This window comes from Eurypyga helias, unplaced genomic scaffold (assembly GCF_000690775.1).
Source record: "Eurypyga helias isolate BGI_N326 unplaced genomic scaffold, ASM69077v1 scaffold11094, whole genome shotgun sequence".
NCBI classification, from domain to species: Eukaryota; Metazoa; Chordata; class Aves; order Eurypygiformes; family Eurypygidae; genus Eurypyga; species Eurypyga helias.
Genome location: NW_010246869.1, coordinates 8240 through 70156, shown reverse-complemented (window position 1 = coordinate 70156; position 61917 = coordinate 8240). Strand labels below are relative to the sequence as shown.

At 43.3% G+C, this 61917-nt stretch overlaps 1 protein-coding gene across 1 annotated transcript; it reads right to left on the bottom strand.

The window, feature by feature from the left end:
- Positions 1-2039: 2039 nt before the first annotated feature.
- On the bottom strand, positions 2040-53883 carry MTCL1 (microtubule crosslinking factor 1). The gene is given in 14 exon segments (XM_010150560.1): positions 2040-3313; positions 9998-11552; positions 12975-13006; positions 15790-16095; positions 20221-20390; positions 20393-20462; positions 26123-26290; positions 32421-32609; positions 34219-34449; positions 37328-37420; positions 45429-45584; positions 46534-47862; positions 51674-51748; positions 53854-53883. Coding segments are annotated over 14 exon segments (4614 nt in total). The 3' UTR covers positions 2040-3103.
- Positions 53884-61917: the final 8034 nt, after the last annotated feature.

Below are 61917 nucleotides of genomic sequence, written 5' to 3'. Positions count from 1 at the left end.
ATATTGGAAGATAAAAGTCCTGGTGTTTCCAAAGACCCAGTAGAAACATGCGATATTGCTCAATGTTACTCCAGTTGCTAATTAGACTAGAGAGGATCTCATGTTTAATTAACATAATTCTTTTTAAGATTGTCCACAGAATTTCTAGTTACGCTTAACCTTATCCTTCTCGCTATCGGTCACTGTCTCACTTGTGTTTCAGTGACTCCTGCTGTTCCATAAGCACTTTACCTGTCAAGACACAGGCCGCTGCTCATCCTCACGGACCTTCTTACTTGAGGGTGGCCAGCCGCTAATTCTGCAGGCTGGTGTATTCTTGATTTGAAAGGCAAATACCACTTCCTGGTATCAAAGCTGCAAATCAGTCACTTGAATTTTCTTCTGCATCATTAAGAAAAAATTTACAGCTGTCACAAGAAACAGGACAGCACTTTTACTTGCTGGTAGTCAACACTGCTTGTTCATTTGCAACGTGAACTTCCGTCATTTTCCAGGGAAGAGCTCTTAAGGAAGAAGCAACCCCTCCCCCTCTCCCTGCAAAGCTGCTCCTTGTGATTAAGATTTTGAAAACAAACAAGGATCTTTCAGTTGTGTCTTAAGTCTTCTTCAATAAGCATTGCGACTCTTTTTTTTGACCTTCTAAACCCTTCTTGCACATGCTCCTCCTTCCACTCCTGAATGGAAATCACTGCAACAATTCAGCAAAGCGTTGCAGTGAGAAGTAGGGTGGCTTAAGCATTCAGACTTGGGGGTGTGGAAGGATGTCAAATTAACACTCACAAAAATTGCTAGCAGTGAGGCTCTGGGACAACTGGGAAGGCAATTAGCACCTAGTATGGTTATTGCTGCTCAGGAGCGGCACTGGATACCACTTGCTTTGGCTGGTATAATAGTACTTTTCAGTCACTCCCTATCTTGGGATTTGGCAATTTTCATCATGATGACCCACAGGTGGACATTTTGACACTGGGTTAATAGCCACGGTCCTAACAGATGCGGAAGAAATCAGACCTCAACTGGCTGGTGTCTGGGAGCTAACCCAACAGCTAGGGAGTCTGTTCTCATCCAACAGCTGAATTAAGCTTCCTAGAAAGCTGGCCGTGACACAGCAGGACAGGATATGAAGGGCTTATCACTCGACAGAGCTAACCAGGAAGGCTTCTAGGGATCCCAGATGGTGCTCTTCAACAAATGAGCCTCAGAAAGCTTTGGCAAAGGAAATCCAACAGGAATGAGCCGCTTCAGGGGTGGGATAACTAGTCAAAGCAGTTCACGCTCCCAGAGAAAGCATGTGGCCAAACAGAAGGTCCCAGGTAAAGTAGCTTGAGAGGTTTCCACCTCTTGGAAGGGTGCAAATTCTCGGCTGCATTTACTTCTCAGTGTTAGACGCTGGTTTTACAAAAGTCCTGGTTTTATTGGTGTCTGTGCACTGCAGACGAGACCTAAGCTTGGATTAACATGGGACGTGTCATGTTTTTTGTATTGTCCTAAGCTGGCTGGTTTTGACTCCCATGTATGTCGGGAAGCAACAAGCCATATGGCCTCAGAGGAGCTGAGAAGATGGGTCCGGCTAACTCTGCAAGCAGCGCTTGCACAGAGTTCAGTGAGGGAATTTCACAGAATCATAAAATCACAGAATGGTTTGGGTTGGAAGGGACCTTAAAGACCATCTAGTTCCAACCCCCCTGCCATGGGCAGGGACACCTTCCACCAGACCAGGTTGCTCAAAGCCTCATCCAGCCTGGCCTTGAACACTTCCAGGGATGGGGCATCCACAGCTTCTCTGGGCAATCTGTTCCAGTGCCTCACCACCCTCTAATTTAGAAATTTAGAAACCTTCCCATGGCCTGATCCAGTGCTCACAGGAATCTGTGGAGCACAGCACAATATTTGGCTTTGCCATGATTTATTTCGTATAAGGAAGCATTATTCTTCCCTTATGAATAAAGGGAGAATTCGGGGGGTTTCTACCCACACCGGTTAAATGAACCCAGGAAGTACCATCAGAAAAATGCAGCATTATGAAGCACTCAGGAAGCTTGTAAATACTGAGGGTTTTATTTCCACTTCACATGGTCTCCAACAGACTCTTAGACAAGACCAGTTACAGTTTAGTATGCCCAGAGAGCTCCACGGTTTTCCCAAAATGAAGGGAGTTCTCAGTAAACGCTGTACATAGCCAGTTGAACTGCTAACAATAATTTAAAAACTCTTTTTGTATAGTCAATGCAAGAATACCAACAAGAAAAGTACAGTACAGGTAAATTCACAACAATGCTACAGTGAAACAGATCGACTCACATTTATGTGATGGCAGAAGTACAGTAGCAGTATGTACATGCACTAAAGTGCGAGGACCCCGAGGCATGCAAGTCAAGTATCGTAGGTGTATTTTACAGCTAACTCCAGAAGGCTTTCTGAGGCATTCTTTTTCTTACACTTTTTCTTGTGTTTACCTGTATTCCCCTCCATCTGAAACCATACAAGTCTAGTGAACTAGCTTAATGGCTTTCTTCACTACTTAAAAGGTATCGCTTCAGACAGTTGAAGCATCTTTAAGAACCTTACTTTTAAAAAACGATAACACTGACATTAAAATAGAATAAAATTAACTTAAGACCCTAGGTTTACACAAAATAAAATAAAAATAGTAAAAAAAAAAAACCCAACAAACCAACAGAAATCCCAAAACCAAAATCGAAAACGTAACAGTGCAAATATAACCAAAAGGCAGTCAGTATTTGGAGAGAGCGCGAGCACATATTCAAATTCCCTTAAAACTTAATTTACATTTTATTTTAAATCTTACTGTATATCATTTTTACCCTTTTTTTGTTTGGTTTTTTTTTTTCTGTTAATATACTGTTTGTAAAAAAGATGGAGACAAAAATAGTTTTCTCAGCTATGAAAAAAATTAAGTTATTACAGGCACATTAACTGTTTCATTCTAGAAACACCTCTGTTTCCCGGGTCGGACATTCAGCAGCTGTGAACATTCCTTGACCTCTCCAAGAGGACCTCTCTCCTTCGCGGCAGAGACGGCTGGCGGGTGACCTGGCGGAGGCGAGTGGCAGCCTCCTCCCCGCCCCGTTCCCGTGTGGCATTAGGCCGGCTCGCCTCCCTGGCCGGGGGTCTCTGCCGGCGGCTCCTTGCTTCCGCTCTCCTCCGAGGAAGTCAGGTCTCCGGTGGACTGCGACTGTGAGGCAGTAGGGGAGTGTGAAGCCCATCGCGACGGTGGGCGCCGGTTTGCTGGTCTCTCTGGCCGGGAGAAGCAGGGTTGGAGGGACGGGGCTAGTGCAGAACAAGGTAGTTCCTTGGCAGCCAAGAAAGCAAAACAGCGGTTAGTGACTTGCATTAGAGGCTGTCTGGATGCCCAAAGAATTAAGAAGCAAAAGGAAAAAAAAAACAATTCCAACCAAAGCTAAGCATCTGTCATGTCGCGGGAGAAAAGCAAGCGCGGCCATCAGACTGTCTGTGGGCTCCGGGTGTCTGCCTGTATGTCAGTGACTCATGGAACAGGTAAGGACAGAATGAAAGAAGGAGTCCTGGGATGAGCTGGAGTAGCTGACAAACTTCCATTTGCTCATTCTCCTTGTGCTAGAAAGGGAAGAGCTGAAAAGTACATTTGCATGATAATTCAGGAAAATCCACTATTCACCACTTGGGCCTACCTGCTGACCTGGTATAAAAGCGCCAGGTTTGGCATTTGCAAGTGGGGCAAAAATCAACCACCGGCTCCTTTTGTCGGCTTCAGAGCTCAGAATAATGACTACAGGACTAGTTATGGTCTCCAGCTGCGTTAAAGATGAGGCTTACCTACAGATTTCATCTTCTGGAACGTCACTCCTTACTGCCAGCAGCTAAAGCTGGAATTACAGGATTCAGTGGTATTGTACATTAAAGATGAAATTCACAGAAATGAAAAAAACCCTCTGACCTTCTCCTTCTCTGTCACCTTGCCAATGCTCAGGCTTGGTAGCCTGCCTTTGCGATTTGAAACAGTGTGCAGTTGTATTTTTCACCCTCACATAAGTGGGTAATTGCTTCTAATACTTATGGCCCATGCTCATAGCACAACTAGGCTTCCTGGCTCGCTCTGAACGCTCCTTACATCAAGATGGGTGATTGTGGGAGCAAGTCTCGTAGTGCCAAAGCCAAACTTCTGAATTTCATCGCATGCTTTTTAACTTACAAAAGCAAATCAGAGGAGTTTGTCAACCTACAGAAATGTGTACACTGAGGAGCAGTCACTGGAGAGGACAGGAGAGGTCAGTAAGACCCGGTCTCAAAATCAGAACGCAAACTGGTGATAAATGAAGAGAGAGAGAGAGCAGAAACGATACAAGGCAAGGGAAAAGCTCTTGCACGGTAAGGGAAGGGGAAACCAAGGCAGCAGTAGAACAATGCAGTAGGAAGCAAAGGAGGAGGAGAAACGTGACCAAGGATGGAGAATATTGGAGTAGGTAACATGATGTGATTGGCAGTGAACAAACAAGGTGATATGCCATTGAACCTCTCCGTTGCAGTGGGAGGACCAAACATGAATGTTACATGCCAGAAAGACCAATTTCGAAGACACGGAGCTGAGGTATGGGAAATGGAGCTTGTGTAGGTGCATGTTTTGGGAAGAGTGCGTTGTCAGACTTGGGGAGGGTGAACCTCAGTGCCTGTGGGCAGTACGCAGACAACAGGGTGATCCACAGTCACACATCACCCCAGGCAGAGCTGTGCTCATCTGCCCTCAGCGTTTGCAGAGAGCGAGACCAGCGAGCCATTGCAGAAGTGGTCTGGGGGCTGTGGAGCCCAGGCCTGCACCGCTGCCTCTCTGTGCCCTCGCCCCGTCTCGTAGGCTTCACAACAACCCTTGCTAAAACAACAGTAAGGCTAAAACATGGATCGGTGCTGTCAAGAAGACTGACTCTGTGTCCTTACTTCACCTTATCCCGTTGTGCCTGGGGCAACATATGGTCTGTGAAAGCTGCCACTAGACCCGGATTTGTTAAGAGCAATCCGTATGCACAGCAGCACTCGCAGGCAGCGCAGCACAGGGAATTGAGGCTGTGAGATTTGCTGGCTTTGTCTTAGCCTCTTTCTACACAGCAGCTTAGAATGGTATCTCTAGAGCGCTGCTTGCTTCTGGCTGTTTTATCCTAGTTTATAGCAGTAAATGGGAGTCAGCATGGCGAGAATAACGTTTATTTCCACTGCTGCCTCCCAGTCCAAAAGCCTCTCTCCAGTCTGCCCACAGATGTGGGTCAGCTTTTACTCAAGGGCAGAGCTAAGCTCATCTGATCTGTGATGTACACATGCCCAGCACCACACAAAGCTGTGCCAGGGATTGGTGTTGCTCTGGGGCCAACAAATGACCGGCAACGTAATCACACAACCTGCTGGCTGCTGAGTCAGTCAGCCCCACCCTCAGTGTGGCTTCCTCGGCTAAGGAAATCCAGCCGTGACAAACTGTCCGGAATAGTTTGTGAAACCCCCTCCTCGCTTACCACGCGTAGCTGTCATAGCTAGAAAGGTTTTAATAAAATTATTACCACGTGGGTAATTTAGTCTGAGGGTTGCCTGGGGACATGGGTGGAGAGGCAGCACTTCTTAGCCCCAACGTTGAAAACGAGAAAGATAATTTCAGCTTTAGTTTCTAGCTATGTCCTAAGCCAGGATGTCAGCCACTGTGTCCAGGCCTATATTAATACATAAATAAACCCGTTTTCTGGTTCTGAGGGGGAGTAGACGGTCACAGCTCATGTCTGCACGGATTTTTCTCCCCCTCCGCTGCAGCAACCCCAGCCACTGGCCAAAACTGAGCCAGGAACAGCTGAATGAGCAGAGGTGACCATCAGCCATGGGCTGGTGCTGAAGCCCCCTCCCCAGCCCATCTTATAAAGCTGAATCCCTCCCCAACATTTTTGCATACCTTTATGTTGGCCTTAAATTTTGCCAAGTTTTAAAAGTTTAACAAAAAACCCCAACAGCACAGATTTTGACTTAAGGGTGACCTCTCCATAGCCCGTGCTGCCACAGGAGATGGCAGACGGGCTCCTATCCTGGGTGCTCCCTGACAGTCGCATCCGAAGGACCCCACAGGGGTGTTGGGTGCGCGCCGATACTTCTGGAGCTGTGGCCATTTATTTCCTTTCGTTAACTCACGCATTCAAAAATGACCGCTTTCGGAAAGGTCTGGAAACAAGGTAGAAAGGACTTACAGCAGTGAGGCAGGCAGGGTTAGAGTCCCCAGGGGGCAGTTAATAAGACAGTTTGGTTCTGGACAGAACAGACAGAAAAGAAAAAGAAAGCAAGTAGGTTGGAAAGAACTGTTTTAATCAATTATTTTTTTTTAAAGTGAAGGTTTCATGTCAGCAAGGAAGACGTCTCCAGGTATTACTACCCACTCAGATCATGTTACCGCTGTTATCACAGGGGAACTAATAATCAAAAATAAGAGATAAGCCACTAGCAGAAAAAGATTTAGAAAGGAAGGAAGTAAACAAACCAACCTTTACAATCCTAGCACAATCTCAGAAGTGGACATAGCATTAAACAAACCAAACATTTCCACTCAGCAAAGACATCTCATCCTTTGCCAACCTTGATTAGGGCTACAGAAAAACCATATTGCTATGAAAGATGAGTAAAGCTGTACTTTTTTTTTTCCTTTGTTTGATTTCAAGAGAGAATTTCTGCTTAGGAAATCTTTAATAAGTGAAAAAGAGACAGGTGTTTTCTGTTGCTCGTGTTTCTCATGTTGCTCATGCTTATGTTGTTCAGGTTTCATGAAAGCCCTTTGCCGCATCCTTCTCCCCTGTTCCTATTCAACAGCGACGCTGGATGGGAGGCTCAAGCTAAAGCAAAGCACCTTTCCTTTTCACACCATCCCCTCTTTTTACCATCCCCCTTCCATGCTAAACAGTTCAGCGGCAAGTGTGCGGCAATTGCTCCGCCTTCGCGAGCAGCAGCTGCCCTCTCCTTGATGCCTCTCTGGGGATGGTCCTTTCCCCGTGCTGTCTCCAGAAATGAGCCTGACCCACCATCCAGGACTGTTGTGTAACCTCCATGATTTACACCCTTGCTAGTCATAAAATGTTCATCCAGCTCTTACATTGTTAGGTAATGCCACTCTGCATTTTTAATAGTAATATTTATAAATCCCATGATATGCAAGTAAGAGTGGTTTAGTGAATTAGCAAGATAAGACACGAGTAGGCTGCTCTGTGTGGGTATGAATTTGCTTATAAGCACCTCTGGGAAGGTTAGAAAATACAAAGTTATTAGCACTCTGTATGCTTATAGGCTCACATGCACACATACGTATGTACGTAAATAATATATATGAATAGCAGGAATTTAAAAGGAAGCTACGTAACTGAACCACTCGGAAGCTCGAATGAAAGAAAAGCCACCAACAGGTGTTCCATGCAAGGCTAAAAGTCATTCCTATACCATGCCATGACTGCAGAAACAAGAAGGCTTTCGGTGGTAAGAAGGTCACTTGTCTTGGCCAGAAACCAGCAGGTGAGGGAGAAGCAGAGCAGGAATTTAGGAATTTAAAAGGAAGCTACGTAACTGAACCACTCGGAAGCTCGAATGAAAGAAAAGCCACCAACAGGTGTTCCATGCAAGGCTAAAAGTCATTCCTATACCATGCCATGACTGCAGAAACAAGAAGGCTTTCGGTGGTAAGAAGGTCACTTGTCTTGGCCAGAAACCAGCAGGTGAGGGAGAAGCAGAGCAGGAATTTAAGGGAGGGTGGCAGGGGCAGCACTGACATGACACTGCCCCAAGCACAGCCTGCCTCCTTCAAGATCATTTGCTGAACTGCTGTGTCTGGCTTTGTACAAAATGTGCTAAGTGGAATTTGTACAAAGTGGAATTTGTGCGGTCAGTGTAATCCATAAATAACCCAAGGCATCTGCAGAGTCTAAACTCAATTGCGGTTTTGTTTTCAGCAGTGAATCCATGCTCCTTTAAGTACATCATGTAGAACACCATCTCACCTAGGAAAAGCTAGTTCATCGTGTGAACACCCACCACCTTCCTTTTCAATGCACATTCCCGAGAAATTACAGGACCATCCAAAAATCATAACCTGTGCATCTGGCCAACAGTCATAACAACCGAGTAAGGAGCTGCAAGGAAAACCAAATCTCAGCTCTGAGGCTTAGAACTCAAAAAATCAGGCAAAAGAAACTGAAATTCACAAAAAGAAGCAATTTTCTGCCAGGTTGATGGCCAATGAGTTTTTGCTATACAGCATTAACCCAAATGTCTCCCTGCATCAAACTTAGGTACTGACACTAGTTGCTTTTTGCCAGCAGCCATTTGTGATGATGTGGAATGACATCTGTTCACTTATACTTGAAAACTGCTGAGACATTTACAAGACGCAGTTTTTTTTGCCTTGAAGGCAAAGCTGGGTTGAACCTTTAAGAGTACAATGCTCTGTATTAGAAAGACCAGTAGTGCATTTCCAGTATTTCAAACTCAGGACAGAATACAGAGCTATCTAGAAAGAGTCAAATAAATGAGTTTGCTTTCCATTTCTATTCACTCTGAGGTTTGTGCACAAAGCCTGCTTTTCATTCACTTTCATTCATTTCTTTCATTATATAGTGCACGTGGTTTCTTTTTTACATGTACAAACTTCCCTATTCCCTATTTAAACTGCATATAGGGAATATATCCTCAGCTTTGGATCCTCTGTTAGGCAAAAAGGATCACATCCTCTGAGCAGTTCCTCCAGCAGAAACCCCAGTTGTCCATTGAGAACCACCCACTACTGCAAGTCAACCTGCAGGCCAAAAGTCTCAGTGCTCAGGTCCCCACAGATCTTCAAGCCACATGTTGAGTTAGGAAATGGGTTTTGAGCCTCCCCTTGAAGCTATCCGAGGCAGGAGTGGTAGAACTCAGCCTGGTGAGACCAAGGTGGCATATCTGGGGTGCGCAGGGGACAAGGAGGAGCTGCTGCCCTGCAGCTGGGGCCCACTGAAACATCAGGATGCTAAAGGGGCAGGGGCACAGGGCAGGGAAGATGATGGGGAGCATCCCCAACCAGCAGAGAACATGCCATCTCAGTGCTGTCCCAGAAAGACAACACGCGCTGGGAAGAGCTGGGCATAACTCACCTTCTCCTGGACCCCTCAGGGCAACACTTTCACGTGCACAAAGGTTCACCAGAAACAGAAGGCTTAGACACTGATACCTGAAAGCTTTTGTCCATCATTACACCCTCTTTTGTGTTGATCGCTCTAGCACATTACTGCACCTGACCCCCAGTACCTGGACATCCTTGCTGAGACAGGTGATGACCGTTGCACTGTTGGCAGCAAATTATCAATAAAGAGTTCTTAAACACTAAGTAGGTATGTGTTTAGACTAGTTGATTAACCATTTTTTCCCTCCTTTTTCTTATTTTTGTGATGCAGCAACAGTGGGTACCAAAAGTCATGCCATTTAATCACATTCACAGACCCGAGCCAAACTTAACCAGATACATCCAGAAAAGGTACGCCGAAGGCCCTGAAGTTTTAGTTCAGGGCTGTTTGGTTTAGAGGCTGTTTTTCACACAAACTTAACACCCATTCTTGTGTAGGAGAAAGTGTCTACCTTTCCATCCAGCATAAAAGAGAAATTTACTCAAACCTAGAGTCCCTAGCGCATCTGTAACACGTGGTGCGTTTTGTGTCAGAAAACCCTTATCCCAGACATTCAGGGGAGAACCGTTTTTATCCTATAAAGGCATCTTTATCCTGTAAAGGATAAAGCTCTTCTGATGCTTTCAAGCCTGATAAGCTGTCAGGATAGAAACTCAATTCTTTAACGAGTTCTTCAGTGACTAATCCAATAGTTTCACGACTGGGACTCGCTGGTGGTACCATGACAGGACAAGGATATTCCTTGTAAATACTCACTAGGCCTGCAAGAGATCTCACAATGCATTTGTTCAAAGAAGAGTACATTTAGCTATAGGGGGAAAAACAAACAAACTCATTACCTCTATGGACCCTGGATCTACTTTGACAATTTCTCCTGTGCTGTTGTCATTGCTAAGATTTGGTGGGCTGTGTGAAGGTAGCCTTCTCTCTTCCTTTAAGGCATGCTCCAAAAGTTTCTTATTCAAGATCCTGGCAGCATTTTCTGTAAGTGTGTAACCTGGAGGGGCAGATAAGTCCTGCCTGATACTTGTCACCTCTGTCCCTTCTTCCTTTTGCGGCTCTGTCCCCAACCGGAGAGGACTGGGTGATCTGCCACGGGCATTTGTACATGGCTCCTGCAATGGGCCCAGTTCTGGTCTGGGTTCTGCTGACCGGGACCGGCTGCTAGATTTGGGGCATTTTTGGAAGGTCTCATGAAAGATGGGGCTGTGGTCAATAATGTTGAACAAACTGGAGAGGCCGTCATTGATGGTGGTGTGGACAGGACTCTCCCTTGTCGTAGTTGATCTAGCCCAAGCAGACTCGCTGAATCCTTTCTGAGGTGTGCCAGGCAAAGTCCGGTTATTTGGCTGGTCTGATTTGGGAAGGATTTTTCTTTGCAACTTTGGAGAGCCGTATTTGGGGGAGCAGCATGTGCGTTCAAACTTAGCCTGGACCTTTTCAATGACGGGGGTCACTTGCCTGCTTCTTAGGCTTCTGGATGGTGAAGAGACAGGCGTGGACCCCCCCTTTGGTGTCAGACACTTGTGTGGACTGCTGGTGATACTGCGCAGGGTCTCCGTCTGCAAGCCAACGCTGATCGTCTGGGTGGTCTGCGTCCCTGTCGTCCTCATACCGTTGGTTTGACACGCGGTGTCCTTAAACTGAGGCTCCGTTGAATTAGAGCGTATTGCGTTTCGGACAGAGAAAGCGACCTCCTTCATGTCGTCACTCATGTTTTTGGACATCTCCAAGCTGTGCAAGGGTGAGGCAAAGCCCACAGTAGTGCAAATAGGACGTTCAATGGGATGAAGACCACTCTCCAGAAAATCCTTATGATGTTTGGCCAGGTCACAAGACCACCTTCCAAACATATCTGAGGAAGCACCTTTTGGCTCAGCGACATTCCCCATAGCTTTGGTCACAGAAAACAGGAAGTCTGGCTCAACCTGGTTTTTCCCTTCGCTGCCAGCTATCACCGAGTTATCAAACCTGCGAACAACCGGTGGGCTGTGAAAGACCCGCACTCCCATTTTTTCGCTTACACCGTGACTCCTCATTGGCTGCTTTTGGCAGTGCTCTGGACTGGTCATGGTGTTAGTCGTCATAGTGACACTGGTGGTGAGGTACCATGATGATGCCTGGAAGGGATCTGAAGCAGGTTCATTCCCAGCTTTCCCAATTTCTGTCCTTTCCGCCCAGCCTTCTGCAGGCTTCTCAGTGGCCCCATCATGGTTCCTAGTGTTACTGTAATCCCAATTTTTGTTGAACTCCTCGATGTATTTCAGATCATCAGGAGACAGGGGAGGGGTTATGTCATCTTTGCTGCTGGATAAAGGCAAGTTTTTTTCTGGTAGAAACGGAGAAATATCCATCAAGCGCTGAAATTCTGACATGGAAGAAACAGACATTGCCCTGGAGAGGAGAACACGAGAGTCAGTCATAGGCTTGGAAACTCTCACAGAATAACTTATATTGAGCAGCAAACTAACTGAGGAAACCAAATTTTCACAATCTGCTTATATATAAAACCACTTTAGCCTTCTCTTCATTAAAGTTCCCTTTTATTACCTTTAAAATAGCTGCAAGTGTCCCTCGTGTCATTAAAAGTATCAAATGGTTTATTAACGGGTCTTAATCTACTGCTTTCTCATGGATTACTGTTTGGCAAATGTCTGAAATATGGAGCAGTAGAATGCATTTCAGAAATACACCATTCACAGAAAATGAGTGTTTGCAACAATATGAGGCACGCTTTTCAAAGCAAGTGTGGAGTATTTCTGACTTGCTGGGGAATCAGCAAGCCCATCCCCGCTCCTGAGATCGCCCAGGCTGTACAGCTGGTGCGTAGCGATGTGGGACATCCAGCCTACATGCTGGATGTTACACTGAACTGGCTTGGCGAGTTGAGCTCAACTGAGTTGAGCTCCGTTCAACCAAAGGGAATTGCTATGTGATAATGCTGAATTTTTGGCTTTCCCACATTTTGCTAGTCTGTACAAATTACAGGCATTCAGCTGAGTTGTCCTACTGCTTTCTTTTAAGAAAAAGTTAAACAAATAAAGAAGTTTTCTGAATGGAACTACTTAAAAATTAAAATGAGTGTAGTTATCAGAGCCGGCTCAATGAGGTAACTCAAGGTGGGTGAGGATTCAGCAAGCAGTGGGTTTTATCTATCAGTGATCTGGAGGATCCAGTAAAACCACACTGTGAGTTTTTAATCAAGAGCACCAGCTGCAGTTAGGGTGCCTGGATGTTAGGGAGTTAGGTGAGATCAGGAGTGTGGTTTTGAAGTGGATCTCCTATTCAGAGGCACTTGTTTGCATCAGGAAGGCACGTGCTGGGTTCCTTTGGGCTGAAAGCGAGCTGGAAGGTGGTCTCCAGAAGCACAGCTAATGCACTCTAGGGTTAGGTGGGTATTCATCCCATGGGATCAGACCATGGGCAGACCATGATCAGACCATGGGATCTAGTCCAGAGCAAAACATCACTGACACACAGGCATGTCAGGTCCTCTGCACTGTTTTCCTCTATATATCAATACCTACAGGTCTGCGCTACTTGCTAAGGAAGGTGCAGCCTTCAGTTTGAGCTGCAGCTTCATGGACTTTCATAGAGTTTGATCTTTGCTCACCACAGCTGAATGTGGCCCTAGTTAATCAAAGCAGAACAGAAGCATATTGAGACAAATTAATCCCTGGGTAAGTCTATTAATCTGGCTCACAGGCTGCTTAGGAGGTGGCTCAGCTATGCCCCTATGTCTGTGGTTTGGGCACTAGTGAGCTATAGCTGTGGCAGCTGAATATTTGCTGGGTTTTCCCTGCAAGTTTTACTCACCTTTGAAGATTTCCTTTGTGTGTTTCTTCCTCCTGAAGAAAAAAAGAAACAAATAGGGTAAGTTATTTTGGAACCTGTTGGCGGCATTAGCTCGTGGGTATTTTGTCATTCAGTTCCCATTAGTTACCCCAGGTATGTTTGTCTCTAAAAAGTGGCTGAATTCCCTCTGAGAAGGCATCTTCAATTGCCAGCGGGAATAATTCTTTCCTTTCTACACAGGCAGCAGAATAGGCGATCCCATTAGGACAACAGGCTGCAGAAGGAAAGCCCATATGGCAAATCTGCAGCATCCTCGAATTTTCATAGTCCCATGCAATCACAAATGGAAGGAAGCTGCAAATATCCTTTTTTTCCCATGTGCACCATATATTGTTTTGGAGCATGTATTTGTAAAGTGAATTTGTTGTGTGGAGGTAATCTTAGGCCAGAGACCTAGCTGTGCTGAAATAAAGATAAACCAGGGTCCTTTGACAGAAGATTTCATTATATGTTCTCTAGGAACCCACAAATGGCACCAGTTGAAACTCATTAAGCTCGCTGTATTAAATGCGTGGGAAGCCTATTACTTGTTTCATGGGGGGAATACCTACAGCTCACTAACGGCATTAACATGTTTTTACGGCAATTATTTCCCTGTGACAATTCTCATAATGAGTTGGTTTTTTTAAATAGATGCTTCTGAAGCAATTGCTCTGCATTTATCATTTTAACGGTTTGCTTATATTTCTAATAAACTATAGGGAACACAAAATATGATCAGGAAAAAAGGAGTATTAGTACCTATTACTTCTATTTGACCTCATGAAATCAAGAACCTTACCAACACAGAAGTGTATTTCAAATTGTGACTATTCAAAAAGAGCACCGCTTAACTCAGCAAATACCTTTCTGGTATTTATCCTGAGTCAGGGGAAAAAGAGGACTAAACTGAGCCTCCTTGCATTCACTCTGGTGAAAGTCTGGAGTAACGTTGGTGGCTTCAGTGGAGTTACTGCAGAATAAATCTGATCTAACTGCATGGAGAATCAGGTTGAAAGCTGGATTGACTTTGACTGCACATAGCACCACAAAGTACAGTGGAAAGGAACAGCTAGCAGGCTGCAGCTGCCTCTGTGCATCCCCAGTTAAGCTATTCATTAAACTCCAATCAGCCTCGCTTCAGCAAAGCCTCTGAGGGGAAATGACTTTGCCCAGGTTTCACTAAAGCATGCTTTGAAGGAAAGGAGCTATGCAGATATCACCAAGGACCAAATTCTGCTGCCAACACTTGTTAACGGTGCTAATGTCTGAAAAACAGAAAAGGGAAGAGACATCTCCCTTCTTAAATATCAGACTGAATTTGAAGGAAAGAAAACAGCAATCAAAATTAAACACAACACATAGATGCCTGACACTGGTACCAACATTATTCACTGAGCACTCGGACATGTATGAAAAAAAAGTGGTAAATATGGGATCCCACACTGCCGGCCATACCTTTATGGCACCGAGGGAGGAAAACGTAACTGGAACACACAGGTACCTACAGCTACTCAAAATGTAAGAAGAGCGGCGCTCTTAATGTTTTTTTTCCTGTTCTTCCTCTCAAAGAACTTGATTTCCCAATCCTTCAGCTGAGTAACAATGTACATCTCAAAGAAATGCTTGGGTCAGGTTTTCGCAGGTGCACATGTTCAAGTCCAGGCACAGCAGTGAACCTGGTCCTGCAGGGAGCTTGAGACCTGACCTGTTGGCAAACTCTTTTCCAGAGCAGTCAAAGTTTCAAGCCAGAGTAGACAGATACACCTCTGGCTGGGAAGCTTCTACTTCTCTCTTCGCTATAAAGTGTACCCTCAACCAGTATTTACGGGCTCAAAGCACAAGCCGACTGTCTATCCCATGTGCACAAATCTGAATTTTCAGACGAGAAGAAAGTGTTCTAAAGTTGCACCATGCAACATGCTGCCTGCTTGATAATTTTAGCTTCCGGCAGTCTCTGAACGATGCTTGTTCTGTAACAGCTGCTTACATTCAAGGAACAATAGAAAATAAAGGAGATATTAGCATTTTGAAGTTCTAATGTGGTTTTAATTTCACAGGAACCGTTAAAGTGTATAGTTGTGGTTAGGTGTGAACATTCTCAGTGCCACTAATACCATACGCCAGTTCACAGGCTATTTTATACCAGCATATGGGGATGGGGATCCTGGGTTTCATTCGGCAACAACATAAACAAAACCATGAAGACCTGGTGAAAGCAAGCCTGCAGTGGTGCAGATTTTAGCAGGACACAGACTACATTCACCATGGCCCAGTGGCATCTCTCAGCACTGCATTTTACATCTTTATAGCTTTACGGTGTGATCTCAGGGTAGGTACTTTGCTGATGAAGAACAACTTTATTTTTTAAACATCTCATCTCACTTAGTCGTGCTAATCTATTTAGATAGCAACCACAATGGAACAACCAGAAGTACCTCTCTACAGCACTTAGCGCTTTACTAATGAAATATAGCCTGTGTTTCTTCATACATATGTATCTACTTACAACTGGAAGAGATTTAAGACCTTCTAAAACAGTATGTTGTGTCAAATATAGTTATCATCTATAACACAAATGGCCACGAGGTGAGGTAATCTTTGGGACCCTTAGGCTGGCTCCCAGTTTCTCAGGTGATTGACACAGGTCTAATCATCTTGTCCATACCAGATTCACACTGGGTAACTGAAAGCTGTGCCTGTGACACCGTATCTCACTCCCTACAGCAGGGACGCTGTACCAATTCTGACACAGGAGACACCACGCCAGCTTGATAAAAGGTAGAAGAGCACATACTTCCGTTAATCCGGTCAGGAATTTCTCCCGCTCATGCTGCTGAGACCGGTGCTCATCAGACTCGTCAGGGGAATCAAGAGACAGTGATTCCAGAAAGAGGTTTTCTGTGGCACTGCATCGGTCGCTCTCCTTCAGCTTGGACAGTGACCGATCGTCAAACTGAATGGCATCTGAATCAGAGTAGGATCTTGACCCCATCGGACGAGACACGTGAAGGTTCCCCTGGGCCGTAAATGAACGAAGGTTACTCTCCTTCTGGTCACACAGAAAACCACCTCCTCTTCGTGGGCTCACTTCTTTCTGAAGCTGGAGACAAGGCAAATTACAAGGAACAGCAATTACTGAGGTAGCGTATGGCATTCTGCAGAACCCATCCTTCCCCAGGAGCGAGGCACCTGTGCCCTGGGGAGGCACCACAAGATCACTGCCTGGCTCCAGGGATGCCTGTTTGCTGTAGTGGTCCTTCCTCAAAGGGAGAGGTCTCTAGGACTTTGATGCTATTACTCATGGGATTTTGAATGATTAAATATGCATATGTACAGTTTTGCTTGTTTACACATATATATGCATACATATAGACACACTGTGTGTATAAATACACAAAATAATCCATCTGTTTGTAATCTGATTTTTAAGGAAACAAATCAACACTGTTATTTAAAAGCAATCTTGATATGAGATCCTAAAGCAATGCAAGTAGAAGCTCAAGGAAGGGTGAGTGACTTGGAGTCTCATAAAAACAAATGCATTTTTGTTCTAGCCTGCAATATAAAGGTTGCACTTTTATGTACATCTCTTTTCCAGAGGTGGAAAATTCCACTTAACAAAAGACAAAGGCTCTATTTTATAGATGGTCTAGCCCTAATGCATGGCTAGGAAGTTGGCTATTTGTACTGAACAGCATTGTAACAGGGATGAATTAGGCATGCAAAGCATGTTTGAAGAAAATGCATATGCATAGAAGGGCCATCAAAGCTATTAACTCTACATTTTGCAAAAAGTGGGCAAAGAGAGGGTGAACCACTAATGAAATTGCCAATCTTAAAATTAGATTATGCAATCAACTTCTCTTTTAATTGTAAACACAACAGGATAGATGAAGTAAGTGATATTTTCAAACATGCAGGAATCTGATAAGTAACTGATGTTTTGCTACAGCACCGTGCTAAGATTAGTGACAATACCCTGCAAATGCAAGTCTCCTATGACCCTGGAGACTGAGTACCTTCAAAACATTATTTTAACCTTGTTGCATGTGCTTGGAAAAATAAACAGACATTGTATTGCCTAATGTGGATTAAAAACTAGGTCCCAAATAATTAAATTTGCACTTGGACTGAAATCAGTGAGATTTTTGCTTGATTCAGGTCTATAAAATGGAGAATTCATCTTCAGTGATTTGCTCATGATATACAAAATCTGAAAGAGATTTATTAAAAAGAGCTAATGTAAAGTATCCTATAAAGGCAGGGGCTGGAAGATACATCCCAAGAGATCCTGGAGTCCATTCCCCAGCATATGGGCAAGACCCAAAGCAAGAAGAAATGGCAATCACATGTTTTCTGTACATGTAGTTTCAATTGCAAGCCCTTCCAGGTTTTCAGAGGTCCTACTAAGGCTAATGATGTGGGAACCTTTATGAGAAAACACTACAGATACTGTCTCACTCTCTGACAGCTGACAGGAGAATTCAAGTGAGGCATGCTGGCCTAACTTTTCAAGAGTGACTAATGATTTTGAATCCCGGTGTGTTTATACCTTTAAACACACAACTTTTCATACAGGTGACTTTGTGGGTTTAAATATTTGCCAGTGAGCTCTGTGCACAATTAGCTTTAGGAGCACAGTGGAGGGAGATTCTCTCAGGGGAAACAAAGTGACAGTGTACTTAAAAAGAAAAAACCCACAACTTTGATCTCTGGAAAAAGTAGGTCATCATGTTTTTTATATGCAAGCAGTATTCCCATAACCATCCAGAGTGAAGTATTTTATATAGTTTACACATTGGTGTGAGCTTCCCCCTAATCATACATGTATTATTCAGGAGCACTGTGAAAGCAGACAGGCATAAAGCATTACTATGAAATTTGGCACACAGGCTTCTGCTATCTCTTAGGCTCTGTTTTTCAAACTTAGGCACTGGTGTAGTCTCCTCATCCTCTACGTATTGCCATACATGGAATACACACAGAAAAACCCTGGGGAGAAGGACTTCAGAGATATACTAATTGTTTCCATATAAAGCAGGGCATAACTACAATCTGAGAGGATATTCCACTAAAAGCCTGCAAATACTTGGAAGCTTCCTGTCACACAGGGAAATATTTGATTATAAGCAAAGATGGAGTCGTGAAGTTTTGCAGGCAGGTAGCCAAGATTTCAAATGCTAGTCCGGGTCATCTAGTCCTCTGAAATGAGCTTGATGTAATATTTTTTTATTTCCTCTGTCTATTGCTAATTCTGTGTACAAATCTCTGGTACAGTAAATATATAGTTGAAGTCTAGAGGTTTCAGAAAAGTAACAAAAGAAATCAGCTACAGGGCTAGTTAAGAGCTGTTTTGTGGGCTGTCCCAAGATGACACTGAGAGGTTATGTCAGGTTTAAAGAGAATTAAAAGGCTAGGTAACATCAACAGGGATTTCTCTGTTGCTTTGTCTAATGTGCCCCATTCCCAGGGAACAGAAAAAGCAGTCTTTAACAAAGTTAAGTCCCTCAAGCTATTGAGGATACACTGAAGAGGTAATGTAAAAAACCTCAGTTCATAGGAACAGCAGCATAAATATCTGAAGATGTACCAATGACTCTCTGGAGAAAGGTTTGTGTCCGTATCCTTAGTACATTGAGGCATTTTCTGAAGGTTATTTAATTCCCACTGTACATGAAGAATTCAGAGAGGCAGTTTGGTCACTGAAACTCAACAGTTAGAAACCAGCCTAGTCAAGCCATGGAGAACTCAGCATCTTCTGCCACTGAACCTTGGAAACCAGGTAATTTGGACGGAAAGCTCTGCTACAAGCATTCCTAGCTCATAGGCATTGGCTGTTTTATTTTAGGAGATGTACTGTTGGGCTACAGTATAAGCTCAACAAGCTGCATGAAGCGTACACAAAAGCTGTCAGATAAACGGGAGATTAAAAAAATCCAGAATACTGTTTATTGATTTTTTTTTAATTTAGAAACTCGAAAATCACCTTTCTTGGTCTGTAAAAGAAAGGGTCTTTCTTCACTTCTCACTCACACCTACACTTTTAGCTGTGATTTTAGAAATATCTAGAGAGTAGAGGATTTTCTTAAGTGCTTCTGCGTGGGTTTAACATAGCTTAAACTGGGGCTTAGTCTTGCACTCATAGTATTTACAGCCAGGTGTCTTTAGCTTCTTGTTGCAGCCCTGGCATGGGAAGATCAGACACAGATGATGAACCCTTTTCAAACACTGGTCATGAAGTTCACAGGCTTAACCTGTGAAGCTACTCTGAGCTTCATTCAAGCGTGGTGCTCCCTAGAGAGTACGCACAAATCGGGTGCCATTCCATTTCTCATGTCCTAAGGACAGAAAGTATTCAGTTAATTGAGGATCCACAATTTTAGTTGTTTTTCTTACTTTTCCTGGAATGCATGACTCAGGGATGAACAATGTTCAGTCAAAAACAGTACATTAACTCTCCCTCATTAAACTTTTTATTTTTGGTATGGCTTCCAGCTGGATAATGAATTCATTAGGTATAAATTGTTTCTAATGCTAAGCAGATGAAAGTACAGATAGGCATGAAAAACTAGGGGACAGGTATGCAGTTATCAGATTTGCCAGTGATAGCAGAGGTGTGTACCAAATCCATGCGACCAAGGTCAGAAGTGTCTTTGGAATATTTAGCATTGATAGCTGTTTATTTATTATCAGTGGGGGCTCTTCATGTTAACCCCCAGGTTCCTTTGCTAGAGAAAAAAAAAATTCAGTTGAGACTGAATAGTTGCAGCAGCTGCATCTTTGGTGGCTAATTCACAGCTGAACAGACTTTTTTTGGCAGGAAGCTGTATGTCAAACCTTGAGTAACCCTGCATGTGGGATTAAGTGGTGGAGCATGAAGAAGAGATGCACTAAAGCTTTCAAACAGAACGAATCGATGTGACCATGGGTAATGGAAATGAGGCAGGAAATGGCCTTTAACCTGGAGTTGATTTCTCATAAGTGGTCTTTTACAGGGATGATGAGCATTCTCCTTTTACTCCCTAGTGTATGTAAATTGTTTTGTAGCATGAGAAACACTGATGTAGCCAAGGAACCAAAATTGTTCCTGTGCTGCTTCTTAATAATAAGGTCTCTTCTCTTAAGAGACCTTCTTCAAGGTCTCTCAACCTTGGCCCGAGTGTAATAATGGTGCAATGCCACATGCTTGCAGCCAGCCATTGCTCCCCCCAAGATAACCCCTTACCTGCTCTATCCGCCTCAGCAGCTCCTTCTTTTGACGTTCCCATTCTCGTCGGTCTCTATCAAGCCTGTCCAGGAGCTCCACCTTTTCCCGGTTCCAGTTCTTCTCACTGTGCTGGATTTGCCAGCGGAGGTCCATCACCACACCATGACTCTCAGCCAGAAGCTTCTTTCCCTTTTAAAAGCTCCCTTTGCATCGGAAGTGAGGCCTGCTTCTCCTGAGGTGTTCTCACTCTTCCCTTCCAGCTGGCATTAAAGCAAAACATTACTAGGACGTTAAACTTTCTGTGATAAAAGCCTGTGTCTGACAATAAATTTGAGTTCTAAAGCCCTAACTCCACAAAGGTAATGGCAAAATTATGGCAATTCCTAGATCTTAGGATATCAATAAATGATCAAATATATTCAATTTGAAAGAAGTTTTAAAATCAAGACAGTGAAAACCATAGTGAATAATTTCGCAAGCTCTAACTGCTCATGCTATTAAGACATCAGTTATGATCTTCCTGATGGAAGTGCGGGTACCAGCAATGAAGGAAACATGGAGATGAACTCCAACCTCATGATCATCTCTGAGACAATTGCCAGGACAACATCCTCAGCCATTGCGCTGCTTTTGGGGTCTCACTCAGTGCACCCGAAACCTAAAGAGAGTACATGCACTGTCTGAAGAGGCTTTTCCCAGAACAACCCTCAGCAATCGTCTTGTTGTACAGCTCCTCACACCTCCCAGCAAAAGCGGGTGTTAGCAGCAGATGGAGATGTACCAAGATCATGCCCTCATCTCTGCAGGTTCTGGTGCCTGAACTGATTTCTAGGGCAGTGAGCTGATGCTACCTTCCTTCCTGCTCCTTCATTTCATGCTCAGGGCTCAGCTTGATCAGGTCAGAAGAACTGGCCCAAGGCAACAGGGTCATAGGAAAACGCAGGCTCGATGGGGTGTCAGGAGGTCTCGAGTCCACCCCCCTCCTTCCAGCAGGGTTGGCTCTGAGGTCAGCTTGTACAGGACTTTGTTCAGTTGGATCCTGATGAACCTCCAAGAGCAGAGGTTGCACAACCTCTCTGGCCAACCTGGGCCACTGCTGGACTGTTGTCAGAGTGAACAAAGTGCTCAGTGGTACTGTGTAAGTTCAAGCGAGTGAAGAATTCATCCTTGAAGCCTGACCTTTTCCTGACAACTCAGTAGACGTGTGAGTGACTCAGAATGGGATGCATCTCCATCCCCTGGCTCTGCAGCTGAACTAGAGTGAAAAGCAAAAACTCATTTCTACCCCTGAAGGATAAAGTTGTCCTCAAAAAGGAGAGGCAGCAGATCTTCTGGGAAACACGCTCCTTTAGCAGGAGAAAAGGACAACACCTTCACCTTGCCTGATGTGGAAAATAAGCCCAAAGTTTCTGAGCAAAGGGAAGTTCAGACTGGATTCAGGAGTGAAGCTTACTAGTCTCTGAAACAGCCTGCCCAAATAAATGCTTGAGAGGTCATTGCGTGAGTCGATTAAAATCATACTGAGCGGCAGGGAACATCTTGTTACAGCCACTTGCATTGACGGAAATCTTAAAACACCTGCACTCTCTACCACTAATTTCTAAAATCCGGTTGTTTTCAAATGACCAAACAATCAACCGACCAAGCTACCAAAAAAATCAATTATAAAAAAGCAGGATGCTGCTTTAACCAATTTGACATGACACTATCTTTCTCACACTTATCCTGTTTGTGCAGCGCACATTTGTGGGACCCGCAGTGATGTGTGAGAGGCTGTCCTGCACACAACTGCATGGCTTGGTGGCGGACCGGAGGTGCCGTGGGGCAGAAATGCAGGACATCCCAGGAGAGACGCCTCTATGCTGCAGATCCATGATGAGAGACACCATCCTGGGCAGCGCGGCTTCTCAAGAAGCCGGGAAGCTTTGTTGCCTTCCTACTCACTACCCCAGCACATTGACTGTCTGCATGCTAGTTCAGCAATATGGAAAAGTATCACTGCTCGTTTCCAAACTCACTGCCAACTTCAGATAATGGCCTCTTGGCCCTTGCTACATCTTTCCTCTGTCCATCCTCAAGTCCCCAGCTCCCTTCCATGGTCCTGTGGGAGTCAGTGTTGGTGCTGCAGCCAGGGTCAGCAACGTTGGCACCCATTTAGGTTTGTTTGCTTTAATTTTACCATTCCGTGTCACCTGACCCAGGTGACTCTTGCAAGTTTCTGCGGGGTTTTCTAAGTAGCTGTGACACTAAATAATCATGAATTTCAGGAGTGTCACTGCAGAGTTGAGATCAGCCAAAACAATAAGGAATTAATGAAGGAAAACCTATACAGTTTCTTTGCACCTAAGCCTGATAGATGGCTATTTAGGACTTGTTCTTTGTGATATATGAAAGTCATCTTTCAAGGAGCTTTGATGCCCCCAGAGACTTCTCATCTTGCAATATGAGCTCTTAGGGGAGGTTGCTAGAGTCTTTGGGATAAACCCAACTAGGCTGGATGCCACATGCAGCAGTAGCTATGGATAGCATTCTAAGTTGTGAAGACATACCAATGGCTGTGATAAATTCTTTAGCTGGTATGAAACATGAAAATGCTAACAGCAACCTATAACGCAAACCAATGCTCCCCTGCAATAAATACAGTGTGCATGATTATCCTATAAAGCAAATTCCTTCTTCCATTTTTTTGAATCTCAAAAAAATAGCAAAATGTTGAACCTCAACAAGACTCATTCTCTCTCTCTCTTTTTACACCACCAAGTTCTTCACCACAACTGGGCAAATTCTCAGCCTTTGAGCTGGCAAACAAGACAGGCAGTGGTGCCTGCAAAGGGCAGGAGAGCTGGGAGAGGCAGTGGGGAGTAAGAACATGCTTCAGAAGAGTGATATCCCAACAATGTATGGCTGCCGTTAGAGTGGTATGCCCCAAACCACCAAAATACAGTAAGTCATCCTGTGCGGGACCATGGGCTCACCCAGAGCAGAGCTCTGGCTTTTGCCCCATTTGCCCTGTATTGAGAAGGATACAGGAAGTCTATAAATACAAAGATGAGTTCAAAACCAAGTATAGACTTGCTGTAAAATAGCAAGTACACAGTGATATGCCTTCAGGATAATTTCCTGTGTTCAGTGATTTGGGACCTAAAACATTCTCCAGTCAGAGGCTGTATCTTTAGTCTCAGAGGACAGTTCTTGATGCCTATAGAAGGCAGAACAATAGTCCTGGCAAAGAGAGATTCTTTCTGCCTCAGTTTTGATGAAACAGCTCCAATCACGGAAGAAAGGTCCATTGGTATCTCCTTAGCATGCAAGTCTAGATGTGACTTTCCTAAACCTGCTAACTACTAAGGGTGGCCAGACACCTCTCCATGTGCACCACAGGTTTTATTCTGCTCAGGTATCCTGAAGCTGGTCAGAGTCCTAGTGAGGGTCCATGTCCTTACATGCAAGTTCTCAAAGCATACGCAGGGTTTGGTCCCTCATACAAACTCCCTCCTTCCAAACTTTTCTCAGTTCCCAGAATACTGAGACTTCTACTTCCCCAGCTGGAGGCTGAGAATTACTAAGAATCCTTATTGGCTCAGCATTATCACAATCCCATACTTGGGAGCAATCTCATTACTTTATATCTTAGAAACAATGCCTAAGGATCCTTGTGCAAATAAGATGCACATGCATTTCTGGCAGACAAGACCTTTATTTTTGATAATATGTTCAGTGCTAAAGCTCCAAAGCATCAGGCAACAGCAGCACATTGTCACCTCTGATATGCAGTGCTTTTGTATCAAAAAAGTTTCCTTTCCTACACAGAGAGTTGAAGCATCAAAATGCAAAACTATTGCCAGTGACTATTAATTAGGAGTTGACTCTTCTGAGGAAAATGGTCTTGCTAATTGACCTACCGCTTCACAAAAAAAGTGGAAAACAGCAGCACTGAAGACAATGGTGGAGACTAGAAAGGTCTTGATTCTCTGTGGGCTTGTCAGGGGGTTGGCAGCTCTATATGAAACATACGGTGGGAGCGCTGCACAGTCCGCTGCTTCATCGCTACCAATCAATATATCAAAACGTCATGAGGGGTCCTCCTACCCACACCAACCTGACTGAGTTGGTTATTTAGGTAAAGTTGTTGTTATGCTACATGTTGGGACACAGAATAGCAAAGGATGTTAACATGACTGTATATAATGTTGACATTTCACACGTCGTTCACTTGCTCCTCCTATTTTGATCCTGAAATTGAACCTATAGTGAAAATGCTCCATAGTTTGAATCTTTAACATTAGTTTGAGATAAATTTATGTTTATATTATTCCTATTGCAGGCTTATTAACAATTATTTTTATATATGTGAGCATGTACACCAGACCTCAGTGGGATGCTTACATTATTTGTCCTATCCTAATTGACATTCTAATGACTGATGTGCTATTTTGCTACTGCATTAGGGACCTGGTTTTAATGTGAAATAGAAATGTTGTGGGGAATTGGCTAAGGAAGCCAGTTTTATGTCTTGAATATTGACCAGTTTCGTTCTTTTCATCTGTTTCAAAAAAATGTAAAAAGTAACACCCATGGCTCGGTAATTACCATGTTATGTATTATTACCAGTGGAGCAGTGGTGGTAGAAAAAAGCCTGAGAAAGCTGTCAGAAGGAAGGGTGTAAATCCTTTTTCTCCCTGGGCTGGAGTGGCAGCACTCTCCTGGTGCCAAACAACAGCCAAAGTGTCAGCCTGGGAGTTTATCTCCCCTGCAAAGGCAAAGCATGCAAGCCCTAAATTGGCAGTTCTTTGACAGACTAAATTTCTTGAAGTTTTGTTCTTTGTTGCCATCTCAAGTTTAAGGTAAATCTGTCACTGAAGTTTTATATCAGGAGGACCGAAAATGGGAATTGGTTTTGTTTCCTTTTTCAAGTGATCCATTGTCTGGGAATGTGTGTGCACTAAGAAGCAGCTGAACTGAGAATCTGAATCCGTTGAGAGAAAACCCTGCTAAAATGAAAGCTGCTTCCTTCATTCCGGGAAAGCAGCCTAGAGAACCTGGGCAGGAAAAGCAGCGCTCGCATCTCAGCTCTGTGTCAGTGAGTCTCCAACGTTCCGTAAACCCTCCTAAATGTACCACTCTCCCAGAAGGGAATGTTTTTATTATAATTGTCTTCTGCAGAGAAGCTCTGCAATTACAAATCTTTTTCTCAAGACCTGAACATACTAATTCTTCCACCCTTCTCTTCTTCAGTGCGGAAAACTAGAGCTTTTATGCCATCAGCTATGGAAATGAATCCTCGTGGGGTTTTTTGCTGTTTTGTTTTCATATTGCTTCAGAAACAGTACATCTTCTGCGAACAGCCGTACTGAAACACCTGGCACCAGATTTTATATACATACTTCTAACAGTATGCCACGGCGGGTACTAGAGCTCTCTCTTCAGTGGGGTACCATCCATCACTAACCAGTAGCTTTGAACAGCTGGTTTAATATTAACATATCAATCTATCACTTTATTAAATCACTCTTTTCTGCCCCATGCATCACATACCGTAGTCGTTATGTGCCAAGACACAGTGACGAGCTAATTGCGAGCACGTCGACATCAAGACATTTTTCTCTCCTATAAATGCCAACAAACACCCACATGTCTCATTACCACAGCTGATACATTACCAGCCAACTCTTCTGAGAAGAAACAGTAAGAAGAGGTTCGGGTCCTTTATCCTCACCTACATTACACGGTACCTACTACACGAGCACTTGCACTGGGACAACTGGAATCCAAGAGGCAAAGCTTCACTCAGACTTCAGGGGGGCTTTCAGACATCAGGGTAAGATGAAAAAATATAATCCCTTTCCTGGCTGTCATAGATTTCCTGTTTCATTAAGCACCTCAGCCGTTCTTTACCGGTGTTGGACACGGGGGACATTACCTGTTCAAGGTGACACTTCAGTTTGGCCATCTCCACCTCCCAGGATGCCTTGTGCAGGGCGTACTGTTGCTGGAGGCCCTGGCGCTCGCGCTCCTCATCCTGCAGCTCCGAGCGGAAGTCATCCAACAAACCCTTCAGAGCATTCAGGAGCTTCCGATTTTCACTTGCCTGCCGCAACAAAACAAACAAAATGCTCTCATTGGATGGCTTTAGCCTCCAGTTTCATTTTTAGGAGGAAAAATGCCTGCCCGTCCATTGCATGGAAGAGGAAGTGCCTGGGATAATTTTTGCATGAGAAAACCGAGAATCACAATGCCTTCTCTGTCCACAGGTGGCTCAGGGAAGTAGTTGAGTAGTCACTATCCCTGGAAGTATTTAAGACGTGTAGACATGGCACTTAGGGACATGGTTTAGTGGTGGAATTGGCAGTGTTAGGTTTATGGTTGGACTTGATAATATTAGGGGTCTTTTCCAACCTAAATGATTCTATGATTCTGTGATTCTGTTTCTTGTTAGCCCTAGCCCTGAAGCCCCCATGAAAGCCAAAGATACTTCAGTCACCCTGAAAAAGGCACCAAACATCTTTTTGGAGTGAGGACACCTGCAATAACTTCCTTTTTAATATTGTAAACCAAAGGTAGACTATCATTCCTGACATTTGTTGGGTAACTGGGTGTCCCATACATACAGTCATTGCTCAGGATCAAACTGCAAATATTTGTAAACTACATGTACAGCAAATTATTTTTTAATTAATTTTAATTTTTAATGGGTAAAAAAAAAAAGTGAGGTTTTGAGCTGAGTATCTCTACTAAGGTATTTCACTAGCCTGTACTTCACATTTCTGCTCAGTCCCAGGCAGTCGCACACAGGTTAGCTTTGCAGAAGCACCATGTTTGGTACCAAAGGCATGAATGCCAAGCAGGCCACTTTTACTCTTGCACATGGGACCAAAGAGCAAAAACCCCCATCCACATCTTACTGAGTATACTCATGGTCATACTGAAAATGTTGTCTGTGCTCTTGTGCTAGCCAGGAGCCAAGAACGGAGTTAAACTGAAAGTCTAGCCCAGAGCAGGCATCTGATCTTGACAAGTGCTGAAAGACAGCATGCATACTTATGCAAATCCCTAATTTTTTTCTGAGGTTTGGCATTTGCTTTCTGCAAATTCTCTGGACACTTGTAAAACCTGTCATTTTTATGTTAAATATTGAGAAATGGTTTTTTAAAAATTCATTCTGGATCAGTAAAACAAAAGGTATCCCACCGTTTTTTGCAGTTATTGAATTACAAAACAGAAACCTGTATCATGATTTATTTATCCAAAATTAAATATCAAAATCAATATCAAACCAATATCAAATATTCCCAATGAGCTTTTCAAAGACTAGGGAGTACTTGGAGATTGTATCTGTCAAGTTACTTTGAATAGAAAAGACTTCTAAGAAAATTATATTTGATTAGCAGACACAGCATGAGTAGAAAAATGGGAATGCTTACTCAAAGAATTCAGCATTTAATCACCTGGTTCTCATGAATGTGTTAGCTTTCTTGGGAAGGCCTAACTCAAACTAGCTGACTCAGTTCTTGCATGATAGTCTAATTGATTTTATTTTTTATTTATTTTCCCAAGTGAGATTTCCTGCAGTTCCTCTTATCCAGAGTTTAATGAAATACCTGCATAGGAGCTTCTTTGTAGACAAGTCAAGTAAACAGATACACACAAAAATCTAAATAATTTTCATGAGCTTTTTTAATGACGATACATATAAAAATTTATGCAGACAACTAAGCTGATTTCATATGCTCATCAGATTTTTGGCATCACTGAACCCACCTCACCCACTTTTGTAATCACTCATCAGACATACCATGGGTTTTTTCCTTAAAAAACAAACAAATGTGGTCTACTTTTTCCAATCCATTTGATTCATCAGCAAAAATATGCTAGATGCAGGGAAATGACTGCAGGTGCTCATTGACTGACCTATAATTGGTTTGGGCTAATGAAATGTGATGGTGTACAACATGGCGTTTTATAAGGAACACACCCACGGAAGCAGAATTAATTCCATTAACTCCATCATGCATATAAGATCACCTACTTTTCAATATGTAATGACATTTTATGTTTCCATCATGAATTTTCATTCTGATACCCAATTAAGGCTAAATTCTCCAAACTTCACAAGCCCGTTGTGTAGTAATCAGAACAAGGGCTCTTTTGAAGATTTGTCCTTAGTGTCAAAACAGGAGCTTCTGGTTGTTGACTGCATCAAAATCTGGACTCATTCTCTTTGAAAACCCTGACCCCAATTGTCTATGAAGTGCTTCCATTCAAGAGCCACGTTCTGTTTTCTGGTTTGCTTTATAACCCTTTCTCTGGCACTCTAAAGTCTCCACAAGGGAAATGAGGCAGAAGAAAAATAAAACCAAATAACACTAAAGCAAGCTACATCCTTCATTCTTGTGCACACATTTCATAGCTTTAGAGTCATGTAAAATTAGGTTTGCAAAGAAAGAAGTAATGGACCAGAACAGAGAGGAGTCAAAAGAGCCTCACTGCGGTTTTGTAGCCTACTGGGATGAGGGCATGTGTTATTTCTAGAGGCATTACCTCAATGTCGCTGTTATGAGACAAGTACCCCAGGTACCTTGCTGGGATTTTAATTAACTTGCCAATATAAATCCAGTTTTGGTTATATACTTTTAATTCCTGCAGAGAAGTCTCTTTTGCATGACTTTGTATTTACAGTCTCAAGTTGGAGAGGTCTGTGAGATTATTTTTATTGTTTTGCCAAACTGGAGGGTTTTTGGAGAACAGACAAAGTACTTTTGAGCCCATGTGCTTTGAAATACAACATTTACATCTAGACATGCTTTAGATATCTGTTGGTAAAACTGCCAAGCAGCTTCTGCATAAGTCCCATAGATACATACCAAGGATCATTATGGCCTTCCCCTTCCTCCCAGGGATGTTGTACAGGCAGAAGAAATGGGGCATGGTTGTGATTCCCTGGACAACCACATGCAAGAAACTGTCTCTTTAGTACCTTACAAGTTACCAAAATTTAGAGCATGGAGGAATCTGACTGATTCACACCTGATCTAAGACGAGAGTTACACAAGCAGTTTGAAGTCTTGTATCCACAGCTCAGGATTTATACTTAAAGGAAACAACAGCTGACAATAAGTAAAAACTTAATGTAGTAAACCTCAATTAAATTCCAGGACTTTGAGGTTTTTACTAAGAGTAGAAAAGTTTGGGAGCAAAGCAGTTGTTTGAAGCTTGCTTCTGCTTTTAGTCACAATTATTTTTTCTCTGAGAATTTCACTTAAGAATTTAGCCACACTCTGGTATTACAAGCAGTTTAGTAGAGCAGTCAATTAAAAACACAAGGTCAGGAGCTTAAACAGTCAACAAGAACTGTGCATTTTCTTTGTCTAAGCACAGATCTAGGGAAAAGTGAAGCTGGATCTCAGTGCAAATATTTTTAGTGTATTTAGATCTTAATTACTATTCCTTTGGGCTTTTCTCTCAGCTAAGCTTTGAAAACAAATATTGTGTAAGAAAAAAAGATCTAACTGGGGATTTTCTCGACACTCCCCCACCAAGCAACAACATGAGTGTATTGGGTTTGGATGCTTTTTCCATTGGACCACAGATGTGTAAACTCTTTTCTTCTTACTCCCCTGATCTTAGACCATTCAGCAGGCCTTTCACCCTTTCTACTCAACAGAACTAAAGCTCTTTCTTTTTCCACAGGCTATGCTCCCTGATTTGTTACTACACACACAGTAATGCTGATTTAGAGCAAGCCCTCCTCTACTGCGCCACCAGCCTGACTTGCCAGCTTATGTACTGCTCGTGACCAGACTTCCCGCTTAGCTCTTGAGCCTTGCCAGTTCCTTGCCCAACCCTTTCTGCAGTGTGCTCCAGCTACCAGCCAAGGGCCAGTATCATGAAGAGAAAGATGAATTGGTCTTTCTCAGAGTCCTCATCTATTCTCCCTCTCAGACTGGCCACATAAAATTTGCAGACAAGTAAGATGTGTACATTCCACCAAGTCGAGTACCTCAACTCATAATAATATAAAATTAAAGGCTGCTTGTTCAAATGAAGGCCTCAGGGTTTATAATTTTTCTCAAAACAATTCCACCTTCCTGGCAGGGTGAGAAAGACAGCAGCAAGAGTGCAGGCTGAAAATACAAGCCATTAAATATTAACATCAAATGTTAAAAATAAGTATGGGTTACTTCAAGTTACCGTAAGCCCTTTCTTTTTTCTGACCCAGTTATCTCAGCCACTCCTAGGCTGTTGCAAAATTTCCTTTTTTTTTACATGCCTGTCAATAAATACAGTGCTTGTTAGAAGACTCATTAGTGTGAGCGGGCAAGACAAGTAATAGTGCTTAAAATTAGAAATATTCAGCAAATTCACTCATTCTTGCAGTGTTGAAATAACACTTTTTTTCCTGGTTGGAAGGCAAGAAACCTATTTTACCTTCATAAGTCATTACACATCATACAGAGTATATAAAACTGAATTATAAGCAATCCTACTTCCCATTTCTGCCACCTTAACTGAGATTGATGCCTAAGCAGTGATTGTTTCAGAAAGGACATAATTTATTTGAATGTCCTTGGACATTTTAAGTGATCTATATGGAAAGTTAGCACATGACATAGTTTATACTGTGGCAGTATGTTGGTTTATATTTACATCTACCCTGGCTGTCTTCAAGGCCAGGCTGGATGAGGCTTTGAGCAACCTGGTCTAGTGGAAGGTGCCCCTGCCCATAGCAGGGGAGTTGGAACTAGATGATCTTTATGGTCCCTTCCAACCCCAACCATTCTGTGATTTTATGATTCTATTTTACTCATTCTAGTTTAAATCAGTCTACAGATAGAACGCAATCAAATGACGTGCTCAGGAGCATCTTTTCCATGGCCTTCTTAATCCTGTACCAGAGAAAAGCTTGCTGAGAGGATGAAAGTGATGTGTGTGGGTGACTGGCAAGGTAGAACCTTGCCAAATGCCAAACGAATACTACCTTGGAAGCACACTTCACAGAAAATAACAGCTAGAGAATGGATATGTCAACTAGCACTGAAAAAAATGAAAGCAAAAGAGTATATAAACTTAAAGCAGAATATGAAGTAGCATAAAGACCACAGATCACTACTATTTTTACTCAAACAGAAATTCCACCTGAAGTTACATCTTGAACTAGAGAGGTGGGTTTCAAGACAGCGTGTGTATCTCCCAGCACCAGTCTAACCACATTATAGGAGAGAGGCTTACTGCTGCCCGCGGTGTGTCTTTTAGATCATATAGATAATAAGCAAAGAGGTTCTACATAGTCGTGAAAGTCTGAGGAATTCAAAGTGAAGAACTGAAATGCAAATACACACACATTCTCCAGATCCTGCAGTGAGTCCAGCAAGGTAGTGTGGTCACAGAGGGTACATATTTGTCTGAGAGCTCTCCCTGTGGAGCAGGCTCCCAAGTCAAGGGCCTGGATAAAGACGGGGCATAAGGCATTAACTGTTTTACACGGAATCCTTGCTCCGTTCTACTTACGATCGCAAATAATTCCATGTAACAGGATGCTCTCATTTGAACATTTTCCGTTTAAAAAAATATAAGAAGATGATCCTGAAGAACTGTTGGATGACTAAAGTCTGTCCCCTTTGAAGGTTTGCTATTATTATTGTTAGGACTGCTGGTATATTAAATGCACAAAGGAAAAAGCTAAGATATATGGCAGTGCTCTGACTCACACAGGCAAGCCACAGGAGAGATGCCAGGGAAGAGTTAGCATGATTTGGTTTTGGGCATTTTAAAACAAGCACAGGGACATAAAGGAACTTTTGCATTGTTTTCCCATCATCTCTAAGGGAAACATTAAATACATGTACTAGTTTCTTAAATTATTTAAAGGAAATAAAAGCACCTCTTCTTGCTAAAAGCTTGACAGTAGCATACAATAGATGTGCTCAGGCAAGAGAAGCATGTAAATTCTGCAAACCATCACATGCTGATAGATGTTTCTGGGCAAACAGCCACAAGAGGAAATAGGATTTTTCACTGGTAGTATCTGCCAACAGGAGAACAGTAATCACGTGGCTCCTGATTAAATATAAATATAAATATAATGGATGGAATCCACTGTAATTGCTGTGTAGCTACAAGTATTTTTATAAGTACAACTCTTCTTCAGCAGTAGAGAATTAACTCCCAGGGAAAATCCACAGTTTCCATTCCTAGGGCATGATATACAAATAGTACAGTACCTGCTTCTGTTGCTGCAGTAATTCTGCAGTCTGCAACTGTGGTCCATGATCAGTGCTATCCATGTTGGGACGCTGGGAGAAATCTGACAGTGCAAACACCACATCCTCTTCCTCCTCCTCTCGCTCTGCATCATCCGCCTTCTGCTCAGACTGAACGCCAAAGTCTGGGAGGGCCTCAGGGTGCTCGATCTAAAATGCAAGAGATGGGACACATCAACACTCTGTTGATGGAAGGGATTGAAGGGCTATGGGAAGGGACTATCTTCCCTTGCCTCTCTGTGGTGGGATATATTGACTTTTGTTCTGTAGGCTACAGGACATGAACTCTGGGTGATATATGACATGTTGCACAGGTGAACCCAACACTAGGCAGGCCTGCAAAACAGGAGCAGCTGAGAAGATGAGTGGAATGTAGCATGATGGATATAATCCATCACTCATTAATGAAAAACTATACAAGACACTGGTGTATTGTCTGATGACGATATAGAGATGAAGAAGGATCCAAATCTAGCACTTTATTCTCTCTAATATGTTAGCAAAACACGACTCCAATAATGACTGGAGGTGCATTGATTATAAATTAACCAGACAAAAAAACCAAACAGTGAAAAAAGGAAAGCTATTTGATATTAGAAGATGAGCTAGTTTACATAGAAACAAATTAGTACCACTAATTTAGTACTGAACTAAAGTAGAAGCAAATTATTTCTAAGTAGCTACTCATCTCTTGTTTCTGACTCATATTACCAGAGCAGATGAAGGTAAAGATGTTCATCCACCCTTCATCTAAAAATACAAAACATTGGAGTCTTCAACTCAAGCATGTTCCTACCAGACCTGAAAAGTTACTTGCACTGCCAAATGCAGCCACACCAGGCATATAGGTATCAGAAAAACTGAAAAAAAATTACTTAGTTGCCTTAGCAAATGGCTTCAGAATTGCACAAACCTGCAAAATGAATCTATTATTCTCAGGAGTTTTATATAAAATGTCAGAATTGGCAAACACTTTTTAAAACATTTTTTTTTTTTAGGTATGATTTCCAAGGCAAATGGTAATTCTGGATGTGCAACTCGACACAATTTAGCAGCACCTTTCATCACAGTGCATATTGGCTGGCAATCAAACCCCTTATGAGATGGGTCAGCTTGGGGATTCCAGGTTGTTATGTACTCCTGAAATTCCTGATCTGAATTTAGTTGCTACTTGGAAAATCACCATGATGACTACTGGCATACTGCTGCTGACGGTGACAGACGTGTGTACGGAGAAGAGGAACAAACAAGAATGATTCACTGTAAGTTCCCACAAGAAGCTGTATAATTCTCCTGCCAACATGAAAACAGAGCTTCCCTCCATCTGTATTGCTGAAGGCTTTGTAAGGAACACACTGTGCACACGATGAGAAAAACCACAGCACTCAACCCATCTAAATAGATTTGACTCCATCAGCTGGATAAAGTTTTTTTCCTTTCCAAAAATTATTCAGGAGTCAGATCTTTGAGACTAAATTAAATTTTCAGTTACTATGAGAGAAGTTTTCAGGACCAGATTTTTGCACTATTTCAAGGTTTAGATTTAACGATGGATGATCTGTAACATATCATGCAAAATATAGTTTAGCACAAGCCAGCTGAAAAAAAGTCTTCATGTGTAATTTGAATCCCCTTTAAATCTATGTGTAATTGTAAAGTTGCTGATGCCACATCATATTTAAAGTCCATACTTGAACAAGGGACGTCCCAGTACCCCAGCACTTGCAACTTCATTGGGTTAGTACGGTGGGACAGTTACCTCCAATATATCCTCTCCTTCCTCCTCCATTCGCTTGCCTTGCCGCCAATGTTTCAGCAGCCACTTCAGTTTGACATACAGGAGAAAGGTGTCCTGCTTGAAATGCCTGAGTTCTTGCTGCAGCAGATTTTTCTCCTGGCTCCAGGTTTTCTCTTCCAGTTTGTTCTGCAAAGTCAAGCTCTGCACTTCCAAGTCTTTCCTCCGCAGGGTCTGCATATGCTCCTCCTCCAGCTTTAACAGAACCACAGACACCGTGTCAATGGGGTGGTGTCCTGGGGCACTCTCCCGGACTTGTACTTACACTTTCAGTGAGACAAACTGAAATACCCAGTTTTCATCAGTAGTGAGTAGCTATTGAGTTTGGCTCAGTAAGTTCCTCAGCAGTTACGACTGTTGAGGAAATTAGAGGAGAGCAGTCAATAAGCTTTGCTTAAGCATATCCAAGTAACCTGCTGTGGAAGTGAACATTTACTTTAAAGATGCACGAGACCTCTGCTGCTGCTTAAGCATTTTATTCCCCTCATATCTTCCTCCCTCTCTTGATTGTATCCCTGCAGTATGTTCCCAGCGCAGCCACCACCCCACACTGTTGCACACACCACACCTGCTAAATGCATTTGCAGCCATTCCTACAAGGTGGGACCACAGCTGCCCTTCAGACAGTCTGGAATATTATCCTTTCCTCTTTCCGCTCCAGCCACAGACTCATCCTTTCCTCTGCGGTTATATCTCTCTCTGCTTCTGGAAGGGCAACACCTCTGAAGGAACCACATCCAGTATCTCAGATACAACTACTGATCCCTCACTTCTCGCAGTTCATACTTGGAGGCATCTGAACAACTCACAGTAAACAGTTTCTCATTCTGATATAACAGAATCATAGAATGATGTGACTAGATCAGGGACACATGCAGGAACCGAAGAGACAGGAATAGGCTGCAACTTGGCATTCAGCATGTCTCAGTTTCAGTACTAGAAGCATCCAGCAAAGCTCCTTCTCTGGATCACACATATAATTACATCTGTTTCAACATAAGGTCACCTGAAGCATTGTTCTTTAAACATGACTTCTCCCTCAGTATGTTGAAATCAAACCATGGCACGACCTGCACCCAATAGCACTTGTACAAGTTAGTTGTACAGCATCTCATCTTCCGTGTGGATGAGATCGTGTTTCCACTTTAACCAAGCTGTGGTTCACATTGACCAAGAAAAGGCTGATGGAAAACGAGTACAGAGCCACTGCTTACAGATGCCAGTTTCTACTCTTTTCCATTCTGTGGAACACCAGCCTCTCCCTTTGCTGACCAGCTCCATAGGCGAAATCTATGAAAGCCACAGTACACTAACGATGGCAACGATTTAAACCATAAAAATATACCCAGCAACAAACAACATTCACACAGGAATGAAGAATACTTCAGAGATTCTTCTTCAGGAGCCTGGAGCCCTTAGTAATTAATACTGCTAAGAAATACATGCTTGATTTTCATGGAAACATTCAGATGCTTCTGACACAGGCTACTGGTCTGTACTAGATGTTTTCCTAAGGACTTTCCTGTCCTTTAAATAATGTGCTCTGGCATAATGCACATTTTCAGTATCTACACTACCGGGACTTTAAAAGTTCCTGATTAAATTAAAATTATTTACAGTAGTTGTTAGTTTAAATGGATTTAAAATGCAGCTTAAAAATAGTCTGGAAGAAAATTAGCTCTAATGGCCCAAAAAATGTACATGGAACTCCTAATAACACTCATGGAGATTGTACACTGCTAGCACACATCAATCTGATGTCATTAAACATTGCAAAAAGAGAAAAAAAAAGGTAAAAATGTGGTTCTTTTAGATTTAATTTTTACAGGAGGAAACAAAGAGATTTTGTGTTGATGCAGGTTCTTCCACCAAATGAAGTTATGGTTAAACACAACAGAGATCTGAGTCATTTCCACCAGAAATCCTGGAAGATGATAAAAAAAGGAACAGTATCAACAGGATGGGCATGAGCTGGAAAAAATGAAGAACCCAGAAGATGCTTTTATTCTTCTATTTCTACTGGCTGTCAACATGAATAGCTAGCTTTGATTTTACTGCAGTTTTCATTGTTTTTACAAGCTGTTATGATCTAAGTCCCTGTGGTCACAAATTCTTGCAGAAGACCCTGGTGGAGGTAGCTTCATAGAGTATTATGCTTTTTCAGTGGATAGCTATTGCAAAAGAAAGGACTTTAAGAGGCAGGCATAGCTTCCAAAAAGCTTTCATGGCCAAGGCAACTAGGAAGGAAATCAATTTACTGGTTGCCTTCAAAAACCTCCATGAGAAAGCTCCTACGGAGATCAACTGGAAATTAAAGCTACTTATGAAAAAATGGAGAGAGACCACTTGGGCATAATGAGATTAACTGGCACAAGGAAAGATGCTTTACACTATGCGACAATTATGCTGAATTTAGTCTGTGAAGTAAATTTAAAAAGAAAACTTCAGCTAAGAGCCAAACATCCTGCAAAAATTAGCAACAGACGTTTTTTGCTCTAGGAGCTAGAAATCACAAAATGATTGACTAATATGTTCCAGCTTTCAAAAGCGCAGGGCAGCCCATGTAAAAAGAATGTGATTTATTCCCCAGTTATGAGTAAAAGTGTTAGAAGCACGGGGTAGTGAGAAACACAAAAACGTCCCGATTTGTGTCTCAGTTATGAGCATGTAACAACTCCTCTGACTTCAGAGAAGTTTTGGGTTTTCTTTGGGCTAGGAGGGGTCAGAATAAGGCACAGAGCCAAACTGTGTTCCCAGAGATCAAACGCACCCTTCCCCAGCTCCCAAAGAGCTGAAGGGGCTGATGTAATTCCTCAAGCAGTATTTCATGTCTCTACCTTAACTTCCCTCGCACAGGGGAGGACAACTTCTCTCCACCAAGCAGAGAAGCCAGATTCCAAGTGGCAAAATAGGCTTGAGTTTACATTTCCCCAACTTCCAGATTCTTCATTTACTCAGGTGAGCTCAAACAAGCACAGCCATCGGGACACATGTTCCCATGGTCCTGACAAACAAGGTCCATGCCACAGGTCATGGTCATGCGTTGTTCCCAGCAGGCGGGTTCCATATTTACCTGGATAATCCTTTCTGTAAACTTTTCTTGCTCCTCTTGGTGAAGTCTCGTCTCCTGCTCAAGCTGAGCCTGAAGCTCCTGTATCGATACATTCTGTACAGGTAAAACATGGGAATCCCTGAGCTGATCAGCAGGACAAAGGTTTAGGTTTAGCAGAAAACTTGTCTCCGTGGTGTAAAAAATAAGGAAAAAGAGAAAAGAACTGCAGGACAGACATCTGCACAACTCACCATTATCAACAGTTAAAAACAAAGCACAGTGTGCAAATAAATAGCAACAACCTAAATGTGTGGGAATTTCCTGTGTGGCTTCTTCTGAAAATCGAAGCTGGGATGATGATGCTACATGTTGGATAGTCCCTTCAGGCCTCTGCTCTGGGTTTGTACTCGACTAGCTGAGATAGCGCACCATCGGTGACATTTGCCAGATGAGCTTCTGTTTACAAGGTTACGTATTTGGTGGCGCATTTCATTATGGTAATCAAAGCTATAAAATTTTAACATGTTTGCAGAAGATGCATCTGATGCACATATACTGAACCTAATTATCTATTCATTTGCAACACTTCTGATTAAGGAGTTAATGGGATAGCATTTATTAAACCAACATATAAGGTCCCTTTCCTCAGATACAGGACGGTTCTCTGCACAAGCCAACTTCATGATGTGATGTCTACTCAAAATAATTACTCCACGAATGTCACAGTGAGAAGCTGTGTGAGCCTGAGATCTGACCAAAATGCTTATGTCTCTCCCTTTTCAGGTCCAACACTATTTTAATCTTAATACTTTCAATTTTATGTTCTCATTAGGCTTTGCATTCCATCCATTTTACTTCTAAAAGTCACTTAAATCAAAAATAAAGACCCAAGAAGGCAGAGTCAGACCTCATTGTTTATGCTATGTTGATTAATCTTGTGGCACTTACATTCCTGATCTGAACTTTCTATGCCCTTTGTTTTGTGTCTCTTGTACTGAAGCTAAAACTGATTTGTCTGTACAAAGGTGATGCTTGGCCAGATGCCATTGTCTTCACATGTGCGACCACATAAAACACTGTGTCACCAAACTCCTACATCCTAGAATAAAGATACATTTAAAGAAGGGATTGCTTCAGGCTTCAAAGCATAATCCCAAATTCTCTGCTGGCCGACATCCAGAGCGCTCCAACCTCAGCAGCTGCAAGGACGTAACGGAGGTTGTGGGACTGCTCTTGGGGGTTGCATTGCCATTTCCCCTCTAGCATCAGCCCCGGCACCAATCTCCTCTCCCTGAGCACTTCTGCTTCCCGAGAGCAAAACCAGCTGCTGCTGCTGTTTGGGCCACAGCAGCCCTTGCTGGGACACTTCTGGTTATGCAAAAAGGATTTGTCACCCAAACAGATGCTCCTCTCCTCTAGGGAAGAAGAAGATCAGGCAGATGGGAGTAGCCCATAAACCACCCACAGGACCCTACTCTGCTGACCAATGAAAGTCACTGTACATACACTTTCTGGGGCCTGTCAGTCCCTTCTTTACTTGATCCACTCACTGACTTGTGCATGACTGTTTTGTACCTGAGGAAAAGACACTTCCAGCCCTCTGAAAGGCACCAGTGACGTGACCAAGAGAACATTATTGGCCTTATCAATTTCATCTTATGCCTTAATGTGTCTGCAGACATTTTGTATTGCACAAGGCCAAAATTTGGTCTCACAAATAATTTGGAAAGAACTGCTTGCAATGGGATTTGCCAGTTATGCACAATCATTTGTAAATCATCAGTTTAATGTTCTCATCCAATAAAGGAAAAATTACTTCCTCAGAAATTTCTGCATTCTTTTATTCTGACCAGGTTTCTTTAGGAAGATGACAAATAACAACCAATGTACCTAGTTAATTCAGGTGTAATTTAAAAAAAATATGGGTTTTTTTATGAATTCAAAAGCATCCAAAATCATTCAAAGTTTATCTGGTGAAAACAGATACAACATGGCAATGCTCTTCTGTTAACAATAATCCCTTATTCTAATTTATCTCTTTTTACAGTCATATAACATTTAAATAGTTAGAAATATTGGTCTTGGGATTCCTGAAAGTGGAAGCTTAATCAGAACAGCAAAAGTTACTGGGAAGGTAAGGTTTAAATTTTTCACTACTCATTTCATACTCGTGTTTTCCAATAAACAATGATTTCCTAAAGGTTCATTTGTTCTACTTCAGGCTGGTACTAATTGGAATCACATAGTTATGCATATACTGACAACACCTTATCACTGAAAATTAGGGCAAGAAAATGATTAACTCATGCAATTTTTCAATAAACATGTAGTGCACGCAAAGCCAAGTTTCAGGAAACTTGGGCACTGGGATTGTGAGATAAATGTTGGAATTACTAAAAAGAGATTAAATACATCATAAAGACAGATAGACTATTACATGCACACTAGGCAGTGCAAATCTTTTTACAGTTGATTTGCCTCTTTAAGTATGATAGTTCTTTATAAGTGGTAAAGAAAACGTGTTAAAAAGCAGTTAATGCATGAATGCAGAGCTGCACACCTTTGTCTTTCCAGTGCAACCTGAGGACTGCATAATCTATAATTTTATGTAATGCCATTTCTACCAGAAGCACTGGGATTTGTACTGCTCAAATCAAGGGAGATAAGGCTGCTTAAGCACCTAATCGAATGCTGCTAAACATCTGGATCATGAATGAGGAATATGTAGAAATGTATCGTGTGATATTTGCAGTTCAGGTACCTGATATTGCACTGATGTCTGTATGTTTGTATGTGGACAGCAGGCCCCTATCATATAATCAGCAGGGTGTAGTCTGTGGCACAACTGTGGTTTTGTTTTGGAACACAACACTGCTACAAAATGGACAGGAAAGTTGATAACCTGTTAACTTCCATTCTTTGTTTCCTTTGTTCTCATTAACAAATGCACTACACGAGGAACAGAAAACACGGCCACCACACGACATACCGACACACCGACACCACAGAAACAGACACAAACTCACTACAAGACATACAAAACCACTACAACAGGAACTACGAGCTAGCGCTACTCCACCACAGTGCCACAGAAACAGCTGCACCTCATCCACAGCTCGACACCAATCGACATTTTCCTATGAATCCCAATTATTGCATTTCCAGATCCACTTCCACCCCCATTCTCTTGAATCAGGCAGTGCCAAATCCTTCTGCTGAGTCCTTTTCTCTCACCTGTTACCACTCCAGAACAAGCTAATCCATGCCAATGTCTGTACCTCAAGAGAATATGTACAGAAAAGTCATCCACACTCTGGGGCTTCACCACTGCTCCCTCACTGCACCGACCCCTTTCTGTCACTCTCAGTGTGTTGAAGGCTTTCCAGGTTACTTTCCAGCTCACACAATCCCACATTTCTGCTATGACTTGTTTCTACATGATTGCCATGCACCATGAGGTATGGCTGTGTTGCACTTGTCTGTTTTCTTCATTTTACCACAGCTAATTGAAATCTCAATTTGCCTCCAAACTTAATTGGTTTATATGCATCAACTGTGAACTTCAAATTTCACGGAATCTTTCTTGTTAGCCTTTTTTTTCGGGAGGGATGGAATAAAATAAAGCCTGAGGAGGCAGGGTAGAAAGATGCTCTCTGGCAATTGTGTGCAACTCTAAGGAAGCCAAAAGATGAACATCTAATGCTATGTTATAATCCTTTGATATCCCTTATATATTTGACGACTTAGTCTGAAAACTCCTACTTCTTCACACATGACGACTGTACATCGCATTGCGTACAATCAACAAGACCAGAGAGGAACTTCCAGTGCGTTTTGTATTGCTTTTTGCATGCAATACACATCTAACTGAATTCCAGAGACTGTGACTGAAGATATCCTCTTCTCCTCTCCCCCTTAAAAATAAATGACGTATATTCCTTATGCTAGGGTACAATAGGCAGTTGTGTGGTTATTTATCTGTGCTTATATGGAGAGTCTTCATAAATTAGAGAGATTTTGGGAGAACACAGATCACTGCTCCAAGTCTTTAAAAATCCATCTCATTGTATGGATAGTATACAAAGCCTCATCAAGTTCAGTTAGGACTGGGATATCCAGATTTACATCAAAAAGGGTCTTTGAAACCATTGTATTGTCAACCTTTATGGAATCCTGCATAGAAAGAAAGACTAAAATTCATCGAAGTAAATTATTCTTGCTGCCCCTAATCTTGGTGGGAAGGAATACTGTCAGTGCCAGTTTTTCTTTCTTCTTCCCACAACTTTGGATTGCAGGAATAGTGGACACTAAGAGATACAACTTTCTATGTGGTCCTCATTTGGTTTTGGGTGTTCTGGGTTTTTTTTTCCCCCAGAAGAAAAGTCACAATATATAAAACACTCACTGTTTCCTTTCTGGGAACACAAGATCTTAAATCAGGACAAGAGAAAAGGATGTGCAAATTTTCAGCACATGGCTGGGAGCTGCTGCGAAAGCCATCCAGCTGAAAAGCTCACACGTGGGATTATGAAAATTGCACAGAAGGAGCACAGACACACCAAAACCAGCTAAAAATAGAACATTCAAAATATGGACTGAAATTCGCCTCATATGCCCTAAATGGATCCATCCAGCAGATTTGATTCCAAGCAGGTAGTAAAGTGACTTACCTAGCACATCACTGTAACTGGTTGGTCCACACCTAACCCAGGTATTACTTTATAGTAATAGAAATGTTTTATATTTCTTACAGACATTATAAGTTAGAAAAATGGATAAACAGATTAAGAACATCCTAGCAGAAATTATTCCTCAGTGTGAGCTCTTCCTACTTACTACTGGACCTTGCGAAAAGACATGCTCTCACCTTCTCTAGCCTATCTGCTTTTATTTTGATTCTCTGGCAGCTACTTATTCCTTTTAAGCTAATTCACTTCAGTGATTCTTTTCCCATAACCTGTGAGTGTCAGAGAACTTGTGTCATTTTTCTACACAGAAACAAATGTGTAAGTTTTTAAAAGCCATGTATGAAAATAAACACAGTAACAAGTCTGAAATGCAAAGATGAGTGATTTTGCCTTTGATAGCAAATACTTTCTCAGGCAAGGGCAGAACTGATGCCTTTTGAAGGAACAGTCAGAGCTATGAGATACAGCTCCATTTTACAGCATCAGGTATCAAATACTGCAACAAGCTATATCTGGTCATTTGAAAGAGTGATTTTGGTTTTTTTTCTCCTCCAGAATGTCTTCTTGTTTTTGAATAAGCAGGAGGAAATCACTTAAGGAAGCTGCCTTTGGTTTACAGATATTCCACTGGTAAAAAGGGTAAAATTCACCAGATGAAAAATTATTTACCATTTTTCCCACTGGTTTCCATTTGTTGCCATAGTAACCCTTTGATTTGTGTGCAGGGCATTTGCTCCACGAAGCATTGTGTTACCTTTTTTAGTTCCTCCATGTCTTTCAGTCAGGGCAATTCTCACTTGTTCACTCGCTTTTTCTTTGCATGTAAAGAATGATTTCCCCCTCCCACCATAACCCGGCTCTGCTAAAATCATGAATAATGGAGCGAACATCCACCTCAAAGGGCTCCAACCTCCCGCAACAGCAGCTGAATGGCTTGTTTCAGCAAGAAAACAAAGACCTGCTCTTAAGGCAATTTCAAGATATAATTTCCCTTGGACTGTGACTCTAACCCACCTCTTTAACATGCAAATACATTCTAATAATACTGTTGCACTAACAACTGCAGTGCAAAGCCCAAACAAAGGCAGATGTTTACAGTTAGGCTACGGGGTAGTTTCAAGCACAAGTCAGTCTGCATTTATTGTATTTAATCAAACAATTAGGCTCCCACAATGCTTGTTTTTAAAAATAGGAGAAAAGGCGAAATGGAAGCTGCTCAGCATTGCTTAGGAAAATTTTCATTTAAAATTCAGCTTGGAAAAATTAATTTAGGGAAATGGGTTTGCTTGATTAAAAAGAAAATATTTGCCTAACTGAAATGAAACATGTTTTCATGCTGAAGGGCCAGACACAATAAGGACATCATCAATCGATGCTATCCTTTTCACCAGTGCATATATTTTCACTTCCTAAGGCAGAGCAAGATAACAGTTTATGTGGAGTTATTACTGCTGTGGGCACTGAAAGGTTTTGGGTCCATCTGAAATTTCTGTGGTAATTAAAAAAAACGCCTGTGTTTTGGAATGTTTTGGAATAATATTTTTTCCTGCTTATTTGGCACAGAAAATGGTGGTTCTTGTTAGTGCAGGCTATGAAATTAAAAAACTAGAGACTAAAAAAGATACCATACAAAATTATTTGGAGGAATCTTCTGCTTCACTTGGGTTTGACTATTACTATTATTTGAAGTGGTTGGCCACCCACTGAAAAGTTTCAGCATAAAGCAGTGTAATATTCTTCGTTGCTTAAGTAAACCTGACTGGAACAACACCCTGGTCTTCAACATTTTCTCAGGTTGGGCTCTTTAAGCCCCAACCTTGCTCATCTTTTGAGCACATTTGGACCTCAGCTGGATGTTCTCTACCTTTGACTACAATTCCTGGCTTGTTCCTCATCAGGCTATGATGTGAAGACTGCGCATCCTCTGTTTAAATACAGTTTGCTGTATGCAGTTTACAGATCACCCCATCCTGGGAGAGGAAAAAAAGATGTTGGGCCAAAACATCCTAAATCCCCAATCTTAACAGATTTATTTAAGACCATATACAGGGCTTAATATAATAACAAGGCTGATCTAAGGTAAGGAGGAATTAATAAACGTGACAGAATTTAATCAGGAATACTGTAAACATTTGCTGTGATCATTTTCTAACCTAATCTCCCATAACTATTAACCAATTGCTAAAGGATCCATGCTGAAGGGCAAGGTTTCTTTAGCTCATCCTCCTGTGACACAGCTGAGGAAGAAAGACTTTACCTGCAAGTGAGAGACTTAATGGTGTCCTGGGTTTATCAGATATCCTTCCTGAGGTTTATTATCTATCTCTGGTAAAAGTCAAAAGTTGGAAAAGAAGCTGCTGATCAAATGAATTATTCCAATATTACCAACACTCTGCACTGGCAAAATAGTTTGAAACAAACAAAACAAAACCAGCAAATAATTACCTGTGTTAAGATGAAGGGTCACTCTCCCTTTGATATTCAATACAGCATTGTGCTGCATGGCTACCAGCCGCACTGAAGCTTTCTCTTCCTACCCCTGCTTTGTACTTGTTATGTTTACCCACAAACCCAGCTGTCCCAACCAGCAGCCTCATTTTCCCAGACTCAGTTAGGGGTTTCAGATATACTAAGGCCTCTGCATGTGTCTTTAGAATGAAAAACATTGAAACTCATCCCTCAGTAGAAGCTACTTTAACCACCACAGTTTCAAGGTGGATTTGGCTTCTCAGTGGCCAGCAGAAAAGTTTTTTCCAACGCTCCAGCTCACCTTTGTGGAGACAGACTAGAAATTGTTTTCTTCACACTTGGACAAACTATGTTCATGAGAAAGCAGCTAAGGAGATGTTTACAATGAGGCTGATAGGGCCTCTGCATGGATGAAGATTTAAATAAAAACTGATCAATGTTTTTGATGAATGGAAAAGCACTCAACAACCCAAACAATGGAGAACTCTCTCTTTTTTTTTGTTTTTTTTTTCCCGAGCTGCAGGGTGCTGTGTTCCCTGTTGAGAATCACCACGCACACCAGCATCAAACCCTCTCCTGTGCTGACTACTGCCAGGCCAAATGCAAAGCAGTCTCTACCTGTAGACTTTCCAGATTTAAAATATTCGAAAAGGTGAAACCTGGAAACATGATCTCACATCAAGGATTACAACCTCTTTCAGAGATCTTTCATTACTAATCTCCGTTGTAATGGGTCCCTGAGCCATATTTTCCCACTTAGCAAAGCTACTGGGAGCAGGGTGATGAGTCCAAAGTCAGGACCAATTTGCTTCTCTGAAACTGCAAGGGGGAAAGGAGGTTACCACAAATTTCACACCAGGGGTACTGCGCTTGGTCCAATTTACTCCCCCAACCCCTAGCTTCTGTTACTCATCTCCTGACTAAGGCAGCAGGAGGCAGTGAGTGAGATGGGCTGCTTTGCTGACCTCTAGACTGAAACAGCCCTTGTCTCCTGGCCTGTAGAGTTTAATGTCTCCATCAGCTCTGCGGTGTGGGTCGGTGGTGGCTCGCTGGTGGTGAATCTCTTGCTTCTCTCCACGATCTTGTTTGAGCTGCCACTCCATCTGATCCCTCAGTTTGGACTGTTAGGTGCATGGGCGGTTTATAACAAAAAAACAAAAGGACAGGAGGGAATAAAGAAAACAAAAATGGGTAAGGTAGACGACTGAAAAACTACAAGACAAAGAAAAGCGTGAACAGAAAAATCAACTTAAATACAGTGGCATAAGAAAGTGAAGAGAACAAAACCAAAATGAGGATGAGCAAAATGATGGGCTGAAACATCTGAAAAGCAAAAAAGAGAAAGAGAGGAAAAAAGAATGCAAACACTGGTTATGAGGCGCATGCAATGAGGATGCATGAGTCAAACCAACAGCAAGCATACAAGTCATGAAGGATACGGGACACAAGGCTCTTCCTTCCTTACTTGTGCTGTGCAGAAAAGCCATATCCAGTGTGGCAGTTGTGGCAGTTTAGACATGCGCCCATGGGCAACGCTTTAGGCAAGGCAGTCCTTCGCTGGCTACAGAGCTTCTCACTCGCTGCTCGGTTAGGGGAGTGAGCTGTAAGCAGGCTTTTCAAAACACATCACTTAGAAAATTGCGTTTGGTTGGGTTCTTTTGGCAAGGCTTTTGAGAACACACCTGACCCTTTTACGAGAAAGCATAATAAAGACCTCCTCACATTTCTTAGCAAGGATGCTAATTTACGTTCATCAGAATTTTTTTTTTTAATTAATCTCCTCTTTCATAGGGAAACACTGCTGTTACAGACAGAAAGAAGACAGATCTCTATAGCACCGTGGATTAGCCTTTTTGCCATGAGGAACCGCCTCTGAATCAAAGGAGCTGTGCAAAGGAATAAAAGAAAAAAAAAAACCTATAAAGTGTTTGTTTAACATTACACACTTGAATATATTGCGGGTCTGAAATCATAACAAAGCAGCTGTGAGGAAAATTAGCTCTAGGGTAGCGATGCCAGCAAGAAAGAGAAACAATAAACAGAAAGAAGGCAAACAAGGGGCTGGCCTACCTGGAAGTCGGTGATTAACTCCTTCCCCAGGTTACCAATGGGAGAGTCTCGAGACATGGATGTCATTGTGGATAGGAAACTGGAAGACTCTGTAAGATGGGGAAGAGGGGAGAGGTCCTCCATCTGCTCCTTAAGGCCCTCCCCAATGTGATCAACCTTCTCCAGGAAGGTCTGCAGCTCCTTCCTGAAAGCTTTCATCCTGGAGTTGATGGTGTCCAGAAGCTCTGGTTCGTGCTTATCTTCTCCCCTTTCCTCACCACTTTTGAAATCCTGCTCGGGTGATGGGCTGCTGGTTACGTGTACCTTTGCATCATAAATCAAGCTGTCTGTATCAGTGATAAGGCGGTCCACGGTCCTCTCGAGCCGCTCAGCCTCACGTTTGATGTTGATTAAAGACTCCGTGTCCTCTTTCACTCTCATGAGCTCGGTAGAGCACAGGTCACTGACTTCTGACGGCTTCCCACTCCCAAAACCTGACGTCTTCTCATAGACTTCTTCAGAGTCGCTCTCACCCCCAATGGGCCCCTCTCTCTTTGGCTGGGGTGGGCGACCTTCTTCGCTGTCACTTTCCTTCTTCCCAGCATCACTGTCAGCATCACTGTCCCTAGGGCTGGAAGTGCGCAGTCCCAGATGAGAGGCAAGATCGTAACGCTGGACATTGGACATCAGGACCCTGTTCTCATACTGGAGCTTCATCACTTTCCCACTCAGCTCATTGATTTGCAACCTGGCTGACTTCAGCTCCTCTTGCAAGGTGCCGCCGCACTTGGACGCTGCGTCATCCAACCAGCCCGGCTCCTGGCCTGGCTCAAACTTGAATTTGTTCAGCTCGTTCGTTAGCTGCTTGTTGTGATCCTCGATTTCAGAGATCGATCGCCTCAGCAGTTCGGCTTCCTCTTCCACAAACTGCAGGTGCCGGCGCAGCTCCGTGGCTGACTCCACAGAGTCACCACCATAGGGCGAGGTAGGAATGCTTGAAATGTGGTCCCTGCTGAGACACTCTTTTTCGTACTGGCACCTCATATCCTCCATCTCAGCTTTAATCCCCCTGTTCTCCACCTCCAGTTCCACTATTTTTCTGCCCAGTATGTTGGCTTCCTCCTCCACCAGCTTCAAACGAAGCTTCAGCTCGGCCTCCCTGGTGCTGGGTGGGCCCCCTGCCTCCCCCGTAGGGAGGGGACTGTCCACGTCTCCATAGATGGACTTGTACTTCTGGAGCTCCTGCTCCAGTTCATCCTTCTCCCTCCCCAGTTTGGCCATCTTCTTACGCATCAGCGCTGCCTCCTCTTTGGCAAACTGGAGCTGGCACTTCAAATCAGCACTGTCCTCCTGCCAAGAATAATCACCCCACCCAGGATTTTATTAGAAGCACAATCAGTTGCTTACCTTCCAAAGTCTCCACCTCCCCACCCTCTGAGCTGTATCTGTTAGATATGCAAACAATACACAGACAGAGCTGCGCAAACCACACAGTTGACACATTTCATAGCTTGGTCCTGGTTAAATTGGCAAAGCAGCTTGACCAGAGTTAAAGAGGGGAAAAAAAAAAAAATAGAAAATCAGTGAGCTAGTGCAAGTGTTCAGTGATGCGAGAGTGCCAGCACAATGCTTAGTTTTTCTCAAATACTGAGCAAATTTTGTGGAAAATAAGAATGAGTCAAAAGAAAAGGTGCCATGATTTGTTGGTGCTTTCCAACACTGGCATTCGCTTATGTTTAATGATACACTTGCTGCCTTTCAGCATCACAAAACAAAGACTTCTCAGTTGAATTTGCTCATCATAATCCCAAATCTCTGTCTTCTTCAGCTAGAAAGCACAGAAAAAAATGTGTGCTAAAATGCATGGTTGCCTTGCAAAGTGAAGACTTCAATTACTGGATCTCACAGTGCTGTGAACTAGCTGGAGTGCCTAACTTGCTTTCCAAACAGGAAGCACTGCTGTTGTCTCTGCTGCTGTTATTATTAGGATAGACCAGAGTGTTTCTGGTATGGACAACTCTTCACAAGGGAGATTGTTGAAAACATGAGGAAAACCTAAGTGAAAAATTAATTAAACCATAGTTACATCCAAATCCATCCCATGTGAAAACCTGTGCTTTTCAAGAAGCAGCAGGGTATTAAATGAGAATTTGATTTTGTTTGTGTGTGTTGAGCACTTTAAAGCAGGGCATCTCAACTCAGATGAAAACTCCAGTGTGTATTGTGCTGAAATAAGAGACAAGGTTAAGTAAATTCTAAGCCGATGAACAATTTCTTTGCATGAATTACTTTCATGAATTGTCATGGAGATACGGGCACTTGGCCTCATAAGAGACACATTTATCAGCATTAGCAGTGTAATGGAAGGCTGGCTTTGAAACATGATCTCTTGAGACAGCAGATTTCATCATTGTTGGTAGGCCATGTGGACATATGTGCAATTATCTATGGAAACTTCAATTCAGTCTCCGGAGCACAGTTATCTTTCACAAGCACCATTTTGTTATAATTCCTAACAATGGCAACCCAATCCAGAAGAAAACATCACTGACTTTAATTGTTCACCCAGATCAGGCTATTACAAAAATAAAAAGATTTACAAAACTAATTATGGCTCAGCAATCTGAAGAAATGATGTACTTTCTAAAGCACACATCCTTGCACATTAGTAATGGTGTCTTTTATGTTACCTAGATTAATTTTGCCCCATTCTATTCAGATATATGCTAATTATGTCTTAATTTCAGCTATTAATAACTAAACAGCCACAAAATTAATTGGTTTTGTACTTCTGAACCCGGTCAGCTTTCTTACTGATTCTGCTTGGCACAGGCTGGAACTCTAAAATCCTAAATAATAAAAAAATTATCTTAAATGTTGATAGCGGTAGAGGTAAACAATAGCCAAAGTTTCTGTTAATATGTGGTTTTCAGTGATAATCAGGAGTCAAACACAACTGCCGTTGTGTCAGTTGGCTGATTAAAACTCTGGTCATGGTGTTTCTGGCACCAGAGTTTCTATGAATACCACTGAGCTGGATATAATTGATTAGAAGCAGAGCTGCTAGAAGAGTGACTTCTCACACACACCCCCCTCTTCTTTCACACTTACATTTGCAAATTACTTTTCTCTTTATAACTCAAAACTGCAAATTAAGCATCAGATTTAAACCTAGCAAAACTCCACCAGCCTCCGCTGGCGTCACTCTGAATTTTGGTTGCTCTGGCTGGATAAGGCTGTATGATTAAAGCATCGCCTTTGGGCAGGGCTGCACAATACATCATTGCCTCTGTTTTTCCCTTCCTCGAGAATCCGTTCATCCCTTCAGCTGTGGGCTTTGCTTTTAGGGAAATACAAAGATCACAAGGAAGGTTACATCTAGACCAGTGCTGGATGTCAGAGCTCCCAGGTGGGCTGATTACTCCAGTTTGTTTATTTATCTGTTAATAGCTTGGAAATAGTCCCATCTGACATTTTCCTTATTCTGTTTCTGTAATCCAGCATTCTTCCCGCTGCTTCTTGTCTGCCCTCAGCTGCAAGTGCCCAGCCATCAGTGGCATTGGCTGGGGCTCACGCCGCCCTGGCTGGGCGATGCCAGGCAGCTGGACCGATGCCAGTGGGGAAGGAAGGACCAGCCTGCCCGCACCTTCTTCCCCTGGCTGGAAGCGCTAGGGGCCAGCTCCTCCCTGGGGGTGACAGGGGAGCTCCAGCATGGCACCCACTGCATTCTAAGCAATATAAATACCAGTCACCAAGTTGCACTCCGGACAACACAGTCAGCATTTTGAAGCCTTTGAAGAAATAGGAAAGGCTTCAATGGGTTTGGGGTCAGGGCCCCAGTGTTTTTGCTCGGCATCACTGCACGACTCAGTGCATCTGCAGAGTTAGTGCATTGTTATAGCAGGACAAAACCACCGTTAACTTCTTATAACAGCACTACCTTATAGCTAGGCTTTGTCTATGAAAAAAAATGATCACATTAGTAAGTTTTGTTTTTCACAGAAGCTGAAACAAGCGAGATTTTTACATTAAACAAACACAAACCTCATACAAAATAAAAGAGCTGATGGTTGCTAATCTCGCCTGCTAAATATGCGTCCCATCTGGAAAGGTGAGAAAGCTCTAGATCTTCCCTGTTCCTGTGCCAGGGAGCATGACTATTGAAAATCCCATGCCCTGGACAGCTTTTTTCCAAAGGAAAAGGATGGTCAGGAGAGATTTATCAGCCAGATCTAAGCATGCCAGAAGGGTAGGGCTCCAACCTTCATGCATCTGTCCCTCTGAAACTTTGTGTACAGAAATATCAGTGATTTCTTGATCAGTTGAAACCAAGCAGAAACAGCAAGAGGGCAGGACACTCACACACGCAAGTAGCGTTTTGACACATAAGGGAAATTAAGGAGAGGGTGAACCACCGAAATTAAGAATAGCTAATTTCATTATTAGTTAAGTCATTAAGGAAGAGAAAGAGAAAAAAAAAAAAAAAAAAAAGGAGAATAGTCTTTCCATCTTTTTGGAGGAACAAGTGGCTCAAATCCCAGGGGCTGAATCTGGGCTATGGTTGCTTGACTGTATTATACATCCAATATGTGGACGCTTTCCTAAAATATGCACATAAGGCAGGCCATATAGAAAGAAAGGAAGGAAAGACAGTGCAAAAACATTCCATCAGTCATGGTGCTCATCACAGGCTTTAAGAGATAATTAAGGATAAATGGGAATTAATGATTACTGATAGTGAGTATCTGCATGCAATAGCACCATGGCTCTGCATGGCGCTTCAGAGGGATGTCAATGGAAAAAAAAACAGAACAAAAACCCCCAGATCCCTTCCTACAGAGTCTGCAGTCTAATTTAGATTTATGTGGAACATGGAGATACAGAAATGAAACTTAAAGGAAAGAAATGAACTTAAATTCATTATGCAATGTAAATGGTGTGATGAGAACAAAGAGCTGATCAAAAATTCCCAAATACGATATTTCTTTTCTGGCAAGAAGACACAAAGATGGATAGAGACCAACACCATCTCCTCCACCACCACCACCGGCTCAAGGGAAGTGCCAGGCAGAAGATGGGTAAGCACTTTTGGGGTTGCAAGTCTGACGACAGGGCAGTACAACCAGCACCCAAGCATCTGGCTGAGTGCCAGCACTCCTACCTTGCGCTGGAGAACCGCTTTTCTTTGTGTTTTGCCTGGTGCCTGGTATTTTCCAAGAAGTTCCGTTTTGCAATTCTGCTGAATAAAAACTTTTTTTCTTCAATGCTGCTAGAGGCGGGTAAGCGCTACTATGAATTCTGCTTTTACATGACTTCAAGACAATCAGTTTCACAGGTATTATTTACTTGGTGTGCCCTGCAGTGGGCATGATGTTCCAGGTAATTTTCATGATGAGGTCCCAGTAAGTAAAAACACCGGTCTTGCCATATGCTATATATATCCGTAAGCATGCAGATGCACAGAATCTGAGTTTGTGGTTGCTTTTCACTCACAAAACATGTAATGGGTACTTGATCTTATTTTAGGTATTTAGGGTGGTTGTCCCTGAAGAGCAGCATTTTTAACCTCCCTGGTTGTGTCTGTAGCAAACCCTTTGGGCCATGCCCCAGGAACCAGCGGCTGTTTGACCAAGTCAGGCACTTGCTGTGGTGCACTCTGCTCTCAACTGGCACATGCCTCTGAAGGGATGCCCAGGAGACAGCTCTGGGCAATACCCTGGAGTCGGGAGAAAGCTAGGACATGCAGCTATAGGCTAGGCAATGTCAATATACATGATTGTTTCTCAGTCTTTCCTACCCTAAAGAACTGCTGAAGAAAACTGAACTGCCACCTTGCACAGTGCTGTCACAATGGTTTTCATTTCAAGGCCAAATCCTTTGCTTACATGAGTTACAAAGTGTACAGTGTAAAGGGTTTTTTTCCCCAGAAGGTTTCCAGGATCACTTCCCCATGTTGTGAGTGGAGCAGAGCTGACCCAGGGATACTCATAATTTTGTGAAGTCCTTTTTAAGGCTTTCCAAGGCAAACTACAACTGCTGCTAATGCCTGGCTTTGGGCAGAGGAAGCAAGTATGAGGAATCCATTCCCTCTGCACTGCTCTGTATTTCCAGGAATGTGGAAAGGAGGGACAGTGCTGCCCACAAACCCCAGCAGACACACATAGCTTCATCTGTAATCTGCATGTGTGCAGGCGCATATATATATATATATATATATTTCACCCATGTATTTCGCATACTTGCAGATTTCACCCATGTATTTTGCATACTTGCAGAAAATTGAACTCTCTGACCTTACTGATAACTTAATTATCCATAGCAGGCACTGCAGGAAGAAAGCCCAGTACCACATTGTAAGGTTTGATTAAGCCGTGCTGGTATCGGCTTATGCTCGGTCTGCTGTGTCCTGGGAAAGCAGGCTGCAGCCCCTGGCCATCATGAGCCCCTGGTCTGCTCACCCTACCCACTCACCTGCCTGCCCTACCCACTCAAGTGCAACATGTTGTAATGATTTATTGATGTTATTATTACAAATCAATGTATTTTAAGAGTCCGACGGCTCAGAGAAGACCTCCAGGGTCTCACTGCACACACTGAGCCCACCGAGGGGAACAGCAGGGGAGGTGCGACGTTTCTATAACGAAGGCACGATGTCGCTCTTGGCTCCTTCTGCAGCAAGGTGAAACACTACCCCCATCTCTCTGGCTATAAGCAGTAACTCTTCTGGTGCTGGGGAAAGCTTTAACTCCTACAGTCAGCACAAAAAGCAAAGGAGACCAGGCAGATCACTTCCCTGAGAAGGATCAGTCTATGGGATTTCAATAAAAACGATGTACAAAGGGAGCCTGGGTGGGTAGCTTAAGGTCTGTGTTGTATCTCAGCCTGGGGGAGCAGGAGTTCATGTGCTTGCCCTCCCGACACCAGAAGGAGATCAAACCAGGGGCTGTGACACGAGAGCTTGCAGGGTGTCGTTGCAGTGCGTCAACCACATTCCCTGCCAAGATGCTCATTAGCACAAAATCCTTGGCACCGCGTATAAATTTAGTTAGTCCCTAAGCCGTGATCCAATTACTCCGTGAGGCAAGGTGATTTTCTCTTCTTGTAGAAAACCCGCAGCCTGAATCTGTGGATACAAGTACAACGAACCCGAGAAGCTGCACCATTTAGAGATCATACTTGTGTCCTAAATTGCTTCTCCATTATCTCTGGGAGGTCTCAGTAGATTAAGGCCTAATTGCACTCCCGTTAATGTGCCTGATGGCACTGTCAACACCCATAAAAAGAAATTTTCAGTTTTATCAGGTGATTTTGCTTAAAACTGAACATTCTTGAAAACCATACCTGAGTAAATGCCTTTTTCTCTTTATGCATTTCTCTGCTGCCTCTTCTCTTCAGGGAAGTCTGCAATAGAAGCAACGCTGAGTTATCCATAAGCTAAACAGAAAGCACGCCAGTTTGTCAGGGCTCACCACCACAAAACTAATTGGGAAGAAAGCAAGGATATTCTCCTGAGCAGCTGGGGATTTAATTTGTTGTATTAATCACTAAAAAACCAAGATGATCAGTGCCTTGTCAGTGGATTTTTCAATGCACAACATTTCCCACCAAAAAAAAAAAAAAGGAATAAAACTAGTTCAAAGTTCACAGAGAGAAACATACCCACCCTCTTCCCTTCTCTGGACCACCACAATTTTTGGCAAAACTTTCTTTTTGCATGGGGCAATGATTTATGCTTGATTAATCCAGGGCAGAAGTCCAAGAATGTTACTCACAGTGGATGTGAAACACATTGTGGAAACCTCAGAGGAAAGCAACCCCCCAAAAATAGGAAAAACACATATTTAAGCAATGTGGAGTAACATTATTGGTTAATCCATGCTAACAAACATGCTGAGGAGCCCAGAGAAAGACCAGGTAATTTCTGCATTGACTTTAGAAATTAGATTTGACTGCCTTTGTGAATCTTTTTTTAAGACACAGAAATGATAGCACTACTGCTTGGTTTTCAGAAACTTCTCAGCACCCAAATGGAAAAGTACAGTTTTACTGAGAAGCAGGAGTTGGAGCACCATCAGGACGTTACCAGTGTTTCTCAAACTTGTGTCTCAGGCTCAAGTTCAAATCGGTGTGAGCTGAGTCTAGTCAGAAAAGACATAAATTTGACTTTTGTAGGCTGAAGTATCAGGGGGGAATGAAAGATTAGGCAAAAAAGAGGGAAGCTGAAAACTACAGAGTTGTTTGAATTCAAAGCTGGCCATATTGCTTTGTCTGTGCCCAGAGCCTCAAGGCTGATACTCCCCAACAATCACCCTGACACTGTGGCTTCTTTTATTTACTACTTCCATTTGTTTTTAATCCATGGGGGACAATTTCCAGCTGAGATGAAGCCTGGTCTGTCACCAGCTTGCCCACATCATACCTCCCCTCTGGCCCATGTGATGGAGCTGCGTGCCCCCAGCTCTGGCTCCTGCGTCCCATGGGCTAAATCCTGGTCTCTGCAACCCACACTAACCCTGTGCTGCAAAACATGAGCCCAGCAGAGAGGAAGGGAAAGGAGGGAGAGGCATCCTGTTAATTAGCTAAATCCAGTCTCGTGCCCGGCTGTCAGAAAACACAACGTGACCGGGGACAGGCGTACACCACATACAAATCCAACCGAAAGCTTTCCATCGGTTTGTGGTTTCTGACTGTTAAACTATGAAGCTACTGCAAATTATAATTATCGCATGCTGTGGTGGGTGGCCCCGGGCGGGAGGCCAGGTGCCCACCGAAGCTGCTGTCACTGCCCTTCTTAGATGGGCAGGGGAGAGAAAAGACAACAAAAAGTTTGTCGATCGAGGTAAGGACAGGGAGGGATCATTCAGCAATTACCGGGACTCACCTTGCCCCCACCCCTCTCTTCTCCCAAGGCTCAACTTTGCTCCCAATTTCTCTACCTCCTCCCCCCAGATGACAACAGGGGGATGGAATGGGGGTTGTGATCAGTTCATCACACGCTGTCACCGCAGTTCTTCATGAACTGCTCCAGCGTGGGTCCCTCCAACAGGGTGCACAGGAGCAGCCTGCTCCAGCCTGGGTCCCCCTGGGGTCACAAGTCCTGCCAGCAAACCTACCCTGCTCCACCCTGGTCTCCTCTCTCCCTTCAGGCATCCCCCTGCTCTGGTGTGGGGTCCTCCCTGGGCTGCAGGTGGGTTTCTGCTCCCCTGTGACCCTCCATGGCTGCAGGGGCACAGCCGGCCTCACCATGGGCTGCACCACGGGCCCCCAGGGCCCCCGGGGAATATGCTCTGGCACCTGGAGCACCTCCCACCCCTCCTTTTCCACTGACCTGAGTGTCTGCAGGGGTGTTTCTTTCACATCGCTCTCTGCTGCAACTTTTTCTTCTCTTCATTTTTTCCCCCCTTCTCAAACACGTTGTCCCAGAGGTGCTACCGCCACCACTGATGGGCTCGGCCTTGGCCAGCGGTGGGTCCATCTTGGAGCCGGCTGGCACTGGCTCTGTCAGACATGGGCAAGGCTTCGAGCAGCTTAGAAGCCACCTCCTGGAGCACCTCCCACCCCTCCTTTTCCACTGACCTGAGTGTCTGCAGGGGTGTTTCTTTCACATCGCTCTCTGCTGCAACTTTTTCTTCTCTTCATTTTTTCCCCCCTTCTCAAACACGTTGTCCCAGAGGTGCTACCGCCACCACTGATGGGCTCGGCCTTGGCCAGCGGTGGGTCCATCTTGGAGCCGGCTGGCACTGGCTCTGTCAGACATGGGCAAGGCTTCGAGCAGCTTATCACAGAAGCCACCTCTGTAGCCCCCCTGCTACCAAAACCTTGCCATGCAAACCCAATACACATACTAAGACAAATCTCTCCTTCTGCTCTTTGTTATACACAGTTAAGTAGTTAAAACCTTTTCATACACGGCACCATATGCCCATGACATACTAGAGTGTATTTTTGCTAATCTGCTCTCTACTTTAATCCAGTGATTTCCTATAACTAATGAAGCTGAGTAAGAGAAATGTTTGGGGTTTGTTTTTTTTTTTTTTTTTCTGGATACTGAAACAGTTTAATGAAAAAAGACTTTAAACACTAAAAATATCATATGAAAACCTGTTACACAAGCTTAGCCAGGATAAACAGTTTTCTCTCTTTTTTTTTTTTTTTCCTTTTTAATGTGGTGTTATTCTGGAAGCAGATATGTAACTGAAAGCAGTCACCAGTCAGCAGCATCATGCCCTGGCATGCAAGATGGGTCACTGTGGTTGAAGAGAGAGATATGGGGCATAGCCCTGGTCCTCGAACTCACTGCTTTTCTGCGTGCCTTCAAGCAAGAGTAGCTTGGTTACTGCATTTAAGCCCTCAGAGTCAGTGATGAGTCTACCAATTCTTGTGGAGGCCTTAATGCACGATTGTAGCAAGCAACTACCAGTAATACTAGAAATGAAAGACCTTGTGTCAAATCCTAGAAGCCTCTTCTCTTACCTATAGGCAAAAGGTTACACTTAGACACATCCACCTTGAGGAGCTAGGGGATATAAACACATGGGCCACAGTGTGCAAGAGAAAGTAATAAAGCCTTTGCTTTGTTATACAGGATAATAACTTGGCAAATAAGGGGAGAGGAATAGAAATGTAGACGACATGGATCACAGGCCAAGAAACAGGTAGGTAGCGACTGGGCTTTGGAAACTCACAGAAAAAATGGATTTCATAGATCCAGAGTAACAAACCTGTAACATTTTGCCTTAGAGAGGGCCTTGTTTTAAACATTTCCACACTGTCCTATTTGGATTTGCATAAGAGCAACCTTCTGATCAGTGCTCAGCTGGGAGATTGCTTTGTATTTCCATACGGCAGAAACTCAGCCTTAGGCAGAGTCTGTCCCCGGTGTAAGAAAAAGAATGAGATAGTTACTTCTTGGGGCTACCAGTGGATTACAGGGAGAAACTTCTCTCCCATGTGTCAGTGGAGAACTAGAAACACAGGCATGGCAACAAGCGACTGCCTGGCCAACGCTCCCTAAACCCCATATGAGAGCAAGGGAAGATGCTCATTTCACCACTGTGGGACCAGGCTGCCAAATAAATTATCTGGTGTTTTAAAAGTTAAACTTCCCAAAAGATTACCCGATGCAGCAAGTACAGTAGTAACAGCAGGAAGAGACATGATTATTTTCACTTTCCCTAGGAGCCTAGCATAGCCAGGAAGAGATCATTTGTGTCTTTCAGTGAATTCCTTTTTTGACAAGTCTGAGAAGAGTCCTGCAAACACAGCAGTGAGAGCGAGACTACCCGTGGAGGCAACAGTAAGCAGGAGTGAATGCACTGGCATTAGAGGTTGGGCAAGACATGGAAATAAAGTACGAGTTAAGAGCAATCATACATGTAAACTCATGATATGCCCCAAGTTTTCATACTGAGACAAGTGCTGGGTAGGATGAGAATAGAGCTGTGAACAGGCGAGTAGAGGAGGACTTGGAAAAGAAGAAGAGAGAACCGAGAGTCCCTAAGAGCTGCCAGCCTGTCACTTTATTCACTGCTATTAAGAGGAGCAAGTCATTTTGGGTGCAGTCTGGCATCTGCAGGCAAGCGTGGGCTTACTATCATATGATCAAACTGAACCTGCAAATTCAAGTAGTCAGCCATTGAAGTGACAATGTCTGCAACTTAAAAACAGAGAGGCGGGCTTGGAAAGTCCAGCCCGGAAGGCAATTTCTATCACTGTGATGTGTGAGGAATTATGCATGAGCATCACTGGGGTTTGTGAGCTGTATAAATAATGCTCAGTGAGCAAGGATGGCTTGCTACCAATTGCTTTGAAATGGATAATCACAATTTTCATTTGCATTCATTAAAAAATACTGCCTGTGAGAGATCTGAACAGCACTTTAAAAAAAAAAAAAAAAGCATGAATGACCAAAACAACTTACTCCAAATACAGCAGTAGCTGAAGCAGGCTGCTTTCAGATTACTGGTATCTGCAAGGCTAACCGTTTCAGAGTTGCACATTGGCATTTCGTAGTAAGAGCTATCTTCTTGCTAGCTGTTGAACCTTCTTATGTTAAGGAATGAACCAAACATCCAGGGAGACATAATCTCTGCCCCACACTATGTGACTGATTCAAAAGTCTTGCCAATGGACCAACTCTTTCATAGCAGTTACGGTCCAAGAAACACCAGTGATTCAAACGAAGGTAATTCTTCTTGGCATGGATGTGAATCAGAAGAAAACCAGATCCACTTGTAACAGATGGTTAGAAGGTGGATTTATCCCCAAGTGATGTAAACCAGCATTCGTTAACTGCATCGCTAATCACTGCTCAGGAACGCATCACTGCAAGCGTTTTCTGGGCACTGTGCAGGACCACATGGGAATATTATGGCAGAGGATGAAAAAAGTCAGGGGATTTCCATGCTCCTTCTCTGGCAAACGCCTCCACACAGATCTAGCTCTGCTGGCCACTGCAGGCAGTTTCCTGCTTGACTTTTTGCAGCCTTGGATTTGCAGACCCTGACACTGAGGGGGTGCACAAGTCCCCTTCATCTCACTGCTTCAGAGCTTCCCCTGCTTCTCCAGTCTGGTAGGTAAAGACAAACTCTTTGTGCAGATCTCTGTCACTCTCAAACCACTAATGAATAAACTCTTCTAATAAATGCACCATTGAAGGTGCATGACCAAGACCTGTTTCTTTGGAGGGACAGCTTTCAGCTATCACACTGCAGCTTCCTGAAATATTCCTGGCACTGTTACCTGCCCATTTGGTGAAAAGGAAGCATTTCCCATTTATGTTGCAACATCCCTTTTTTAATGGTAGAACTGTGTGGCTTTCTTCCATTCTTTCTTAAGGCCTGAAGTGTCTCTAAATCCCACATATCCAACTGAAGTTTTGCTTTGCTGCCATCCCATGCTTCTGTATCACAACAGCTGTGCAGTGAAAGTATGGCGTCAATTTTTTCCAGGTGGACTCTCGTACATATCTACAGGATGGTAAATGGAACTGGAAAATACAATGAAATTCTAATTGCTTTTCAATTGCTGTAGGCCCTTGAAAAAGATATCTCACCAAGCTCTGATAAAGCTGGGTTTGACGCAAGTGATCTATATCTGCATTCATTCCCATGCGTGTTTCATTTACTAGAAACCTCTAAATACTGTGATATTCATCATTCACATGACCTAGCAAAGCAAGCCATGTCTGAAATATCATAAGCATTACAGTTCAGGATAAAAGCCACCCCTTGAGTAAAAAAGCAGCTAAGCACACTAGCTTTCAGCCCCAGCTTAAATTTCCCTAACACTGCATTACCCTATTGTGCTAAGCTTATGAATAGGGGCTTTGGAGGAGCCTCTTTCTTTTGCCTCTTACTACTAACACACGGCACTGACTGTCTCTCACGGCTTCCCAGTGCCCTTTGCAGGCGGACTGATGCTGTCATGATATTAGCTGGCTTGGTGTTTACAAATAATTTTGTGTGACAGGTCTGGGAACATGATGTGGGGAGGGAAGCAGCAGGGTTGCACCCGCTGTCCGAAGCCCTGGAAGGTTAGATGGCGGGTCTCGGGCGGATGGGAGACAGCTGGGCCGGCTCTGCATTCAGCTCACAAACACACTGTTTCACTCAGTATTTGGTCAGTGTGGGCTGACAAGGGGCCTTGAAACCAATATAATAATGTTTATTAAGATGATAATTATTTAATAATCATTATAGTAATAACTGATAAACATTTATAGCCCAGTGATGTAATAATAATTAATGTAATAAATGAAATCCTGTGACAGCTGAGACACTAAACGTTGACTGGTGTATCACCATTTTATGCAGTGCTTCTGCCAAACACTTAATAACTTCTTAAATTCTTTAAGATGTATTCTAAACGTCCCTCTGTGTCCCATTTATTAAGACATAAAATATCCAAACTATATCACATGTGTCACAATATAAAGAAAATTGCAACACACTGAGACCAGACTTTCCTCTTTGGTTTTGGTCCTATTTCAAGTGAAGAAAACTAGAAAGAAGCCAGGCAGATTGCTGCTTCTTCCCCTCCTGCTACACCAGTGCTGTGATGCTGATGTGCTAGGAACAAACATGCCCCTCCAAACCTTGTCACCCATCCCTCTGCAGTCATTAAATGTGAGTTCCCCACGCTGTGCCCATCCCTTAACCCAGACATCGCAGGTGCACTTGCCAACCCTCTGCCGTGGGTTGGTAGCTCTGCCAGATGCTGCTCCAGAGGAGGAGACCACAGCCGCATGTCCCTCACAGACCTGCTGGGCAGGAGCTGCAGCAGCGCTGACCAGCAGCAGCGGGGTGCCAGGCCTTTACTTCTCCTTCTCCCACCATATTACGCCCATAATGCCCACGGTAACGTGTGCTAGCTGGGACTGCCTGCCCTTCCCTCCCTGCCGTTGCAGGAGGCAGAAGCAGCACCCCAAATTCCCCTATATCAGCTGAGCTGCAGTCACTGAGCATCAGCCCATTCCTGGCCCCCCAGATAGCCCCTGAGCTACATCAGCTTGCACCCCTTTTGGAAAGGGCTTGTTCAAGAGCTGGACCTAAGCCAAGCAGTATGTGCTGTGCTGACACTGCCTGAGCCCTGTAATTACCTTGTTAGTGTCATATCGTAGCAGACAGCCCGTGAAAAATGCACTGGGCACTATATACGCACAGAAATAGACCTGTCCTGAAACAGCTTTCCAATGGGAATAGTACTCATCCTCGACCAAAAAACGCTGTGTAATGACACACGACTGGTGCCTGTAGCCCAGGACACACTTCAGCATGCCGAGGGAGAAATGGTGTCTGGCCCTGTGGCCAGCAGTGCCAGCTGGGGATCTCTGCTTCTCTGGACAAAACAGGGGTGGCAAAACAACTGGTACGACTTTTCTAAGCCTTCTTTGCTCTCATGGTGACTCTTACTGCAGTAGTCTGGGCAACCTAGCCAACTGCTAGGGAAAGCAAGCCCTTGGAAACAGACCCTGATTACCTGCTGGGTCACCCGCCATCCACATTGCGCTGCTCAGCATTGATGCATTGCCGCATCACCTGGCACTAGATGCGGACTGTCTGAAAAAGGAGGTGAACACTTCCCTCCTCTTTGTGAAAAAATGTGAAAAAACGTGAAAAAAACCCAGACCTTTTCCAAGGGCCTGCAGCAAATGTCATAGAATCACAAAATGGTTTGGGTTGGAAGGGACCTTAAAGACCATCTAGTTCCAACCACCCTGCCATGGGCAGGGACACCTTCCACTAGACCAGGTTGCTCAAAGCCTCATCCAGCCTGGCCTTGAACACTTCCAGGGATGGGGCATCCACAGCTTCTCTGGGCAACCTGTTCCAGTGCCTCACCACCCTCTCTGGGAAGAATTCACGTCCTGCCATCATGCCACAGGCCTTTCAACTGGGAGCTGCT